The sequence below is a fragment of the Curcuma longa genome, chromosome 8 (assembly GCF_044706935.1).
Source record: "Curcuma longa cultivar G26 ecotype Majalengka, Jawa Barat chromosome 8, ITB_CL_G26_1.1, whole genome shotgun sequence".
Taxonomy (NCBI): Eukaryota; Viridiplantae; Streptophyta; class Magnoliopsida; order Zingiberales; family Zingiberaceae; genus Curcuma; species Curcuma longa.
The window spans coordinates 2,181,125-2,246,122 of NC_133868.1; the positions used below are offsets into that span (position 1 = coordinate 2,181,125).

Sequence of the window (64,998 nt, forward strand, 5' to 3'; positions counted from 1 at the left end):
CTTCCTATAATGTGATTCTAGGACGTCCGACGCTTGGCGCCTTCTCCGCCGTTGTCTCCACCTACCATCAGAAGATCAAGTTCCCTGTGGGGGACTTAGTGGGGGAAGCACGAGGCAACCAGTTGACAGCTAGACGCTGTTATGTGGATTCAATCTGAACAGAAGCCAGGAAGACTCGGCGGACTCACGGAGCAGAGGTGCATGCTGTGCAAGAAGTGTCGAACCCCCGCGCTGATGCCGAAAAGGAACTCCTACAAATATACCTTGATAGCCCGGAAGCAGTAGGTGCATGTTGCCGCCAATTACCATTTGAGCTGAAGCAAGAGTTATCTGAATGCCTTCGTCGGAACCAGGACGTCTTCGCCTGGAATCTGGCCAATCTGACGCAGGAGTTTCACTGACGTCGCCATGCACCGCCTCAACGTCTTGCCGGGAGCTCGCCCTATCAAGCAGAAGAGACGCCACTGGGGCCCGAGCAGAACAAGGTGATTCGAGATGAAGTGCAGAAGCTGCTGAAAGCTGGATACATCCAGGAGATGCACTTTCCCACTTGGCTCTCCAATGTGGTTCTGGTGCTCGAAGCCTGGAAATAAATGGCGGGTCTGTGTAGATTTTCGAGACCTGAATAAGGCTTGCCCGAAGGACTGGTACCCATTGCCCCGGATCGACCAGCTGGTCGACTCAACTTCTGGTCATGAATACATTTGTATGCTTGATGCTTATCAGGGGTATCACCAAATCCCCCCTTCTATGGATGACCAAGACAAGGTCAGTTTTATAACGGCAGATGGACACTTTCTGTTATACTGTGATGCCCTTCGGACTCAAAAATGCCAGAGCTACTTACCAGCGCTTGATGGACAAAATCTTCTGGCATCAACAAGGCCGCAACATCGAAGTATATGTGGATGACATACTGATCAAGTCCGAGCGGGGAAGCTCCCTCATTGCTGACATAGAGAAAACCTGCAGTACTCTGCACCAGTATGGCCTGAAGTTGAATCCCGCAAAATATTTATTTGGTGTCCGAGTGGGAAAGTTCCTCGGCTACATAGTAACAGAAGGAATTGAGGCAAATCCAGACAAAGTTCAAGCCTTATCTCATATGGCTCCACCTCGCAACCTCAGAGAAGCACAAAAACTGATGGGCCGAATCACTGCCCTCTCTCGATTCATCTCTAGAGCTACAGAACGAAGCCTCCCATTCTTCAAGGTTTTGAAGAGGGCGCAGAAATTTGAATGGAATGCGGATTGCGACAAAGCATTCTCCGAGCTCAAAGAGTACCTCTCCCAGCTCCCTCGGCTCGCCAAGCCTTCACCAGGCGAACCCCTGTTCATGTACCTGGCAGTCTCCCACCTCGCTGCCAGCTCCGTGCTCGTCAAACAAGAGGGTCAGTCCCAGCACCCTATTTATTTCTCCAGTCACCTTTTCAAGGATGCGGAGACCCGATATTCCAACTTGGAGAAGTTGGCGTGGATGCTTGTTCTGTCCGTCCGGAAGCTGCGCCCATATTTCCTATCCCACCCTGTTACCGTCATGACCAACAACAACTTGGGTCGTCTGCTTACCAAGCCAGAGATCTCCGGGCGGCTTATCAAATGGACGGTGGAGTTCGGAGAATATGATATTCAGTATCAGCCTCGGACCGCCGTCAAGGCCCAAGCCTTAGCTGATTTTCTTATTGAAATGCCTGACGGCGAGCCGGAGCAAACGTGGAAGGTATATGTGGATGGCTCCTCCAATCGGCAAGGCAGCGGAGTCGGAGTTGTATTAATCTCCCCGCAAGAAGAGGAGATTCGGCTCTCCATCAGATTAAGCTTCCGTGCCTCTAACAATGAATCTGAATATGAAGCTGCGCTTGCTGGTCTGCAGGCGGCCAAGTGAATGGGAGCTACAAAGGTCCAGTTACATTCAGATTCTCAACTGGTGGCACATCAAGTGGAAGGAACCTGCGAAGTCCGCAATGACCGGCTCCGTCGGTACTCTGAGGCCTTTACTAAACTCAAAGCTGAATTCAGAGAAGTGTCCCTCCTGAAAATCCCTCGCACTGAAAATACCAAGGCGGATGAATTAGCCCGACTAGCTAGCTCCATGACCGAATGGACGGACGAGGAGCCTATCACTCAGGTAGCCTTCGTCGCCCAAATAGATCAAGCTGAAGCTGCATTAAAGTCAGAAGACTGGAGGAGCCCCATCATCAATTTCCTTCAGACAGGCGGCATTCCTCCTGCCCCCAGCTTAGCCAAAGCACTCCGAAGACGCGCAGCCCGATTCACTCTGATAGGAGATCAATTGTATCGGCGCGTTTTCTCCCGTCCTCTGCTCAAATGCCTGGGACCAGACGACGCCGATTACGTATTACGGGAAGCTCATCAAGGATGCTGCGGCAACCATCCGGGAGGAAGATCGTTGGCCCGAAAGATTTTATTACTTCTGGCCGACCCTTCAAGCTGATGCGGCAAAGCTAGTATCCACCTGCCTGCACTGCCAGAAGTACCAAAACTTCTCGCGGCGACCAACCGAGATGTTGAAGGCTTCTACCACTTCATGCTCTTTTGATCAATGGGACATGGACATTGTAGGTCCCTTTCTGATAGGGCCGCAACAGAAGAAATTCTTGCTAGTCGCAGTCGACTACTTCTCTAAGTGGGTTGAAGCTGAAGCCCTTGCCCGCATCACTGAAGAGGCCGTCATCAAATTTCTGTGGAAGAATATTGTATGCCGATATGGCATCCCCCAACGACTAGTATCTGACAATGGCCGGCAATTCCAAGGCAGGAAGATTCAGTCCTGGTGCCAAGGACTCAGCATTCAACAAGCATTCACCTCCGTGGCCTATCCTCAAGCCAATGGTCAGGCTGAAGTCACCAACCGAGAGATATTGCATGGCCTCAAAACTAAGCTGGATCATGAAGGCGGCAGCTGGGTGGAAGAACTCTCTTGCGTACTATGGGCCTACCGAACCACACCAAGGGAAAGCACTGGCATGACCCCATTCCACCTGGTGTACGGAGGAGAAGCTGTGGTGCCCATGGAGGTAGGAGTCCCCTCAGACAGAATAAGGCTCTATGATGAGGACAACGGGGAACGCCGAAGGATGGAGCTGGACTTCATCACGGAAGATAGAGATAGAGCCGCCTCACGACTAATGGCCTACCGACAGAGGATGTGCGCCAAGTACAACCGCCGAGTGATCCCCAGATCATTCCAAGTAGGGGACTTGGTTTGGAAGAAAGCGAAACCGGCAGGCGAAGTGGGAAAACTTGAACCGCCATGGGAAGGCCCCTATCGGGTAAACAAGAAGACAAGCTCCGACGCCTACTACCTCACCGACTCGGAGGGAAAAGGCTTGATCCGGCCTTGGAGCGCCACGCATCTCCGGCCTTACCACACTTAACTCTCTATTCTTCCTCTCATTACTTGTCTATATCCATCTTCCACACATAATGACAAGTGATGTTTCCTACAGGCCTCGGCCGTTCACAATACTCTCTCCGGATCGAGCCAACTTACGGACCTACTCCACCGACATAGTCGCGGATCGAGCCAACTTAGGTCTCGGACCTACTCCACCGACATAATTAGGTCTCGGACCTACTCCATCGACTCTGCATTAGGTCTCGGACCTACTCCACCGACATAATTAGGTCTCGGACCTACTCCATCGACTCTGCATTAGGTCTCGGACCTACTCCACCGACGTAATTAGGTCTCGGACCTACTCCATTGACTCTACCATAGGTCTCGGATCAACTCCACATCCAAGTCAAGAGGTACGGCAACACCTGCTCTCCTCCTTTATGATGGTGACGCCTTCTTGATACAGAGGCGGCCGCCATCACATATGTCTTCCCAACATGGAAGCATCCGTCAACGCCATCACGCCCGTATAAACCCAAGGCAGGCGCTGACGTAAGCACATTTCCGAATCGTCCGCACGCCCGGACCGTCTACATTTCCGAATCGTCCGCACGCCCGGAACGTCTACATTTCCGAATCGTCCGCACGCCTGGACCGTCTACATTTCCGAATCGTCCGCACGTCCGGATCGTCTGTATTTCCGAATCGTCCGCACGCCCGGACCGTCTACATTTCCGAATCGTCCGCACGCCCGGACCGTCTACATTTCCGAATCGTCCGCACGCCCGGATCGTTTATATTTCCGAATCGTCCGCAAACCTGCACCGTCCGAATTCCTGAATCATTCTCAAACTCATACCCCACACGTTAAGTTCCACAGACAACCCCATGGGGCGATTCGAGGGTAATTCATGTGAAATTCGCATGCCAAGACCCCCGGGGCGAAGCACCCATTGTTCGTCCACATGCGACATTCGGTCTGTCACTCGACACTCGACAAACGTGAGCACACGTCCTCCGCTAGTATCTGCCATTCGGTGGAACATATCAGGATCCCCGTTTATAACCATCTACTGTGCTGAACATGTTTAGAGCCGGATGAACAAGTTACTCGGCTTTAAGTACTTTTTCCAGGATTGCTCGCTCATAAGAGAGTTTTAGTCTCTCATACTCCCCACTCATTCAGAATCTCCTTTTACATGACTCTAAGTCAGTCTAGCTAGCTCCCTCATTTCGGTCAAGTGCATCCTAACTTGTTTCGGTTAGCCTAGAAGGTAGTAGTGCACCCTAGAGGATATCTGAGGGTGACTACCATAGACCCAACTCATGCAAATGGCTGACCAAATATTTCATTGATAACTCCAAAAAATGTACAAGTTACAAAAAGTACATGCGAGTAGCCGCGGCGGGAGGCCTCTATTTCTTCCCCTTTCCTTTCCCCTTGCCAGTCGGAGGCCTTTTTACAACCGTCGAAGTCGTCCGCGCCGAAGCCGGTAGTGCTTTCCATACCTTCTGCGGATCTAACTTGTCGAAGGCTTCGTCAGGAATCACCACGCCCGCCTCCTGGAGCTGCCTCAAGGCTCCCTCAAATCCGGCCTGGAGCATGCTGCCGGTCCTTCCCAGAAACTGGTCAGTGAATTCTTTTGACTTCAGCCAAGCCTCCTTGGCCTCCTCTAGTCGGTCCTCTTCGTTGAGCTTGTATGCTACCTGCTCACTCCGAGCGTCAGCTGAGACGTCTTCGACCACCCTAGCCGACTCGGCTAAGTCTGCCGCTTGCTTCTCCAACTGAGTCACTTCTTCAGTTAGCTTGGCGACTTGTTCCTTTAAATTCCGGGACTCATCGCAGGCAAAATCTAGATCAGCGCATTTTTGATCTAACTAAATCTTCAGCTCTCTTATTTCTTCCTCTTGTTTAGCCAGCCGAGTGTCCTGCTCGATCAGCCGGTCCTTCTTCTGTTTCAACTCTTCCTGGGCCTCCTGCTCCTGGGTTCGAGCCTCCTGCAGCTCTTGCTCTAAGTTCTCCGCCCTGTTTTCGGCAGTAAACAGCTGAGCCCTAGTTAGGCCTACCTGCTGATGATGTTGATCAGCCACAGAGCGAGATACTTGCAGCTCCCGGACCAGTTCCGATTCCTTGGCCTGCAACTGGGAGACTTGCTCCTCCAAGGAACGCAGCTGAGCTTGATGACTCTGCAGATTGGCCGCTGAACGAGCCGTCTCAAGCTCAGCGGTCAGACCCGCCTCTCGAGCCTTCATCACCTTCACTTGCTCTTCTAAGGAGTGAAGTTGTTCTTGATGCTCCGGCTGGCTGACAACGGATCGGGCTGCCTCAAGCTCTTTCTCCAACTCATCTCCCTTGGCTCGTAGCTCGGCTATCTGGCTATCTAGGTAATTGAAGTGATGGTAAACCCCAGGCAGACGGTTGTGCAGCTCTAAGGACTCGGCTAGGATCTGTAGTAGATATGTCAAGCTTCTTTATCCTAGGCAATGAGGGAAATGGTAAACTAAGAAAACTTACTCGGTACAGGCTGTAGATGTTACGGCTGGTTATGTCAGACAAGGTCAAGGGTTCGTAGAAAGAAGCCCCCCGATGCCTGCGAATTCGGTCAAGGGTCTCACTGACCTCAGCTCGGTGAAGAGGGGCATCTGTCGCAATGGGAGGCAGATGAACTTCGCCTGGTGGAAATATGCCTCCGGGGTACACTCCTGCCGCACCAGGAGGGCATACGGCTGCTGGGTAGACGATGCGGCGGGGTGATTCCTCCCTAGTAATGCGTGGAGAAGTCTCTGTAACGCCCGCCCTTACGTGGGCCCTTGACGGACGCTACAGTTCTACTTTTCATTTCATTACATTCATCCAACTATCATATACGAACAACTAAAACTGTACTTTGCAGCGGAAACATTAACATTATTCACAAACAGAAGTTCCTATATGATAACCGAATCATAAAACTAACCTAGGTTGCATAGCAATTCTAGATTAATAAGTTCTACATTTGGTAATTAAATTTCTAACAGGATAATTAAATTATTTAACATGCAAATAGAAAATGGTTTGCATGGCCAAGGCTTGGTCAAGTCACCACCACACACATCTTCTCAGCCCTGTCCCGCTGCTTCCCATTTCTTAATACCTGTTAGTTGGATCTGCAATATAAGGAAGTATCTATAAGCATAAAGCTTAGTAAGTTCCTTTCCTACTCACAAAATCCAACCGTTACATAACATCATAACAGTAAAGCATACAAGCATGTAAACATTTCCTAACATGCCTATTCAATCATTGCTCGTTAACATTGTATCGTAAACATGAAAATCATTTCCTTTTTGAAAATATTTACTTAATAGGTAAACATAATCATCATCATTCTTTGGGGATCCCTGGCTGTGTACCAAAGCGCGCTCCCTAATAGTCACTGGGGTAGCGAGCCGCCAGCCTAAAAGGGGTTCTACCAGGCCCAACCCTTGGAATTGGTCACCTGTGGTCTCACTAGGCCCAAAACCTTGGTATTGGTCACTGATAGCGTTTGTCGCTCAAGTAATAAAAAGATCGAATCCACAGGGACCGTGGAATTACTTACTAAATCTAGCACAAAAAGGTGGAGAGAATGTTGATCATGAGTTGTGTGGGGGAGATGGGAGTGTTCTAAAGTGCTTTATCCTAGAAGTCAGAGAAAGGGATCGACTGTGACACTGATTGGTGAAACGATCCTAGGACTTCGGACTCCTCAGAGAATGGATTAATTGACTTGGATCCTCTACCTTTCCTCAATAACTGTTCAATTGTAGGAATGTTAACCAATTTATCCAATTCAACCTCGTCAGGTATCCTCGAATTAAATCATTGGTGTTCTTACGTCACTCGTTATTGGTTCGAAACGGTTCTAGAAGCCCGGTTCAAGGTCTGCCCGTGTCACTCAGGCGCCCCGGAATACTAAAAGAACCCTATCCCCTGTCACTGGATATCCTTTTACAGATCTCTCCCCAATAACGAATGACCGCTAACTATCCCTCATAGGAATTTAACTACGCATTAGGAAACCCCTCGGAACTCGCCCGGTTCAAGGTCTGCCCCTGTTACAGAGCGCCCCGGTATACGGCCTAATGATTCCCCAATTCATAGTAAATCCCTACCCTCATGGATTCACACACACACAATTTATCATCAAGCACAAGCACAAATCCACAAAACAATGCACAGTTATATCATAGAAAACGGTAGATTAATCAAATCCAAATACAATCATCCATTACATCTGATTTATCCTACATCCTAGAATCTAGGGAAATCTACTCCATAGCGTGGAGATTACAACCCAAAAGAAAGAAAGAATACATCTCGTTCCCAAAGGTATACAAAGAAATGCAGGAAACTAGACTTATCTTCTTCCTCGGAGTGAAATCTCTGCGTAGATGGGATGAAGATGGTCTGGAGCAGTCGGATCGGTGATGGATCGTCGAATCTCCCTCCGAAATAGGCGTCGGCGGCTCTAGAACAACTCCGGTGGCTCTCCAAAGTCTCCCCCCTTTCCTAGGTCTCCATAGAGACCTATTTATAGTGCAGGGTTCGGAAGCAGCACGCCCCCGTGCACACGGCCGTGCCTGGGAGGCACGGCCTTGTGTTGGCTTCTGGCAAAGGAGAAGGCACGGCCGTGCCTTGGGGGCACGGCCAGCAGCTGTGAAGCTCCTGTTCTGGGGCACGGCCGTGCCTATTAGGCACGGTCCAGACTTGTCTTCCTTCTGTTTGATGGCACGGCCGTGCCTGGGAGGCACGGCCACACACTGTCTGGAGCTCAATTGCTGGACACGGCCGTGCTTTGTAGGCACGGCCTGCTGCTTGGACTCTTCTGTTCTGGCACACGGCCGTGCCTGGAAGGCACGGCCAGCAACAGTGGCTTCTCCATGATGAAGGCACGGCCGTGCTTTTGAGGCACGGCCATGACTTGGCTGGATTCTGTTTTGAAGCACGGGTGTGTCTTTGAGACACGGCCTCCAGCTGCTGCTGAGGGGATTATTTCTTTAACGACAACCTTGGAAGTCGGGTACCAGCCATGCATTAAAGTAAAATAATGCTATACATGATATACATGCTTCCTTTTCATTCTCATCATGAATGTTCCTTTCATTTCTTTATCATAACATAATGAACATTCATGCATCTTTCTTATTTCATTTCATATAGCATGCCATATCATATCAACATTTCATTTCATATCCTTGCATGAGATAAGACATAACCTTACGGTCAACATCATTCTAATTCGATTAACCCTAATCTTCCCTTAAGGCAACCGAACCTTCGTAAGATTCTAAACTATGATATGTCATTCCATTTACTATTGTTGGTTACATTCCTTTTCCATCATGACACGAATGTTCCATAACATCTTTCTTTCTTTCATAATGAACACTCCCGTCATACATATTCAATACATTCGTCATAACGTAATTCATAACATCTTATGCTTAACAACATTTAAACTTTAACTTTAGGTTTGGTTGTACTTTCTTTATAGGAGTTAGCTTCATTAAGCTTCATTCACCATAACCGACCAAACCAGAGGACCTATATCCCTGTAATCAATCACCAGATCGATTGCTAGGTTTTAAATCGACCCACGGGTCAATCCTGTTCAAATTTTTCGTCACAGTGGCCTTGGTAATCGATCAACCGATCGATTACAGAAGCCTAATCGATCAGAGAATCGATTTCCTCATTAACGTGTCCACAGTAGGCTTGGTAATCGATCAACCGATCGATTACAGCCTCGTAATCGATCAGCTGATCGATTACGGCCTCTTAATCGATCGGCTGATCGATTAAGAGTCGCGATTTTCGTTCCCATTAAAGCGTGTAATCGATCGGGCGATCGATTACACCTCTGGTAATCGACTAACGAGTCGATTACCAGGGTTTCTGCTCTCGGGTTCTCGGTTTCTAAGTTCTGTTCTGTTTTAACCTGGCACATACAACCACCAGTTTAATGAGATTACAACCTAACAGCATATAGATCTAACAAAGGATCCTTAGGTTTTGTTTATCATAACATACGAAGCCTAAAACATGCTATAACATAGAGAAGTTCCGGTAACAACTATCATCCTACGAAAACTTGCCCTTATCTAAACATGCAGGTCTTCTCTTTTAAAACAACCGAGTTCTCACCCATAAATTCATGTTCAGAAACTGTAAAATCATAAGCACGGAACCATTATATTGCAGGTGAGGGAACTTACAGTGATCTTGGAGTTTCTAGGATGTATCCTCAACGAACAACGAACAGCTTCGTTCTTAGGTTAGTCTCCCTAGCCCTCCCTTGCAACCGGTTGAAGGCTCCAATGTTCCCGGCGCCTTCGGCCAGAGAAGAGCAAGAAGAGAAGAGAAAGGGAGAGGAGGAACCAAGGAAGCGAAAGGAGAAAAGGGTCTCGAGGAGGGTTTATAAAGGAAAAGGGTTAGCAGTTACGAACCCCTCAATCCCATGATGCAACCCCACTCTTTCCTCTCCGTTTGGTTTTAATGAAATTCCTTAAACCTTCAGGTTTAACAAGCATTGCCCTCATTCTTTTTACAAGAATGCATTACCATCTCATATGGTTAACTTGGCTTGCTACATATTGGAGGTCCAAGGATCGATCCTTGGTATCTCCACATTTCTTTTTCTTTTTCTTTCCTTCCTTTTTATAGCCAAGCCTTTATGCATTGTAACTCATTACAAGCAACATCTTAGGTCATTCTCAAAACCTACATGCTCATTCCTTTTTATCATGATTAATCTAACATTTTATGCATAAATATCCAGGAATTATCGTAGGGAAATTGCGGGTGTTACTTCGTATCTCTTATCAAGCTGCTGCGATAGCTCCGCAGCGATGGGACTCAAGCCTGCTCGGAATAAAAGGCCCTCCTCGCTAAGTATCCTCTTGGTGTGAAACATCAAGCCAGCCAGCACCTGCGAAGCCGTCAAGTAGGCGGCATCCTTCTTGTAGCCGCTCAGCCGAGGGGGAAGTGGTAGGTCGTCCTACCACTCGGCTACTCGAACAGGACTAGGGGGACGCACGAAGAAAAACTTTGTCTTCCAAAACTTAAGAGAAGAGGGACATTCCGCCAAGAATTTTAGACGAGGACGGGCGTTAAGGTAGAAAACCCTGTCTTCCTTCTTCTTCGGAAAGAAGAAGTAATGGAAGACCGTCGGGTTCAGGGGGATATTATACACTTGGAATACTATACTAACACAGGGTAAAAGTCGGAAAGAGTAAGGAGCCAACTGGTTGACAGGGACACCGAAATACGCGGCTATTCTAATATAGAACTCGGGGATGGGAAAACGCAGACCCCCTTCCAGTTGATCAAGGAAAAAGGTCTGGAAACCAGGAGGGGGAAGGTGTGGCATATGGTGGCTTTTTGGAACCTTGATCTTATACTGTGGAGGAATCTCATATTGGATTCTCACCGCTGACCTAGACTCTCTATCAAACACAGACACAGTAGACTCGTACCAGGCATTATCAGACTCCGACATTATTATAAAACCTAGGGCTAGACACAAAATAAACACGAAAGAGAGAACGAAGAAGAAATGGCACCAAAAGAAACTCGAGAAGAGAAAAGGGAAACGGAGCTTACGCCGGAAAACTCGTCGGAGAAGAAGATGAAGTAGCTTGAGACACTGAGCAGCAATGGACACGCGCGAAGACGAAGACAGCGAATAACCCCGCCGCAATCCCTCGTCAGCTATATATCAAAACCCTATTTCATCGGGACCGTCTGATAAGCGGTATCGAAAAGGCGGGATCCAATGAGAACCGTCGGATCAGCACGATTCCCCAAGCAGATCTGCTAACGTCATGGTGGTGATAGGAAAAGGCAGACAAAAGGCACGCTGCCTTAATTGCCTGTCTTAGAAAAGACAGCAGTCCCTTTCCGCGCACGCACGCCGATAGTCCCCTCATTAATGCAACCCGTTGCCTAGCGACACCTGTCTCCCATCGTTTCTCCTCCCTCCGAACCACGTAACGGCATGATCGCTTTTTCTGTCTCTCTCTCTTCCTCACTTGATACAACCGAGCCTCCAGACTAGACCCAAACTCGAGTCTGACTCAGTCTAGTCAGTCCGACTCACGCTCCCTTCGACTAGACTAGTGGGGAGGCTTATGTTCCGGGGATGAACCCAAGGGGTTAGCTATGATCAGACTCGAGTCTGGAGCTGGTCCCACCATAGAGGGCCCCAGCCGCTAAGCCGATTCCTTCGAGGCACTCAAGCTTACACCGGCGAAGTATGTCCACTCTATTCGGCTAGCTACATGTCGAACCATCCCATTCGGCTACCTATACGCCGAATCACTCTATTCGGCTAGCTACATGCCGAACCATCCCATTCGGCTAGCCACACGCCGAACCATCCCATGCGGCTAATCACATGCCGAATCATTCCATGCGGCTAATCACATGCCGAATAATTCCATTCGGCTACCTATACGCCGAATCACTCCATTCGGCTAGCTGCATGCCGAACCATCCCATTCGGCTAGCCACACGCCAAATCATTCCATTCGGCTAACTATACGCCGAATCATTCCATTCGGCTAACTATACGCCGAATTACTCCCTTCGGCTAACTATACGCCGAATCCTTTCCATTCAACAGAAGCCTCGCCGAATCCTTACACTCGGTGGAAGCCTTGCCGAATCCTTCCATTCGACTAGCTTCATGCCGAATCCTCCACACTGCTACGGTTTCATCGACTCGCCTGTTCACACTCTCGATTGACCACTTGCACTGACCCACCTCATCATGATTTTCTGACAAGCCCATGCCCCCTATATTTAATGCTATCTCTCTGCGGCTTGCCCGGCTGTATTTTCAGATGGTGACAACATAATACTTTATCGGCGATGGGACAAGGGACTCGATTATTCCTGCCACTTCATTAATCATGATGAGACATTCCTTAAATGATGACGTGACAGGTATGCACGCTCATCTTTCCTTAAAATGACCACTCCCGACGACAGGTAAGAGGGCTGGCTACTCTCATACTCTCAACCATTCTCTTTTCTACTGTTCATCATCTTCTTCCTCCGTCCCTGACTTGATCGTCGGAGTGGTCGCGCCAGGGCACCCCCCTGGCCTTCCTACTGACGGTCTTTGTGATCGCAGGTCTCCCCTGATGCTGTTGCCGCTCATCTTCTACTCCGGTGAAGTGTCTGGCGATCGTGAAGCTCCCATCGTCTCCACCATCAGCCACTATTCCAAACCATCCACAAGGAGGTCCAGTGACGTGTCCTGAAGCAGTTCTCAATCGGAACAGAACCTTTTCTCATCCTATCCAAATATAGCGTTAAACTATTTTATAAAGCTAAATCTGCTTTAATAAATTGCCGATGCAACGTAGATGAATTATCTTAGCCACAAGTTTTTACGGGAATTTTATATAACTGCGAGGCTCGGCTGAAATATGAGTTACATAATAACGAGAATAGGATGGAGGACGACATTGAATTTCTAGAGGTATTTTGTTAAATAAAATATCTTATATAAATGTTATATAAAATTACAATATCAATTGCATTTTGTAAAGAGAACGATAACATATGGAAAAATAAATTTGAATTGTTTTTTTATAGCAACTGACGGCTCCGTTCTATACAAAATTTCAAATTCAAGTCAATTACATTTTCCAAATTTCGATAACAAATTTGTAACTGTAAGCAACGGCGAAGGTATCTATATAAACACAACAACGAACAGATTTTAATATTTTAAATTGAAACAAATAAAAAGCACCGAGGCGAAGGAGGCAGCGATCACCACAACCGATCCACATCTTAGGTGAGTCTAAAACAGTTGGATCCCTCTTTCGAAGTAAAATCCTTGATCTAATCTCTGCTTTATGCGCATATTCAGGCAACTCGATTCATCGATCAGTGTAGCCGATCAATGGACCGAGGGAGGAAGAGATCGGATGACGCCGACGCTGAGGAGGGGGAGATCACAACGAAGAATAAGAAGACGAAGTCCGATTCGGATGACGTGGTGACTGAATTAGGATATGCGTTACCGCCTCTGGGGATGTTCGAGTTCCCATGGCTGGATGCCACATCAGAGTGGGACGTCGACCTCCACGACGTCTTTTTCTCCTCCCTCGTCGTCTCGCCTTCTATCGCCATCTTCCTTCCCGAGGATCCACCGGAGGAGGCGGAGGAAACCGAGCTCCACGGTGTGTGGAGCTCCCTTCTGAGGGAGCCGTTGAGCGCCGCTGTGTACGGGAAGAACCCCGATTAAGCAAGGAGGAGGGAGCAAAACAAGTTTGTTTCATCCCTTCTTATTATCTTCGTTTTAATCCAACCTAGAATTCAACTGCAATCGTCGAGTGTGATAATGACGTTTAAAAAACTTCTCAACAAAGATACTGTTCATAAAACGGTATTCTGGAGTAAATTGTTCATGTTTAACATAGAAAAATTCGAATTTTAGGCTTCCGTGACATGGGATCAGTTAGGAATGTTTCCGCATCTTTAAATGTTCTAGCCACTAGTCTTTCAATACTATCTACGATGAAGTATCATGGATTTAGACAATCAAATTTGGGAGTACGAGTAATGAGTTCTCGTATTAATATTGTAGCGATTCATCAAAAATTTTACTGTCATTAATGCCTTCTTGTAAGACAGTAGAAATCCGAAACTTTCAAGTTTGATCGATAAGTTGAATTGAATAATAAAAAAATGTCATGCAGTATCTGATTCATTGTTAGTTTTTTTAACCTTTATGACTGAAGCAAACATAAACTTTTCAGAGGAGCTCATGATAGGATTTCTCTATAATCCTTGATGTGGCGGATTCTAATTACTCCAACGTGGCACTAATAGCCAAAAGCTAAACTGACATGTTAAGTCAAAAGTCAATAAAAGATGTACTATTACCCTAAGGGTCGACCACTCGCCCCCTCGGTGTCTCGGTCATTCAGCAATCTCTCGGTCACTAGGTCACTCAAGCATTTAGTCTTTCAGCCACTCACTAGCCACTCGGCCCCTCGGCCATTCAGTAGTCTTTCAGTCACTTGGCTATTTGACCTTTCAGTCACTTAGCAGTCACTCGGCTATTGGACCCCTCAATCTCTCGACCATTCAGCAGTCTGTCAGCCTCTCGGTCATTCGACCACTCGATCTCTTAGTCGTTCAGTAGCCACTCGGTCACTCGCCTGCTCGCCCACTCTACCGTTCGACCACTAGGCATCTGGGCACTTGGTTGCTCATCCATTCAACTACTTGGCCTCTCATTGTTCCCGCATTGGACACCACTTTTTAGCCTAATTGAGAGACTATATAGACTCCTGAAGCATGTAACAGCGAAAAGTTATAAAAGGGGTGCAGTTACGAGGTTGTCAGACCTGACCTCACTTAGACTCTCTCATATCTGCACAAATGCTAAAAGAGAAGCAGAATATTTAGTGATTGTCGCCTAACAGCTTAATAAAAAAGAATACAGTTACGAGATTATCAGATCTGGACCCCTAGACACCCTGTGTCTGCGTCTAATACTAGCAATCGTCAGATCCGCTCTCCTCAAACCCTTTAGACGACCCCCCCCCCCTCGGGTTGACGTGGAGATGCTCTTCAAGTAAATATATAAACCCTTCAACAGGTTTGGAGAAAGCTCCGGGAAAAAACCTCATGAACTCTTCTTCCTACCAAAATCTCATTTTCTTTTACAAATCCAAACTTGAGAGTTGAAGTGGTCTGCCAAGACTTTTTGCCACCAAACTAACCTCCTTCTAAAGTGCATTTCAGGTTCCTGTCATCTTCTCTCTCGAGCTCTGTCAGGAAATCACACACGTCAGATCATTCGTTGACTGATGGTTTGACATCCACGATATTTTATCGGAATAAATTGGCGCAGTCTATGAGAAAACTGAGCTAAGACGACGTGATGGTTAACACTAGAATAATTGTTGACAACCATGATTCAAGTGAATAATGAAACAATGATGAGGTGATAACCATGACACCTAAGGACCTAGATCAGTTGATTCACAGGGTCGTGCAACAAGCACTGTGGCAACAACCGCCTTTTCAACCACAGGCCACGGGCATCCCCCGTTCATCGGTGGAGGCTCATCCAGTAAGTCCAGCTTTATCGCCTGGGGCCAGGGGTTCCCAAGTAATTGTTTCAGCCCAGAGGGATGCAGCCCTACCATGGGAGGACTCACATGAATCTAGGATCGGGGAAGCACCTCTGCTTGACTGAAGGAGGAAAGCTCCTATCCCTCCCCGAAGAAGATGTGGAAGATACCCCTTTCTCCAAAGATGTCATGGAGCAACAGTTGTCTCTTTACTTTCGATAACTATAGCTAGGCAGGTACACAGGAGCCACGGACCCGGAAAACCACTTGTGTTGCTTTGATAATGCCTCCTTGTCGCATCGATATACAGACGAGGTGAAGTGCCGAGTCTTCTTGAATACTTTGTCAGGCCTTTCCCAAAGATGGTTCAAGAGGCTCCCTACGTCTTCTATTTGTTCCTTCAAGGATTTCAAAGATGATTTTCTGCACCAGTTTACGAGTAGCAAGAATTATTAGAAAACATTCTCAACTTGTTCACCATGAAGTAGAAGCCCCGGGAGACGCTACGGAAGTATCTACAATGGTTTGATCAAGTCATTTGTGTTGGGATCGTCTCGGTGCAATGTGCGTGTTCTCATGTTTCGTAAACGTGCGCAGCGGAAATATACAAATAATTAAGCTAATTATTATCACAACACACACATGGCAAAACAGAAAATAACATATACAAGGCATGGTAGAAAATTAAAATTTTTTGTAGAATAATAAATTATACTAAACGTGCACAATTAAAATTTACAGAAAACTAAATAATTCTGCATATACCTCGTGGATTATAACACTAAGCAATGTCATCAATTGAGCGGTCTTCATCGGAGTCCCATCTCTATTGGTGATCCACACCAAACTCTCATCTGGACGGCTTCAAAAGCCACGAGTAGCGTCATCGTCTTCGGTACTAGTCGATGATCGATGACGATCAAATCGAGAGAAGCCTTATTCTGAAAACCACGCAACAACATTTATCGCGATCATTTTGGGGCTTTCTAACTATCACCGAGAATCGTATTCCCGATGTAGTTGTTTTCAATGGTCAACCTTTGACCGACGATAAAGATAAACGACCGGAAACTCTTTCCGATCACGATGGAATAATTTTCAGAATGCTTCATAAGCTCTTGGATATGACAACCCTCGATGCCAAAACTCTACGGCTAAACCCTAGTTTCCGGTAGTGCCTAGTGGTGACTGGAAATAATTTTTGATCATCGAGGATGTTCCAATAACAACCCTCAAAAGGCTATTTTCTGACAGTAAGTTCTCCCCGGCAACCAATCTTACTCTCCTGGCAACAAGCTCTTTCTTTCGACATCAAGCTTTCTCTTCTTTCGGCAACAAGCTTTTCTTTCGGCAAACAAGAGACAACATGTCAGCATTCAAGAAAAACAAAGGAGCAGCCGTCTGGTCCTCTCCCTTCACTACTGGTCAACCCCAGAGAAAAGCCCGCAATGCATAGGGGAGGAGGAGTAGCCGTGAGAACCCGGTAGCACTCGGAAGAGGAGGAATGGTAGTTGTCAACGACGATGCTCCCTCAGTGCGGTCGGCGCGCGCTCGAGTGGGAGAAGCCCGGCGCCATAGGGTTTTCAAGAGGAAGAGATGGCGAATAGCAGCGTTGCTCGGGGAAGATGGCTCTGTAGGCAACGGTGCGTCGCGTGGAGAAGAAGACGAGGATCGGCGCCTTTGCGGAGAGAATCACAACCGGTGTTGTGCTCTTCTTGCTTCTTCGACGGGCGACAAGCAACTAGTGAGCGGCGCGGCTGGCAGTGACACTCGCACGGGAGGGAGAGAATAAGGAAGGAGATGAACAGGGGGTTACCGTGTGTGCACGTGGAGAAGATAAATAGGGGAGTCCTATTTTATCACGAGAAAACCCTATAGTACCGACCTTTTCGTGATTCCTTCTCTAACGAGGAGCTACATTACCGCCCGATTTTCTTTCATGTGAAAACCACAAAACAAAAATAATCCAGCGGCTAGGGTTTCCTATTTGAACCGAAGCTGAACCGGAGAAGTCTGAACCAGACTGAACTAAATCGACTTCAAACTTGGTTTGCTTGGTTCAATAACCAAACGACCTCTAATTTGACCCTAATCAGTTTTGTTCAATTTGTCTTCACAAGACGAAGCTTCTCATCTCTTCCATTTTGTCAAAATCTCTTCCATCATAAACCAAACTAAGTTGGTTCAATTTTGATTCAAAATTGAATCATGTGGTTCACTAACCAAACGATCTCTGATTTGAACAAATTTAGTTTCGTTCATTTCATCTTCGTTAGACAAATTTCATCATTTTGTTCTTTTGTCCAGTCCAACCAGAATTTATTTCTCTCATTCTGAGAATCTAATTCTTAAACTCATTTTAATTCCTTCGGAGAACTTGTAGTGTGTGATCCAATAGGTTTCTGATTATATTGGTCGTCCGTAATTAACTATTAATTACGGAGCGATCATGAGTGACACCTAGTAGTACATCATGATTTCAAATTGATCAAAAAATCAACGATTGATTCTAGAACAATTCTTAACTCTTCAGCAGCTACACTGAATCATGTTTCGTTCCTTTCATCGTCTTATACTTGCTTAGTTCAGGACATATGATGTACTTCTGCAAGTATACGGTTGTCATCAAGTAATAAAAAGATATCAAACCATAGGGATAATGTATTAGCTATATAATAATGTCACAAATCTAGTTGTCTAGACTTCAAAGGAAGCGAAATGGTTGAGGATTGTGTGTGTATGGTAGAGAGAAAAAGATTGGCTTGGGGGTTTATAGATGAGATGGATAAGTCTAAAATTTCGGATTCATATCAATGCTAGGTGAAGTCCCTAATTCATATTTATTCCCTTATTCTCAATGTCTACCACCTTGTAGGGATTCTAACCAAAATATCAACTCGACCTCGTTAGACTTTGTTGACATTTGACCTTGAAGTCCTATGTGGTGGCCCTCTAGTAAAGGTGACGCCAGAAAGTCCGGTTAAAGGTTCACCTTCTGTCACAATACACCCCGGTCATACGATCCAACGCTATACCCTCTATCACCGAGTACCCTATTAAGGTGTTGAGATGTATACTAAAAGTCTAACTTTTGTATGAACATCCGTTATGCAATATTCTGAAATAAGAATCATATTTGGTCAATGTTTGTATTTAGTTTTTATGCAAGTGTCCATTTAATATATATTGTAGATAAACATAGTGTGCGGAGTCACACACAGAAGACCATATTATCAGTTCCTTATAGATTATAAACAGTGTTCACAACCAAGATGGATTGGACAAACTATTGGACTGGTTGTAGTGTAATTAGAATTACACTAGTACACTCAGTGTGTATTGAGTAGGACCATCTGAGGATTGTTCGATTTATACTGACTATATAATCGAACTAAACCTCTGTTACTATAGATGTACATGCTCTTAATCCCAATATAATAACAAACACATGTACTTAGTATATATTTCTTTGATTCATCAAAGGGGTGAGATTTAGTGCAATATATCAAAAGGCCCGATGAGTTGGGAAGTAGTATTATGTACATGGTGTGTTGTTGATTATAGAAAGAAACTGTGTCCTATAATCTAGGCTGATGATGTCCCCTTGAGGAGCTCATAAAGGATTATCATGTAAACCCTATAGGTGGACTTAGTTCCGCATGATAACAAAGGTTGAGTGGTACTACTCTCGGAATCAGAAGTTAATTAGATTCGAGTTGTCAGTAACTCATTTAATTAACAGACATATGATATCTTAAACACAGGGAGATTAATGTACTTATAGTAAGAAGGAGTCCATATTATAATATGAGATTGGTGCGGTAGTGCAATAATAACTCTCTAGTGGAATGAGTTATTATTGATGGACTTAAGCTGTGTGTTCAGGAGGAACATGGGAAGCTTAAGCCCATCAGGAGGTCAAATCCAATTCCTCCTCTAGGTCCCTACTATAGCCTCTGGATAGAGCCTCGAATCCACCTAAGAGAATTCTGGAATGAATTTCGGATAGGAAATTCTATTAAGAATTTTTCTGGAAGAAAAATTCTATTAAGAATTTTTTCCGGAGAAAAATTCTGTTAGGAATTTCTGTTAAGAAATTCGGTTAAGAATTTCTGTTAAGAAATTCTATTAAAAAATTCTATTTTTTCCGCAGACAAAATTTGTTAAAAATTTTGTTAAGAAATTTTATCAGAAAATAAAGTTTCTTAATTAAGAAATTTTGTTAAGAAATTAATGAAATTTTATTAAGAGATTTTATTAAGAGAAAGATAAAATTTAAACAAGGAAATTTATTAAGAAACTAACAAAATCTTATTAAAAGATTTATTTCTAAATAAATCTAGATAAGATAAGGTTATTAGATTTTTTCTAATAAAATCTTATTAAGAGATTTATTTCTAAATAAATCTAGATAAGATAAGGTTGTTAGATTTTTTTAATAAAATCTTATTAAAAGATTTATTTCTAAATAAATCTAGATAAGATAAGTTTATTAGATTTTTTCTAATAAAATCTTATTAAGAGATTTATTTTTAAATAAATCTAGATAAGATAAGGTTGTTAGATTTTTTCTAATAAAATCTTATCAAGATATTTATTTCTAAATTAATCTAGATAAGATAAGTTTATTAGATTGTTTCTAATAAATTCTTCTTAAAGATTTTATTAGATTTTTTCTAATAAATTTTCATGATGGCTAAGCTATAAAAGAGGAGGCTTGCAAAGAGGAAATAAGTTCTTAGCGAAATAATATTTCCCTTGTTTCTTAAGTGGCCGGTGCCCCCCCTTTTTTCACCCCACCTCCTCCTTCCCTTTCCTCCCTTAGGGCCGGTGCCCCTAGCCTTCTCTTTGCTCCTTAAGGGCCGGCGCTCCAAGCTCCTTTCTTCCCTTAGGGCCAGCGGCAAGAAGAAGAAGGAAGGAGAGAAATAAGAGAAGGAAAGGAAGAGGAAGGTTTTGCTTGCTTGCTTGCCATCGGAGAGAAGAGACTTGGTGGAATCATCTCGAAGGATCGTTGTCCACACAACATTCGAGAAGAGAAGAAGATATACAGTAGAAGATCGAGGGGTCATCCACCTCCTTCAAAGACAACTCAGAGAAGAGGTACAATTTATGTTTCCGCTTTAATAAATTATTCTTCTTATCTCGGATCCTGTAAACCAAACACAAGAGCCCAATGATCTAAATACGTCGATCAAACTTTGTTTGATCGACTATGAGGGCAACTTAAATTCATTTTCAGAAAAATTTTTATTCTGCAAGAATTCACCAGAATGGATTTTCTAGTGTTTCCCATCATAAGGACCTTGTCCTAGTGGCCACCAACCATTAGATATCCCTTATAGATGTTTATCACCATGTAAGGATCACTTCGGAAAGTCCGGTTAAAAGTTCACCTTCTATCACAAGGCACCCCGGTCATACAATCCTAGAATCTCCCTACACAGTAATCTACCCCTCATAATCATGCATATGCGCTCACACAAACATTTTATCAAACACGTTTAAGGCACACAATACATTAAACAAGTGTATACACTTCATTGAATAAGAAAAATGACATAAACTAGTTCATACATCACCATCATTACATAGATGTTCATCCTAGATCCTAAACTCAAAGATCTACTCCATTACAAGAAGGTTACAATAAGAACGCAAGAAAAACGTCATCCACATGAAAGGGGAAGATTTATCTTTGAAGTGTGGGCATCCGTTGAAGATCTTCTCGCTCCGGTATAGGATGGATCAGTGGAGATGAAGTGTTTAGGGCCTCCCTAAGAGTGGGGAGGCGCCTTCACCCAAGCCAAGATCTAGGGTTTGGAGAATGTCCCAAGATAATCCAAGATTGAGTTTGTTTCCCACTTTTATACTCTCCCAAAACTGCCCAGATTTTCTTTGGTTTACTAGGTTCTTCCTCAATGGGTTTTTCACTCAATAAACCTAGTTGTCTTCAAATGGACTAGGAATCAAAATTGTAGAGCTTCAAATTATCTTCAATTTGGTGGGTGGACCGACCCATAACTCCATCTGAGCCGAAAGTTATGTTGGTTCGAAGTTTGGTCTGTAGTTTGGGCAGAGCACCCAACATGGCCATGGTTAGGAGGCACGACCGTGCTATTTAGCACGACATAGAGAAGCCATCGTTCTGTACACCCTGAAGCAAAGTTGTAGATCTTGAAGTTAGCTACATTTTGATAGGTGGCACGGCCCGTGGGTTCATCTGAGCTGAAAGTTATGCTCATTTTACTTTAAGTCTGCAGAACTGTCCAAAAGGGAGACACGCTCTGTGCTTTCCGTCACACGGCCGTGCCTAATATGCACGGCCTGGAACAAACACGCTTCGGGAAAAATGGCACAGCTGTGCCTATTGGGCACGGCCAATCACTGGCGCTTCTCTGGTAATGAGGCACGGTCGTGCCTCATAGGCACGACCCCAAGCCCGATCAGGCCGAAAATGGGGGCACGACCGTGCCTTGTAGGCATGGCCCTGGTTTGGTCCTGCGGTGGAAGTGGGCACGGCCGTGCCTGATAGGCACGACCCCATTGTCTTTGATCAATAGGAGGGACACGACCGTGTCTCGGCCATGGGTATGTGAGGCACGGCCGTGTTCTGCTCTATTGCTCCTTTTCCTCCATTTCTTCGTGTTTGCTACATAAGAGACTCACCCGTGACAGAGAGCATGGCCAGTGTGAGCCTCTTCTCTCCACTTCTTGCTCCACCATCAATAATGCATCGTTTTGACTCCAAATCACATCCTGTCAATTAAAATATAGTAAAAGTAGATCTCCGAGCAAAAGAGTAGAAATATGTAATTATAAAAGAATAAGGTATGACAAAGTAGATCATATACAATGAATTACAAGTAGATGAGCGTTAACATGACTAGAAAATATATATAACCTACGCTCATCACACCCCAGACTTAAACTTTTGCTTGTCCTCAAGCAAAAATCTGCATTTAGATTTATGAATTGAAATAATGGAGTATCATAATCTCTAATGAATCACAATTAATCCTATCATATGGTTTCATTGGTGAGCTATGTTGGTGCAGGGAGCACTAGCAGATCAAACATGAGTTTTGATAATGGAACTAGGTTCAAGTTAAGTGTGTATGTTGGACTGATATGTTAATCTAAGTGTGCAGGGAGCACAAGTTTGACTAAGTCCTAGTGGAGACTAGGCAATGAAGTCTTGGCAGAATCAAGAGCACTAGGTGAAGTCTGGGCTGACTAGGAGGACCAGGCCGTAGCAAGAAGTCTAGGTTGGTCAGGAGGACCAAATCGCAGTAGAAGACTAGACTGATCGGGAAGGACCGAGCCACAGCACAAACCCTGGGGGCCGAGGACAGAGCCGAGCAAAAGTCCAACGAGTCAGGAGGACTCAGTTGGCATTACATAAATTCTCTTGAGTGGAGTGGGTGAGGACGCGTTCTCAAGGGGAACATTAGGCGTCGGTCTAACCTAGGGTTTCACTAGAAACCTGAAGTTAAGATCTTGAGTTGGTTCCAGGAATTGGCTCAAAAACAAGTCTATTTTGCATGTTATTTACTAACATTTTTTGCAGGAATGGAAAAATCGATCGAAAGTAAACTCTGGGATAAAAGTTGATTTTTGTCACTGGAGTCAACCCAAATGGGACTGGAGTTGACTCCAGCTGAGTCAGCCGAATCCCGGAAGTTAGCGCAACGGTTTTCCGCCACTTCAAACTGGAGTCGATTCAAGCGAACTCTGAGTCGACTTAGGGTCAAAAGATGATCCGGTTGATGCCGCTTCGACTAGAGTTGACTCAAGCAGCAATCAGAGTTGACTCAGGCAGGATAACGAGCGAGAACGATAGAGTTTATCTGCCACATCGACTGGAGTCAACCCAGATGAGCAGTTGAGTCGACTCAGGTCGACTATAAAAGAAGAGCGCGAGCAGCAGCCGAATGACAACAGTTTTTTCAATTCCAAGCTCCATTCTCGCGACTCCCAAGTGTCATTTGCTCGACGTCGGTGTCATACATGATCCAGATCATCCCGAGACCCGCCGATACGTCGAGATCAGATTTTGGGGAGTTCCAGCGTGATCCAAAAGTCGGTAACTGAGTTTATTTAATTTCATTTTAATTGTACCGAGTTTCTGAAATTGTGATCTTTGTACTTCGTTACACTTACTGCCGTGAGGGGCAAGTGCTTTAGTAGATTTGCCCGCAGTAAACGGTCAAGGACCGTGGGCCTTGGAGTAGCAGCCTTGGGTTGTGAACCAAGCAAAACAAAAGTGTCATTTATTCTTTTCAGTCTTTTCAATTTGCTTTTTATTTTAACTGCTTTCGCAAGTATTTCGTTTAATCGCTTCTGCACGTACTACGAACTCCGAATTTATAAAAATCGAGAAGCGTTAAACACGCTATTCACCCCCCCCCCCTCTCGCGTGTTTTCAATCCTACAATTGGTATCAGAGCGAGGGTTCTTGAATTCAGTGCAACCACAGATCAAGAAATTTTTTTGATTTTTTTCTTTCATATATTTTTAAATCTTCTCCCACACTGCTAATCCAAGACCAAGTCTTGGAAAGTTTTTTGTGCTTCTTTCTTGTGTGCTAGACTAATGACCCATCAAGAAGGTTTCAACACCGCAAGACCACCTTTGTTCTCGGGTGATGACTTTCCGTACTGGAAAATCAAGATGGAATATTCCTCAAAACAATATAATTAAATTCACCAACACCTCAAGCACCGAAGAATTAGCATGCCACGTTAGTGTGGACGTCACGTTAGTGTGGACGTATACGCGAGCTAAGTAGCTTCCTATAACCATCCCTTAGGAAGTTTATTCTGGTGATCCGCATACAGACCCATCCGTTGGGGAGGAAGGTCTAAGCCAGCACGCAAGTCTGTATGCATCACCTACAAACCAGTAATGGAGACCGTGGGATTCGAAGAATCCCTCTCCCACTTAGTTTTTACTTTGAGGATTTTGAATTATGATCACATTAATAATTAATTCAATAAATTGATTTCCAGGCGTGGCCTTAGACAAAATCAATTATTGAACTTCTTATTTATGCTTTCATAATTAATTCTAATTTCCTATCTAATCATGCTTGTATAAATAACTAGTTCCTAATTGATCTCCAGGTTGTGGCGAGGCTAAGGCCTTCTTGGATATGGGAGCAACCACCACTCCTAGACAAGATCAACTTCGGAGTTCGTTAATTATACGCGCATAATTTTCCTTAATTATCCTTAAGGGGTAGGAAATTACCTCTTCTTCTCTTCCTATCCCTCTCCAATCTTCTTTAGGCGCCGACCCTATCAAAGGAAAGAATCCTTTCAAGGTGGCACCACCTAAAGAAAGGACGAAGGAAGAGACTTAGAGGAGATTCGGCCAAAGAGGAAAAGGACCTCCCCTTCTTCTTCCTCTTCTTCTTCCTCTTCTCCTTTTTCTTCCTCTTCTTTTGGCCGCCGACCCCAGCAAGGAGGAGATCCTTGTGTGTCGGCCCTAGAAAGGGATAAAGGTAGAAGATGGACACCTAAGCAACCAAGGAAGAGAGGAGGAGGGGGAAGGGGCGTCGGCCCTATCAAACAAGAAAAGAAGAAAGCAAGAAGGGGTGGGCAGCTAAAGGATTAGGTTGTATGTATATTATCTTTTAGCCTCCCCTTCTCCTCTCCTTATATATCTTTGCCATCTTAGAAAATTTAGAAAGAATCTAACAAACTTTTCTTATCCAGATTTAGTTAGAAAAAATCTAAAAAAATCTCTTGATAAGATTTGATTAGTTTATTTAATAAGTTTCCTTAACTAAATTTTGTTATTATCTTAACAAAATCTCTTAATATAATTTTATTAATTTCTTAACAAAATTTCTTTATTAAGTTTTGTTATTTTCTTAACAAAATTTCTTAACAAAATTTCTTAACAAAATTTCTATGAAAAAATCATATCAAAATTTTGTTTATGATTTAGAAGAAATAGAATTCTTAACAGAATTTCATAACAGAAATTCTTAACAGAATTTCTTAACAGAAATTCTTTCTTAACAGAATTTCTTAACAGAAATTCTTAACAGAATTTCTTAACAGAAATTTTCATTAAAAAAAATCTTAATAGAATTTCCTAACCAAAATTCTTACAGAATTCTCTCAGGTGGATATGAGGCTTTATCAGAAGCTACAGCAGGGACCTAGAGGAGGAATTGATTTTTGCCTCCTAATGGGCTTGGGCTTCCTATGTTCTCCCTGAACACCCAACTCAAGTCCATCAATAATAACTCATACCACTAAAGGGTTATTATTGAACTACTGCACAAATCCCATATTATAATATGGGCTCCTTCTTATCATGAGTGCATTAATCTCCCTATGTTTAAGATATCGTATGTCCGTCAATTAATTGAATTACTAACAACTCAATTAATTAACTTCTGAATCCAAGAGTAGTACCACTCAACTTTATTATCATGTGGAACTAAGTCCACCTGCAGGATTTACATGATAATCCTTATGAGCTCCTCAAGGGGACATCATCAACCTAAATATTAGGATACAGTTTTCTTCTATAATCAACAACACACCATATACATAACATTATCTCCCAACTCATCGGGCCTCTTGATTTAACTAGATAAATCTCACCTTTTGATGAATTAAAGAAATACATACTAAGTATATGTGCTTGTTATTATATCGGGATTAAGAGCATGCACATCCATAATAACTGAGGTCTAGTTCGATTATATAGTCAGTATAAATCGAACGACCTCAAATGGTCCTGCTCAATACACACAAAGTGTACTAGTGTAATTTAATAGTCAAGATAAACTAATACCAATTACACTACAACCACTCTAATAGTTTATCCCTATCCATCTTGGTTGTGAGCTACTATTTATAATTTATAAGGAACCGATAGCATGATCTTCTGTGTGGCACCACACACCATGTTATCTACAATATAAATTAAATGGACAACTGCATAACATAAAAAATGTAAATATTTGACCAATGTGATTCTCATTTCAATATTATTATAAAATAGATGTTTATACAAAAAGCAAGGCATATAGTATACATCCCAACACTCAGATCGAGAGAATATTAGTTTGGTTGGACTAAACAACAAGAAAATTTGATTTTGTTCAAATCAGAGAAAGTTTGGTTGTTGAACCAAATTGAACCAACCTGGTTTGGTTTATAATATAAATTATTTTGGAAAAATAATAGGGATGAGAAGATTTGTTGAGAAGATGAATCAAATAAAATTTATTTGGGTCAAATTGGAGATCGTTTGATTATTAAACCAAGTGAACCAAACTCGAACCGGTCTGCTACAGTAGCCATACCTAGACCCGATTCAACCCAAACTCGGTTTAGTGTTAAAACCCAGTTTTTTCCTTCTCCCGGTCAGGTCCACTCGCGTGATTCCCTCGCCTGACTCTGTCTTCTTGCGCTGCACCAACGTCCGACAGAACGGACAGACGCCGCCACCATGGTTCCGGCTTCCTTGCCACCTTCCTCGCCCCAGCCGCGAGTATAAGAAGGGAGGAGGGCTGACACACGAGATCAAGCAGAGAGAAGCAACAAAAATCCTAGATTTCTCACCTTTCCCCTCCTCTGTTCCTCATCGCCATCGAGCCTACCGAAGCCCATTCGCCTTCTATCGACCGCCGGAGAAGCCATCCACTGAAGAAGAAGCTGAGAACAGGTAGCCCTCTCTTCCCTTCTTCTCCTATTGTCACCCGATCCCTCACTGTCGCCGCCACTGTCTGTTGGTGCAATCTTTGCCCCAAGTGCATTGAGTTTCAATGTTTGGCTAAAATATGTTTGAAGTTAGGCAATACTTGTGATCTAACATGTGTGATGCAAGTTTGCAGGAAAGTCCAAGCGTAGTCTTGGCAAAGCAAAAGTCCAAGTGGGTAGTCTTGGCAAAACAAAAGTCCAAGTGGGTAGTCTTGGCAAAGCAAAAGTCCAAGTGGAAAGTCTTGGCAAGCAAAAGTCCAAGTGGGAAGTCTTGGCAAGGAAAAGTCCAAGTGGGAAGTCTTGGCAAGCAAAAGTCCAAGTGGGAAGTCTTGGCAAGGAAAAGTCCAAGTGGGTAGTCTTGGCAAGGAAAAGTCCAAGTGGGTAGTCTTGGCAAGAACTTGACATGACGAAGCTGATGGAAGCATCTCAAGCTAGTGCAGGGAAGGCATGAGGCTGTGGGAGATGTTTGAAGGCCGAGGTCTAGGTCAAGAGAAGCTGAAATGTGATTTTTCAGCTTCACCAGTCGACTGGCCCTGCCAGCAGTCGACTGCTCATAAATCAGACGCATACAGAAAGATCAGTCGAGCCAGAGGAAGACAGGAGTCGACTGGTGTTATGGTGAGTCGACTGTTTCCAGTCGACTGGTCTTGGACAGTCGACTGCTATTTGAACGTTGCAGAAAATTGGCAAGCATTTAATGCGCTTTAATGCAAGATTTTATTGCCGATTGAAGGCATCAGTCGACTGGCCCTGCCAGCAGTCGACTGATGTTGCAGAGATTATAAAAGAAGCCTGCACGAGAACAACTCATCTTTTTCGCTATTCTTTTATTGCTTTGTGCTTCTTCTGAGAACTTGTTTGTTCTCCATTCTCTGCATTCTTTCTCTCCTCCTAAACAACATTTTATATCATTCTTGAGGAGATCCAAAGAGTTGTAAAGGTTTCTCCGCCTTCAAGGTTTTCGAGAAGGAGAAGATTCATAGTGCATCGGGTGTGTGTGTGCGTGTGGATCCTTGGATTAGTCACCTCTGCGGAGGTGGAGACCAAGTAAACAAACCGGGTTAGCGTTGATCTCTTTCTTTCTCTTTTATATTTTTGCTTCCGCTAATCTCTGTGCAGAGAAAGAACAAGAAAAAGCGAGAAACGCTATTCACCCCCCCTAGCGAACCAACCGATCCTAACACTGTCGAGTTCCCACTATCGTCGCCGCCGGACTGCTCCTTTAATGTTGTCGGGCTAGGGTTCTAGCAAGGGTTGTGATGCTACTGCTTTTGGAGTCCTCGTTCAACCCTATTGTTGCCGCCGAATCGTTCACTAGAGAAGTTTTCATGGAGTTCTTCGTTGGACGAAGGAGTTGTAATTTTTCGGGATCTCGAGTAGTCGTTAGGGCTTTGTCGTGTGCTATAGTGTTTACCATTCTCCAAAAATTATTTTGGTCCCATTTTCTTGTTTCTATATATTGTCTGAAATTTGATTCTCGACGATAGACAGAAAGCCTTGGAAACGATCGCAACGTGTGTTGTTACATGTTTCCGATATTAGAATTTTCTCTCATATCAACTGTTACTACTTATCGGCTAGTACCGAAGACTGTGGCGCAACTTGAGATTTTGGAAGTTGTCCTAAAGATCACTTCGCGTGGATTGTCGCAGAACTCTGACGAGGACCGTACGATTGATGCCCTTCCCGCTTAGTGTCATACGCCAGGTACACGTAGAATAATTTATTCTATAAAATTTAAATTTTTGTCATGTCTTATACTTATTGTTTCCTGACTATACATGCGTGTGTTGTAATAATTAGTATTAATTATTATTGTTTTATTTCCGCTGCGCATGTTTCCAAAACGTATAAATACGCGTATTGCATCGCATGATTCTAACACTACGTGCAACCAACTGAGTTTTTACAAGCTCTATTTATATGCCAATTACATAAGCAAATATGACTTCAATATTTTATCAAAAGCATCAAAACATCACTTGGGGTACAGTTGCACCAACCATTGTCTATGTTTTCTTTTTCATATATTTTATACTATTGAATAAACATAAGCGAGTGTTTATAAGTTAAATAACAAACCTGTCCACCAATAATTTGTTCATCTGTAAAAATGCTTGTGCTCTGAAATTTAGAAACTCCCTGTAGTTACGTAGAGGAAAGGTAAAAGAGGTGTAAATTTAAGTAAACAATTCATGATGGAAATGTGATGTCAGTTGAGATCATTTATTAGTTTTTTTATTATTAAATAGTTAATTGATGATGTGGAATTTTTTTGAGCAAGAATAATGACGTGAAATTTGAAGGCCACCTTGTGGAAAAGGATGCTTCAATAGAATGAGATATTTACTATTTTAAAAAAGATGCTTTGCACCTGACAAAGTTTGCAAGAATTAATAAAAGCAAGTGATACAGTAGTATTGATTGAGAAATCACTGATCTAACAACCCTAACTTCAAGTTCTTGCGTGATAATCTGCTAGTCCTAGTTTTATAATGACATGATTGAGTCATTATATGAAATCTTAAACCATTAGTATGAATCTCAAATTATATATTTATTATCAGACAATCTCAATTGAAACAGAGATTTGATGGTTTAGGTTACAAAAACTTACAGCACACAAACAAACTGAAGCAAGCTTTATTCTCTTCAATGGAATTCAGATCCCTCTATATATCAAACGATTTATATATACATGCAAAAATCTGTGACGCACACCTGTAAATTATGACAACTCTTCTCTTCTTTTTTTTCTTTCTTTCTGGTTCCAATATCTGCATATTTAAAGCTGAGAAGGAGGTTGTATCTCATGGCAAGAGCCGAAGCCGCTGGCTGAGAATACATGGTTTTCTGCTTTGCTTGATGATCCATGCAAGCCATGGGTTTGACTCTCACAGTCCTTTTTGGACAAAGTGGTGCCATTAAGATATTCTGCCCATTTCAATTCTTCTGGCTCACCATTGATGTGGATTGGAACACCTTTGTTGGGCAGTAACTCCAGCCATTGGAGGATGCTACCGTCAAAAAGAACACCAGAACTCTGCAACTCAAACTCACTTCCGCAGGAATTGCCAGCCCCCAAGACATGGAAGTCGGTCGGGAGGATCGTGTTCGAGATTGATGAAACAAAAGGTGGCACCACGGACAGTGTTGATGGATTCGACTCAGAATTCTTGGGCAATCGATTCGACGAACTTGGGGCCATGGAGTCACTGCACATGGTTTCTGCAACCTGATGTGCTTCAACTGCGTGTTTGCTGGGATTGATTCCACTCTGCATCAGCTTCTTCTTGATGGATGAGTTCCAGTAGTTCTTGATCTCATTATCTGTTCTCCCAGGCAGCTGGGCTGCAATTTGAGACCACCTGATGATGGCGAGAAAAGAAAAATAATGTGAAATGAAAAGATAAATAAATCAACTAGTTAACTAGGCAAACAAATCATCACTACTTGTTGCCCATGGCCTCATGGAGTCGAATGATGAGGTCCTCCTCTTGCTGAGAGAATGTGCCCCTCTTCAGATCAGGCCTCAGATAGTTAATCCACCTCAATCTGCAACTCTTTCCACACCTCTGCAGACCTGAAATGACCCAATTTTTCATTAATTGAAGGTGCATTTCTCAATGCATAAGCGAACGAAATAATAACCTGCTAATTTGGGGACAGAGCTCCAGCTGCCATGGCCATACTTGGTGATGTGCTCCACGAGCTTCTCATCCTCTTCAGGAGACCACAAGCCCTTCTTCAGCTTCTGCTTGTAGAAGCAGGACTGCTTCCCCATTCACTGGGAGTTTAGGATGTGGTGGAAGGCGACTGAAGGCGAAGGGGTCAAGCTTAAAGCTGGAAGAAGAGGAAGTCGCTGTCAAAGTGGTTTCGATTGGATTTATGTCCTTTTACTTCATTTCATTTCCATCCATGGCTGCCTCTGACTCATTAAAGTTGAATTTCTGCAGCTGTGATGGTGGTGGGGCAATTGAAGGACTTTCAGACATCTCTGAGAAGGAAAATCTGTCAGTGAAATGAAAGGAATATTTGCTGAGGATGAATTGAGAACTGGGAGCTGAGGAATCCAATTCTAACTTCATTTACTACAGGTTGTCTGACAGAAGGAGCTCACGGCGATGGCTGAAGTCCCAGGTAAGGTAATCTCGTGTCCTGATTCAAAAATTTCTTTGCACCAGTAACAAAATGATCATGAGGCCTATAGCTGTTAATTTGGATTAGGTTCGTCGGATTGATCCGCCCCGTCAAATAATTTAGACGGATTGGATTGAAATTTTATCAACCCATTTTAAGATGAGTTCAGATGGATTGATCCGCCTAAACCCGGGACCCGCGTGAATTGGCTCACGATGGATTTAGGTTGGTCCGCGGATTGAGAAAGCTTATTTATTTATTTTAAAATTTAAAATTAAAATAGAAAACTCAATGAATTAGTAGGTTTGATCCATTTAAATTATAATTTAAATTTAAAAATTATAATTCCAACTTAAATTTTCAACTTAATCATTTTAAATTATAATTTAAACTTAAAATTTTTTAAATTTTTTAACAGGCCCGCAGATTAGTCCGTCTAACCTGCGGCCCGTCATGAGTTGGATTGAGTTAGAAATTTCTTAATCCGCCAAGTTGGTGGATTGATCCGTCCCGTCCCGCCATATAATAGGTCCGTCATGAGTTGGCCTGCGCCGCCATGGATTGACCCGTTTGATAGCTCTATTTAGATCCCTTGGGCCACCATTATTCTTTTATTTTTTTTCTCCTTTATCTCCAAAACTGCAACAGTAATTCATATTTTTTTTATATAAAAAGATGGAATCTGTCATCCTAGCAGTCTTATACGATCGGTCTCATAATCATTTATGAAGAGGTAAATCAAAAAATTACAATTAACCACAATGAAATAAGATATTATCTCAGCAATTCACATTTTTTGAATTATCCATCCTTTTGCGAAATAGATCTCTCTCGTACATTCATCACACAATTAGTTTCCAATGTTTACTTATATCTAAAAGTCCTTTTCTAAACAATAGTATGAGACAATAATTTATGCTGTTTCTTGTCAATTTATATCTTTGTACTCTGCATGGGTTGCATACAGCATTTAAATTATACAGAAGCAGTTTTGTTTGATTCCTTTGGATGTTAATGCGCTACTAACTTCCAATGCTTTGACGTGTTTTTATTCGTCTTTTATTTTCCTCCGGAAAACCCACACACGTCTCTTTAAATTACTGCATAAATTGGTCCTTTGCCAGCATGGTAACATTTGGTTAACTTACACAGTAGCCCATTGGGTTCTTCTACAAAGAACTGATACATATGAATTTGGAAAGCATATCGAGAGAACAATACTGTGCCATAACTATAAACATGGGAATTAATTAAACCCCCAAAACTAGGGATGTAAACGAGCCAAGCTGCTCACGAGCTATTCGAGTCTCGGCTCAAAAAAAAATTCGTTTGAGTTCGTTCGATTAAGTTAACGAGCCGAGCTCGAGCTTAATTTCAAGCTCAAAAATATTATCGAGACGAGCTCGAGCTTAACAGTATTTGGTTCGTGAGCTCGCGAACATGTTCGTTTAAAGGCTCACGAACATGTTTGTTAAGAGATTCACGAATGTATATATATATATATATATATATATATATTACATGAATTATAAATATTATATATTAACGAGCCAAGCTCGAACTAAGCTCGTTTAACTTTTAAACGAGCTATTTTCAAATCAAGCTCGAACTGAATTCGTTTAACTTTAAAACGAGCCTTTTTCGAGCCGAGTTCGAGCCGTTCGTGAACTATTTAATTTCATTACGAGCCAAACTCGAGCTTAAGAATTAAAGCTTGAATCGAACTCGAGCCGAACTCGAACTTGGAAAAACGAACCGAGCTCGAGCTCGAGCCTCTTACTGTTTGGCTCAGCTCGGTTCGATTACACCCCTACCCAAAACTATCTCTGTTAATTAATGTGACGATTAGCCACTTTTCACGTGTGCTTTAGATGGTAGCCTCGTAGGGCATGGCGTGATGGCATGCGGATGGGTAATTCTTTCGAGTGATGAGGATTTTGATATCATAATTATAATTTTTTAATTTATCTTTTCATAAATGGTTATTAGATTGATTGTGTAGAATCACTAGGATTTCGATTCCACGCAAGTGCACTTACGGTGATGAATTTCTGATGTGCATGACTATTATGTCAGGAGCTATCTTATTTTTTTTAAATTTATTTGATGTACCAAATGTACCTCAATCATATTAGAAGTTATCTTATTTTATATTTATTTAATGTACGAAATGTGAGATGAGATGTCTATCTTATAATTAATCATATTTTTTAGATTGATTTGATATATGAAATATGAGATGGGACATATTGGTTTATAAGATCTAAATACATTATATATATATAGACATGATATTCTATGTGACCCCGCAGCACGACCTCCGTGCGTGACATAGCCGACCCCCTCAGCTTCCGGCTGTTGTCGCCGCGCTATCCGATCACCGCCGACCGTCGGACCGGGCTCATTCGACGCGCCACTCGTCGGAGCGTCGTCCGGCGTCGGATTTCGGCCGGATTGTGGCCGGAATCCTACGTAATTTGGTCGGAAACACGCCGGCAGTGGCATGTGTCACGTCCCGAGAAGGCCGTCCGAAAGATTTCGGTAGCATCTCCCCAGTAACTATGACAATTCCCTAAATACATACACAAATACTCAGCCACAGGCGGCTGAAATAGGACTACTCGTCCAATCAATACACACAACACACACAACAGAATGCATATAAGGCCTACACGACCACAATCACTAACTCATGCATGTAATATCAAATCCGCAACAACATATAGAAAATCCACGTAGCGAAAACATCGTAAATATGAAATACGAGTACCACTAATACGGCCAAACTTAGATTAGGGCTTAAATGATATTCTGAATGTAAACTATAATACCAAAGTTTATGTATGTTCAAGGTTAAGAACTTAAGAACCCTAAGAAGACTTTGATCCTAAGGAAATTAGGGTTTAGCTAGGTTAGGGTTCCAAGTATGATGAACCATGGTTAGTTGAACATGAGTAGATGTTAAAAGAAATGAGATACCATGGTTTAGAATATTATGAATGTTCGATCACCTTAAGGGAAGGTTAGGGTTGATCCAAATTGGAATGATGTTAACCATAATGTTATGTTATATCTCATGCCAAGGCTTAATAATGAGATCATGATATAATGTAACATGCTATATGAAATGAAAAGATGCATGAATGTTCATTAAGCTATGTTAAAGACCAAGGTCTTTTAAAGAAATGAAAGGAACATTCATGATGAAAATGAAAAGAAAGCATGTACAACATTATTTTACTTTAATGCATGGCTGGTACCCGACTTCCAAGGTTGTCGTTAAACAAATCCAGGTGACCAATTCCAAGGTCTTGGGCCTGGTAAGACCAAGGTCTTTAACCTCGTAGGGCTGGTGGCTCGCTACCCCAGTTGCTATTAGGGAGCGCGCTTTGGTACCAAGCCAGGGATCCCAACAATGATGATGATGATTATGTTGATCTATTATGATATTATGTTTTAAAAGGCATTTTCATCAATTGTATGTTTATGATTTTAAATGCTAAGGATGAAAGATTAATGTTCACGTGCTTTATACCATGTTTAAATGTCTTCATGCTTACATGATTATGAAATGATATGTTGTATGTGACATGTGGATTTTGTGAGTAGGAAAGGAGCTTACTAAGCCTTGCGCTTATAGTTTACTTTCTTATGTTGCAGATCCCTCTAGCAGTCACTGAACAAAGGGAAGCAGCAGGAAAAGGCTGATGAAGATGTGTGTGGTGGTGACTTGGCAAAGTCCCGGGCAATATGAATTTATATTTGCATGCTGATTGTCTGAATTATCTTTATGTTGAATGTTGTTGCTAAGATGTTTTTAATATCAACTTAATAGCTAGACAATAGATGCATAGTATATGTTATTTATCACATATGAAATCCCTACATGTTATGTTTTATATTTTTCCGCTGCGAAGTTTCGTGGTTTTTGTATGTGATTTAATTGGATGAATGAATGAAAGCAAACTGTAGCGTCCCTCTAGGCCCACGTAAGGGCGGGCGTTACATACATGCTTATGTTTCATGCCCACTAGGGCACACCTATGTTATGCATGACTTATGTATAATGAAATGCCTAAGAGATGCTTCCCTATGAGTTGGGACTAAGAGCACTCTTTATGTTATGACAAGGAACATGATATGCTATTTTACTTTTGTATGACTTGTACCGGACCCTAGCAAGGTCCATGGGATGGGCTCCTACGTTGCCCCTAGGTCGACGGTCGTAGTACGGGCCTAGTACGGGATGGGCTCCTATGTTGCCCCTAGATCGACGGTCGTAGTATGGACCTAGTTCCCTAGTAGGTTCGGGATTAGCTACCTCGAATTTATTTAGGGATGCACGCAAATTAATATATGTGGTACAATGCCAGGCCCTTATGTTGAGATTTATGTTTAAGTACCTATAATATATATGTTTTCAAAGAACATTTTGCATATACCCATTTTATGCCTATGTGATTATCATGCTTGAGATGATGTACTATTGTGATAAGAATGCTAAGTTTCTATGTTTTTCTAGATGATCATGTCACTACTTTATATGAATGTTATGCCTATATGTTGTCTAAATGAATATATCACTACTCTATGTTGAATTCATAATTTATGACTTTTGTGAGTAGGAAAGGATCTTACAAAGCCTATGTGCTTATAGTTTTCATGTTTCCCTTGTACTGCAGAAAATGGTAAAGAATGGCTAAACTAAAGGAAGCAGCAGGAGGGGGCAAAGATGTGTGTGGCAGTGGCATGGTGGAAGAGATCTGCTTTATGTTTCATGACTTATGCATGTTCTAAAGTTTTGCATGTTAATTGTTAAGAGTCAATTACTACTTGATGCCTTTTTGATGATTGCTACTTGATGTTAACTTAGACCTATTTTGATGGTTTATACTTGATGTGAAACTATACTCATTTTTTTCTATGAAACCTTGAAATGTTAAGCACTTGTTTTAGTTAAAGAATTGCTAAGAACCTTCTTATCATGTTTAAATTGTTAAATGATAGATGACTAGGTACTTAGATTATACTTGGAATTCCCTATTGATATTCATGTACTCTATACTTGTGTTTAGGCCCCTATACTTCCATTATGTTGATTATCATGAACTTGAATCAAGTAGTGCCTTTATGAAATGACTATGCATGCTTAGTAGTCCACCTCCTACTCATAGTGTACTTACTATAAGTTGTAGTTTTAAAAGAGCATGTAAGGTATTGCAGAAAGAAAAGCTTTAACCAATTATAAACATGAATACTTAGCATACTCACATGCTGTAGATGTTTACATACTACATGTTGAGATATTTACATGGTTAAATGTAAAGGCATGTTTCGTCATTTTAAGTTCAAATTCTTCCGCTGTATATGCATGCATGTATGTTCGCGTAGCGCCGCCCTTCCTCCCCTCTATAAGTACGAGAAGGGCGGGCTTTACAGGTTGGTATCAGAGCAGGTCTGCCTTCCCACTACACACACACATCAAGCTTCCATCCTGCCGCTCCAAGTAAGAAATTCTATGTCTATTCTATTTCTTTTATGTATGATAAGGAATGCTTTTAGTTTAAATATACATGAATATATGTAAGAAGGATAATCTTATGCTAGCCTTGTTATCATTTATGAAAATAAGCATGGCTAGAAGACATAGTAACAGAGTTGATGAGACAGTACCCCCACCTGATCTTATGCATGTGGTTACTGAACTCCAGCGTCAAGTCACGGAGCAGCAGCAAGTGATAAATGCTCTAATGAATCAGCAAGGAAACTCTACCACCCCACCAGGGAACCAGCAGGCGATACCAGTTATGCCTGCAGCTACACCAGTACCACCAGTAGGCCCTGCCCCGGTATTTCAACAAGAAGCTTACTTAATCTAGTGGCAGAGGCTGAAGCCAGAGAATTTCTCTGCACTACTAGAAAAAAGTTAATAGACAACACCCCAAAGACAACGTTTTTTAGCAAAAGCGTTGTGATTTTTCAATTTACAACGTTTTTAGTCAAAATCGTTGTCTTTTAAAACTAAAAGACAACGTTTGTTCAGAAAGCGTTCTCTATTAGCGTTTATTTTGGGTCAACCTTAAAAAACCGTTGTGGAAAGCGTTGTCTTTTAGCGGGTTTTTTGCCAAAGACAACGCTTTTAAAAAGTATTGTCGTTGAGGGTTTAGAGGGTTTATATCCAGGTATTTTATCGGGCGAGTCCGCGATTTTTGTCCCTCTCCCGCTCGCACCTCTAGCTCGTCTTCTCCCGCGCGCCCCATTTTGTCCGTCTCTTATTATCCTCCATTTTAATTTTCAAAAAAATTTAAAATTCTTCCAACTAAATCTATTTTAGAAATCCAATTTATATAAGGTTTAGCGTAACTTTTATATTTATATAGTAATTTAAAATTCTATAATAAATTCTCCCATCCCTCTGGCCCTCTCCTCTTTCTTTACGGCTCCGCCGCCGCTTCCGAAGCCTCTAGACCCTTCGCCGGGGGGACGGTGAAGGCGAGCTCGTTGGCCAGATCAGTGAGCAGCAATGGCTACCGTCATGCAAAAGATCAAGGACATCGAAGACGAGGTAACCTGATCTCATAGTCTTCAATAATCCTCTCTCCATCTTGTTCGATCCGCTCTGCGAATCAATCCTGGGATACTTCTCGACCTTCGTATGGGTGCCCGATTAGCCTTAGTTTCCCTTGGGCGAGTTGAGTTGAGTTGCTCGCGGAGTTCGGAGTGGTCGTGATCGTCTCTGATTTGGCCAGTATGGGGCATGCTCGCGTTTACTTGGGCATTTGTTATTTTGCTTGATGGCGTTCATTTTTCCTTGAACAATTTAGAACTGATTGCACGTATGGATTTAGTGATGGTTATTTAGAAGATTAGTGGTGCATTGCAGTTCTGGTTTCTATTATGGATAGATTTCAGTGAGCAGTTTTACTTTTTAATCATTTGGGCGTCAATTCTATTTTGTGTTGTAGATGGCACGGACGCAGAAGAATAAGGCAACAACACACCATCTCGGCCTGCTGAAGGTTATTCTCCTTATCTTTTCGTCTGCTTGAAGTTGCTTATGCACAACTTCTAGCTGTTAGTTATAATTATCAGGGAGTAGGATTCCATATTTATACATATAAAATTTGTCTCTTTCATAGAAAGGAACTATAAATACTCGTCAACGATTTTTCTTGGTTATTTGTGCGTGATACATGCTTAGTAAAGATATTTTATTTTCTTATGGTAAGCAGGTCGACACACTGATTGTTTATGATCTACAGTCTTGATCATAAGTTTAGCTAGATGGGATGTTGATTCTATTTGTTTACTGTGATTCAATGTTGGATTATGGTTTCTTGCTTATGTGAACATGGTCGATACTTATTTACCTTTTTTTGCTGCTTTAGTGTATCATATCAGGTCTATTCAATTGGTCATGTAAGCTCTAGAACACTGGCCTAATAGGTTCTTCATGAACTTGATAGTTCTATCTTGAATATGTACCACCATGAGCTGGACTTACTTAAGAGACTGACATCGTCTAAGATCAAGGAACTCTTCCAACAATGAGTTCCTTCTGATAAGAATTCTTTGTCTTTTAGATTTCTTTCCCTAACTATCTTTAATGTTTATTATCCTTGATGTAGATGAACCATTTTCCTTAAGAGAAGTGGATCTATCTCCTAATAGTTCATAACTATTAAGCCATATTTGATTGTTTTTAGCTGGGAGGATAAGATGATGTGTTGGTTATGGTGGTGAGTGTTTTTAGCTCTTCTAGATTTAGAACAAGTTGCTGCATTGCTTTAGAGCATCGAGTTAGCATTTATTTAAGATGCTCTATGCTCAGTGGTTCAGTTGGTTGAAGTTAAGGTATTGCATCTAGACATATATCCTTGCATAAGAAAAACAACCATTCATGTTCATCTAGTGGGAAGAATTGTTGCCTTATTCCATGACTTGTATTATTTGAAGAAGGATAAAGGAAACGAGAATAAATGGTTCGTTGGCCCGCCTAGCATCCATTAAGTTGCACTGCTCCTCATCCAGATTTTTAAAATGTTTCCTCTAGGAAATTGGAATCACCTAGGTGCATCATTATCCAGCCATCCTAGCTGAGTAGGTAATCATCAGTGATAAACAATCTTGTGCTAGTGCAAGAGAAAGGAAAATGATAACTTTTTATTACCTGCTGTACCATTCGTACAATAGTTTTTGTATTTCTATGGCTTCATTTTATTTGCAGCATGATTCATTTTCTTTCAGAGCATGTGACTGTTTCCTTTTGTCTTTTATTTTCCTTTGTGCATTTGTTGATTGTTATTTATGTGAAGGCAAAACTTGCAAAGCTACGACGGGAGCTCTTGGCTCCTCCTTCCAAAGGTGGTGGTGGTGCTGGTGAAGGCTTTGATGTTACTAAAAGTGGAGATGCGCGGGTTGGTCTAGTGGGATTTCCTTCTGTTGGAAAATCGACACTGTTAAATAAATTAATTGGCACTTTCTCAAAGGTATACCACTTTTATTCTTTATTTGTGTTTACACCTGTTTCTTTTGTTCATTGTTGTTCGTATCAATTTCCTTCTCTTCAGTTCATCTCAAAGGTTAATACAATTCTATGTCCTTACTCCTTGTTGATGTTGCAATTATTTGATTTGTTAGTTAAAATGATGGCTCTGCAATTGGCACTGCCACAATCAAGACCTGAATATTTCTTGTTTCTATATGTTTTCATCTTAACTTCTCTACAATCTTTCATAAAATTGAGTTTAGCAGATGTATAGTTATGCTCCTCTTTTTTTGGCCATTTGTGTCAATGCGGTCTGTATTGGTCAGCCAATCGGGCTTGACTGGATCTGTGCTAATTTTAGAGATACGTGATCTCATATTTTAATCCATCCTATTTGGTTGATTCAGTCAACGATAGGATGTTGGATACATCCGTGTAACCAATCCCAAATAGTTTTCTCAAAATTGCCTCTTGTTGTTATTTGAGCTGATGTTGTATTATGTATTCTGAAGGATAACATGTTTTCTATGTGCTAAATTTGTTTTGTTTAAGTTTTTTTGTCTCTAGAAAACAACACCTATTGGTTTTTTATTTGTCAAGTCCAGCGAAATGTGTCTTTTTACAACTCCAAACGTTGTTGATGTAACAGGTTGCTTCATATGAGTTTACAACTTTAACCTGTATTCCTGGTGTCATCATGTATAGAGGTGCTAAAATTCAGGGAAGGAAAGGTCGGAAAAAACCAGGGAAGGAAAGGTCAGAAAAAACCAGTGTGGGAAATACTACAGGTATGTGTAATTATGTTTGATATGGTCTTGATGTGTGTATTTGTCTTTTAACTGATAGTGGAGTCTAATTACCACAGGCTCCTCGACAACCAGATGGGAAACAATGTGGTTATTATGTGATGAGATTTATGAGACAGATTATTGCAGAAATTGAAACTATTGAAAGAGATGGACTACGATCAATAGTACTTGTTCAAATCACTTCAAATAAACCATTTATCATTTTGCAAAGTCAGTGTTGATTGTTTTTCCAATTAACTTAATCTATATGTGTGTTCATAGTTTAAGGCAGCTGAGTACACTCGGGCAGAAATTGATGAGGTGCGTTCCGAGGTGGCAGACTGTATACAAGATCATATTTATGAGTAGGTATGGAATGCTGATCTCCATAATTCCATTTATTTGTAATAAATATATTTGTTTGTGATTAATTCTGCTGCTGTTGTTGTGTATGGAATGCTGATCTCCATAGTTCATTGTGTATAATTCTGTTGTTTGTGATTAATTCTGCTGCTGCTGTTTATGAGTAGGTATGGAATGCTGATCTCCATAGTTCATTGTGTATAAATCTGCTGCTGTTGTGCCCATATTTTGGATAAATTAGTATTATCTTTTGGCAGGCTGGTATTTGGCAGATGGACCTGTTCTATTTCTGCTGCTGTTACTTGGTGATGCTAATGTTGTGCCCATACTTGGTGATGCACTTGCTGTTACTTGGTGCTGCTAATGTTGTGATGCACCTGTTCTATTTCTGCTGCTGTTGGAGGATATTCTGTTGCGTTGAAACCTTTGTTATGGACCTGCTGCTGTTAATTATGGAGCTTCTATGTTGGAAGTTGTAACTTGAATTTGTGTTATGAACTTGTATAAGTTGTATGTTATCGACCTGCTGTATGTTATGAATTTGTGTTATGAACCTGCTGTAAGAATGGTTTTTGTGTAAATATAAGTTGTATGTTTTGTATGTGATTTAGTAAATTTTGTAGTCAATGGTTTTGTATTTACAAAATATATTATTTCTTATTTACTGCTAAAAAAATCAAAAGACAACGCTTTTAAAAACGTTGCAAAACCCAAGCAATTTGTAACAAAATTACAACGCTTTTTAACCGTTGCAAAATGTGTTGTCATACCTATTAAAAACAACGTTTTTAAAGCGTCGCAAAAAACGTTGTAATATTTACAACGCTTTTTCTGCGTTGCGAAGGTGTTGTCGATGTTAACAAAGACAACGCTTAAAAAGCGTTGTCGTTGAGGGACCCCTTTTACAACAGGGCCTCTTACAACGCTTTTTAACCCACAAAGACAACGCGTTTTCCGCGTTGTCTATTAACATTTTTCTAGTAGTGCTGGTACTTGTTCACCGGGTTCCAGCAAAGGTGTTTCCCGATGAACTACCAGGGTTAGCCCCTGATAGAGAAATTGAATTTGAGATCGAATGGATTCCTGGTACTAACCTGATCTCTAAAGCACCTTACCGTATGGCGCCGGCTGAATTGAAGGAACTTTAGGGACAGCTACAGGAGTTACTCGACAAGGGACTTATCCGCCCAAGTCAATCTCCATGGGGAGCTCCAATACTGTATGTGAAGAAGAAAGATGGGTCTATGTGAATGTGCATAGACTACCGAGCGCTAAATAATGTGACGATCAAGAACAGGTACCCTCTACCACGGATTGACGACCTGTTCGACCAGTTAAAGGGTGCCACCGTCTTCTCTAAGATTGATCTGAGGTCTGGCTATCATCAAGTGAAGGTGAAATAAGATGATATACCGAGGACGACTTTCCGAACAAGATACAGACATTATAAGTTCGTAGTTATGCCTTTCGGAGTAACGAATACTCCTGCTATGTTCTGATGAATCGGGTATTCTCGGCATTCCTCGATAAATTTGTGATCATCTTCATCGATGATATCCTTATATATTCGAGAACCCAAGAAGAGCACGCCGAACACCTGAATATTGTATTACAGATTCTTCAGGAAAAGCAGCTGTATGCAAAGTTCTCCAAATGTGAGTTCTGGCTCGATCAAGTATCATTTTTGAGTCATGTTATTTCCAAGGATGGAGTGATGGTAGACCCAATAAAGATTGAAGCTGTGAGTAATTGGAATAGGCCAAAGAATGCCAGCGAAATCAGAAGCTTTCTCGGACTAGCAGGCTACTACAGGAAGTTTGTAGAGGACTTCTCTAGAATTGCAACCCTATGACAGTTCTCACCAAAAAGAATAAAAAGTATGAATGGACGGACGCTTGCGAGAAGAGTTTCACAGAATTGAAAAGGAGACTAACCAATGCTCCAATCTTTACTCTTCCGGACAGTAACGAAGGCTTCGACATGTACAACGACGCTTCCAAATTGCGACTCGGAGCTGTACTCATGCAAAATGGCAAGGTCGTTGCCTACGCCTCTAGGCAACTCAAGGAACATAAAAGGAATTATCTCACTCACGATCTAGAGCTAGTGGCCGTGGTCTTTGCTCTCAAAATATTAAGGCATTATCTATATAGAGCTCAATGTAGGATTTATACAGATCACCAGAGTCTGAGATATTTCTTCACACAGAAAGACCTAAATATGAGACAACACAGATGACTTGAGCTAGTCAAGGACTATGACTGCGAGATCTTCTACCATCCAGGAAAAGCGAACAAAGTGGCCGATGCACTCAGCAGAAAGTCCTGTGCCACCTTGATGTCTCTATCAGTATTATCTCGGCCCCTAGAAAGGGAAATTATGTGTTACGGGGTCGAAATCATTTTCGGACAGCTTTCTACCATGACGATAGCACCAACGTTGTTCGACGATATATTAGAAAAGCAAGCCCGTGACCCAAGCATCCAAAGGATCAAGCAAAGGTCCTAGAAGGAAAGGATGATGGATTTCGTATCGCTGAGAGTGGAGTACTATACCTCAGGGATCGCTTATGCATTCCCGACGATCTAGAGTTACGAAAGAGGATATTTGAGGAAGCTCACGGTGTAACGCCCGCCCTTACCAGAGCCTAGACGGACGCTACAGTTTGTACATTCATTCATACATACTGCTACTATATACGAAAATCTACACTTGCAGCGGAAATTAAAAGATCATAACAATGCATAGATTCGTATACAGTAGATAAACTTAAACCAACATGATAAATCTAGATTGATACGAACTTAATCGGAAACAAGTCGACACATGATAGTTTTTAATCAACTACAATAAACATGCAGATATAAATTTAATTTCATGGCCAAGACTTCGTCACGTCACCACCACACACATCATTCAGTCTGGTCCTGTCGCCTCCTTCCATTGCTTAATACCTGTTAGTAGGATCTGCAGCATAAGAAAGTAAACTATAAGCATAACGCTTAGTAAGCTCCTTTCCTACTCACAAAATCCAAACGTCACATGGAATCATAATATTTAAAACTTAAAACATGTAAGTCATAAACATAATCATGCACATTCATTCACCTTGACATTCTATCATATGCATTAAACATGGATACCATTTTTCTTTTCAAATCTATTATTGTAATAGATAAACATAATCAACATTGTCGGGGTCCCCCTGGCTTGTACCCATTCATTCATTTGCGCGCCATTCCAAATAATACGAGGTAGCAAATCTCGATTACTCGGTTACTAGGTCTTCTGTCTTTCGACCTAGGGGCGTTCATTAGGTGCCCATTCCTTGGATCCCTTTCGGGTTCCGGTACAAGCTTCATTAAAGTAAAATAGCTTTATACTTTCATTTCCATTTCACAGGAATGTTCCTTTACATTTCCTTTTCATAACATGGTGAACATTCCCGTGATTTTAACCTCATTGCATATGTTTGGGATTGCCCAACATAACCTTAAGATTGGTATGATTGCTACATCCTTTGACCTTAATCTCTTAACCATTTCTTTAAGATGGTCAGAAACATTATTCATTAGGTTCAGACCCTCGTTTAAACCTAACTTAAGTTTAACCAACTTAATAAATCATCCGAGCATAAGATTTCTCTTTCGGGAACTTAATATGGCTAAAACAGAGGGCTTAATCAATCAAATGATCGATTAAGTGCCCTGGTAATCGATCAAAAGATCGATTACAGTTGCTGTTCACAGAAAGCTCGGTAATCGATCAAGTGATCGATTACCCAGCCTTAATCGATCACTTGATCGATTACGGCTCGTAGCTTTTCCTCCGAGGCTTGGTAATCGATCACCCGATCGATTACCCTTAATCGATCATTTGATCGATTAAGCCCTCTGTTTTGGCCATATTAAATTCCCGAAAGAGAAATCTTATGCTCGGATGATTTATTAAGTTGGTTAAACTTAAGTTAGGATTAAACAAGGATCTGAACCTAATGAATAATGTTCTGACCATCTTAAAGAAATGGTTAAGAGATTAAGGTCAAAGGATGTAGCAATCATACCAATCTTAAGGTTATGTTGGGCAATCCCAAACATATGCAATGAGGTTAAATCACGAGAATGTTCACCATGTTATGAAAAGGAAATGTAAAGGAACATTCCTGTGAAATGGAAATGAAAGTATTAAGCTATTTTACTTTAATGAAGCTTGTACCGGAACCCGAAAGGGATCCAAGGAATGGGCACCTAATGAACACCCCTAGGTCGAAAGACAGAAGACCTAGTAACCGAGTAATCGAGATTTGCTACCTCGTATTATTTGGAATGACGCGCAAATGAATGAATGGGTACAAGCCAGGGGGACCCCGACAATGTTGATTATGTTTATCTATTACAATAATTGATTTGAAAAGAAAAATGGTATTCATGTTTAATGCATATGATAGAATGTCAAAGTGAATGAATGTGCCTGATTATGTTTATGACTTACATGTTTTAAGTTTTAGAATGTTATGATTCCATGTGACGTTTGGATTTTGTGAGTAGGAAAGGAGCTTACTAAGCGTTATGCTTATAGTTTACTTTCTTATGCTGCAGATCCTACTAACAGGTATTAAGCAATGGAAGGCAGCAGGACAGGACTGAAGGATGTGTGTGGTGGTGACGTGACGAAGTCCTGGCCATGAAAATTTAATTTATATCTGCATGCTTATTGTAGTTGATTAAAAACTATCATGTGTCGACTTGTTTCCGATTAAGTTCGTACAATCTAGACTTATCATGTTGGTTTAAGTTTATCTACTGTATACGAATCTATGCATTGTTATGATCTTTTAATTTCTACTGCAAGTGTAGATTTTGACGGATGAGATCTCTTCGGTTCGGTTTTATTTTCTATCTTAATATAAAATTGGTTCGCGGATTAAACCCATCCAATCCCATAAGTGGCCGGCCACTTTAGATAGGGATGAGATGGTTTGGTTTTTTTTAGAAAGGAAAAACCAAATTAAAAAGATCCGACGGTTGCAATTTATTTAATCGGCTGAGATTTAAAATAATTCTGGAATTTGGAATTGATTATAAAAATAATTCCAAATTAGAAATATTTTATAATATCCGGCCAAAGTAATAAATTGTATAATAAATTTGGTTTTTAATTTTAATTTTAAAAGGAAAAACCAAATTAAAAAGATCCGACGGTTGCAATTTATTTAATTGGCTGAGATTTAAATAATTCTGGAATTTGGAATTGGTTATAAAAATTATTCCAAATTAGAATTAATTTAATAGTGGCCGGCCAATTAAATAAGTTGGATAAAGTTGATTTCATTTTTTTTATAAAAAGGAAAAACCAAATCAAAAGGATCCGACGGTTGCAATTTAATCTAAAGATTTAGATTAATAATCTTTCTAAAAGATTTAGAATTGGTTTATAAAATCAGAAAAATTCTAGAAAATTTTTTTTAGAAAGATGGAGGCTTGGTCTTGGGCATGAGGCTATAAAAGATGGCAAAGGGGTGGGCGGCACAAAAGACAATCAAAGGGGAATAGAAGAGAGAAGAGAGCTCTTGCTTCCCTTCTCTTGCCGCCGCCCCTCATCTTCTTCTTCTTCCTTTTTCTTTTCTTTCTTCCTCCTCCACCGCCACTTCCCTTCTTCTCTTGAGGTGGCCGGACCTCCTCTCCAAGGTGGTGGCCGGATCTAAGCAAAGAGACGAGACAAGGCGAAGTTGCTGCGAGAAGAAGAAAAGCGATCCAAGGTTCTTCATCCGGAAGTTGCAGTTCTTTATTTCTGGAGGATCGTTGTCCACCCAACGTCCAGGAAGAAGAAAGGAATACAGCGGAAGGCTCCGAGGTCATCAACAAGGTTCTGGTAAATTTATTTTCCGCAAGTTTTAATTTTCTAGAACTAGTCGTAGAAACCGTAGAAGATAATTTAGGAATCGGCGATCCTGAAGGATTCTTTGACTTAGTCTTTTGTAGACTTTGTCAATTAATCCAGGCGGGATAAAATTTTTGTCCTGTGGGGTTCTATGCTTTTCGGAGCGGATAGAATCCGGATCGCAGGACGGAGATCCAGAACGCCAACAGGAAGGAAAATTTTGGTATTACAGGAAGAATGGACCTGTATTGACCAGATACAGGGTACCCACCTGAATAGACAAGCGTAGACAACATAACCCCAGAAATACGAACTCTGTATATAATATGACCAATAACAATCAAGGTCCTGCAATAAATATCAAAACAACATTTATTATCACAATACTATATTAAATTATAGTAATTAAATTCTATAATTTAATTCCACCCATTCAATTAAACTTAACTCAAGGTTTGGTTAATCTAACCAATTGGGTTTTGTTAACCCAACTTAATTAATTTTTTAATTAATTGTATTAACCTCAACCCCTTGTTAGATCATTACAAACCACCCAACAAACCTGTCCTCCACTAATCTAAAATTCCCTAACATACCAATCAAGTTCAACCCCAATTACACTTAGTCTACTCACTAACATCACCACCATCCATCAGAATTTTGGTGAAACTACTAACTACCGTAATAAAACCAATCTCAACAGTTATGAATAATCATAATTGACCTACAATCAAACACAGCTCATTAACAACACTGATCAACCTCTCAAAATCCAAATCAACCTATCATCAATTGCTGAACAAAGCTTAACCAAAATCAAGGGAAGAACTCACCTCCAATAGGATCGATCGTGCCCTAACAACCTTTCCTCTTCCTCTTGCTTGAGGCCGAAGCTTCCTCAAGCTCCGATTAGTCAGCTTCGCCCAATGAACTATGGAAACACGATCGATCAAGATCTTAAGAGAAATCCAAGAAATCCACAGCAATTCAGTTTATAAACCAAGATAAAGCCCTAAACCCTAGCTCTATCTCTTACCTATTCGGCTTCTTCACTTGCTCGTTGCTTCACCCACCGGCCGGTCAAACCCCAAAGATAGCTCCGATTCAAGATCTAGATCCAGCTCTGAAGATCAGAAAACCTAGATCTAAACTCAGAAACCAAAAGCAAATTGAGATTAAGCTCCGATTCTTACCGATTGGCTTCTTCTTCCTCCGGTTCGCCGCCGCCGCAAACCGCCAACACGCCGACGCCCCAAGCCTCCTCCAGTGCCAAATCAAGCCTCCATCTGACTCCTCCTCAAGTCGCCGGCGTTCTTCCTTGGCTCCCAGCTCCAGCGTCGACCGGCGCTTGCTCAGCTTCAGTAGCGAGAAGAGAAAGAGTGGCGGTCTGCGGGATTGGAAGAACAGAATCGCGAGTCACGATTTTTGGTTGGGTTATGGTTCTTAACGGGTTTTATTCCCTCTCTTAACGGGTCGGGTCCAATACCCTATAACCAATAACCCTAAAACCTATTGTTAATCATTTAATCGTATTAATAACTTAAGTTTAACTAATCAAACCTAATCAACATTAGGTTTATTCTAATCCACCTTACTAATCTTTCCTAAATAAAATTATAGGAATTATTAAGGTAATTTATTTACCATTTAAACCCCTATATTTTTGGTATTTTACAGCATGTGGCATTCCCGGCTAAATCGTGATCGGATTCCGGCCAAATCACGGTCGTAGACCGGTCGGGGAAGGACCGGCGTGCGACGGCGGTCCTTCCCCGGCCAGTCTCTGGCCGTGATTTGGTCGGGAACGCCGCGTGCCACTGTCGACATGTTTCCAGCCAAATTACGTTAGATTCCGACTACAATCCGGCCGAAATGCGACACCGACCGACGCACCGGTGAGTGGTGCATCAATCGAGTCCGGTCCGACGATCGACGGTGGCCGGACGATAAGGCGGCAGCGGCGGGAACAGCGGCGGGTCAGGCGCAAAGAGCACTGTGCATTCCCACATTTGAATGGCCAGATCTGCGCGATCACGCGTGATCGACGGTGATCAGCCTGGCACGCACGATCGTGCACGGGAGTGGCGCGCAGAATATCAATTCTGATATATATATATATATATATATATATATATGCTGGAATCAAACAAACATATTTTATTTGTGAAATTTTAAGAGAAGTATATCTTTTGTCGTTTGATTTCGGATTTTTGGAATGCGAACTTCGAACTCTAACAACTCGCAGTTGGAATGATAATCACAAGAACTCGAACTATCACCGCGACTTCACAACGTCGCAACCCTCTAGCCAATAATGTGACAAAACCCTAGCCTCTTCTCAATGCATTCTCAATGCAATACCCTACAATACTTCTCACAAGTATTTATAAGGAATGGGAGGAATCAAGAGTGGAGATAATGGGTGTAAGTTGTGGGATCATGAGTTATCCCATGATCCCATTTGCCCACCCATATTCCCCAGTGGGCATGTATCCACATCTCTCACTTGCACATGAGGACATATTATTTTCGTCAATAGATCACAACTCATTCAATCTATTACATCACTCTACAAGGCTTTCATACAGGATTGGACGTCGTACGACTTGCGAGTATACCTGCAAAACAAAGACTACTCTATACACCTGTTAGGATAATTGAGTAGTCGTCATTAGAATAAAACTCGTTGTACCCTAGATCCAAGACTAATTACATCCATCGAGCTACTTTCCTCATCGAAAGTAATCCCCAGATCTTGCTCGACATTATATTCACTAATATATTTAATCCCTTTATGTATAAACATAAAAGACTAGTCGGTGGATATAAGATAATGATGTATTATCAATTGGTCTTCCTTTTCCCAAATTCGAATCTTTCAATCTCAACTTAGTTGCTTTCCTAGACCTGTCCCTCTAACCTCAAGTTATCTTCCGAACCATCGATAAACATACTAAAGTTGCAAACACTGAATTAGGACCTTAAGAAATAACCAAAAGTAATAAGGGCACAAGAAATCCCACCCAGAGGATTTCAAGTCTCACAAAGTGGGGCTTGGGGATAACATGTTATTATCTCAAATAAAATAGCTCCCACTATTCTTAGTCGATTTTATCACACGTGGTGTGGAACACGTGCCACAGTGTTAATCCTTCATCTTTCAGAAGGGCATATGTCAGATTTCTCTAACACTGTACAAGTATGGGACTCAGTCTACACATAAGACTCTACCCAGAGATCTCAGAGAGAGTACCTCAGATATTATATCACATTCGCAAGTGATATATGAGATCTCAAACCTGGCTTCTTACAAGCAACATAGATGTGACTATATCCATATCGATCATGTCACACATGACCTCATCCTAAACACATATCAGGGCGACTTAAGTTCTAGCAGGGCTACTCTCAAAGCCTCTTACAGCTAAAAATCATCTCATCTCCACTCTTAGAGGTGGTTACTAGTGTGAGAGAGTCAACCTTGCCTGCCTGACATATCTATTATTATAGAATATATATAACACATGCAAATCTAAGTGTAACAAAATAATGCACAAGAGTTATATATTGTATTAAGAATCACTATTGTTAATTAAGTACATATTAAGAAAAGTTATGAAATTCTTAAACCCAATAACTCTCTATGTCCCACAAAGGAGTCTCTAGTGATGGGTTTGGTAAAGGAGTCAACCACCATGCTGTGTGTTGTTCTAATAAAATCTTATAAAAAGATTTATTTCTAAATATGAAATCTAGATAAGATAAGGTTGTTAGATTCTTTCTAATAAAATCTTATTAAGAGATTTATTTCTAAAATAAATTTAGATAAGATAAGTTTATTAGATTGTTTCTAATAATGTGCCTTGCCAGGAACTTTGAACAAGTTAATAGTATACATAATTAAAACACCTAAGGGTTTTAGTCGGAAATTATGAATGCATAATTTAATGATGTCCTTAATTGGTTTTGTCTTAGAAAGTGGTTGATGCTCCAATAACCAAGAAGGCCGATGTGCCTCGCCATTGCCTGGAAACCAATTTTGGAATAATTAAATATGTGTACATAATTAAAAATTACTCAAATCCAAATAACTAAGTGGGAGAGGGATTTTTTTAAATCCCGTGGCCTCTATTACTGGTTTGATAGGGAGAGGGGGTGAATAGCGCGTGTCACTTTTTTCGAATTTGTTCATTTTCTGACAAAGTACTAAGCAGCAGAATTAGACAGTAATAAAGAGGACTCGCGAATTCGCAAGTGATTTACTTGGTTAGAAGGAACCTAACCCCCCCAGGGTTAGTACATCCAAGGCCTATGTACGGGAGGCGCCCGTCCACTAGTGGTCTCCTTTCCGAACCTTGTTCGGAGGAGGAGAAACCCATCTTACAGTCCGTGTAAGCAATACAAATAATAGACAAGAATTAAAATAACAATAATAAAAGCAAACACTTATGTAGAGCTGATCTGGAAGTCCTCAGCGTCGTGCACTCCTCCTAGAACTTCCCCGGTTGCAAGCGTTTGGCTTCGTTCGCATTCAGAAACTCCACAAGTTGAGCAGGGAGGCTAATCACTTGAATAAATTTGCTTCTGCACATTCACGTTCTTTTATACTGCTCCTGAGTCAACTCAGATGCCAATCTGGGTCGACTCCAGCTTGCGTAGCAGATAGAACTTCATCCTGCTCGTTATCTGCTAGCCGAGTCAACTCAAGTGCCCTTCTGAGTCGACTCTAGCCAGAATCTGAGTTGACTTCAGAAACCTTTTTTGTAGAGCTCTGAAAGGGCTTCGCAACGCATCTGATCGTGCCTCATTTCGAGTCCCAAGTCAAAAGTTATGACCCATTGAAGTTGACCCTGCATTATGATTCCTGCAAAATAAACATGAAAACAATCAAGCCAACCTAGCTTTACATTGTGGGTCTAACTTCAGATTTCTACCGAAATCCTGGGTTAGTCTAACCCACTCCTCTCAGGAGAATTCATGCCAACCAAGTCTTCCAGACTTGTTGGACTTATGCTCGGCTCTATCCTCGCCCCCCAGGATTTTTGCTACGGTTCGGTTCTCTCTAACCAACCCAGACTTTTGCTACGACTCGGTCACCTAGACCTCGGTCACCTAGACCAGCCCAGACTTCTTCTGCGACTCAGTCACCTAGACCAGCCCAAAGTTCACTAGGTGCACTTGACTCTACCAAGACTTCCGCCTGATCATCCAAATCAGGACTTCCCTTTGCCTAGCCTACAACTAGGACTTTCCCTTGCCCAACTTCACTCACCAGGACTTCCTTTGCCCGATCGTCCAGATCAGGACTTCCACTACTTAGTCTAACCGATTAGGTCTTCTCACTCACTTCCACACATCCAAACATCAAGTCCTGTTTGGATCAACCCTTGGTCAGACTGACCGACTTAGGTGTATTGTCAAACATCGAAACTCTAGGCAAGATCTTAGTACATCTTACACCAACAATCTCCCCCTTTTTGATGTTTGACAATTTCTTAAGTTAATATAGGTCAGGATTAAATTTTCTGGGAGAAATCTAGATTATTAACTTAAGGTCCCTTCTCCCCCTTTTCATACATCAAAAAGATTTAACATTTTAGCTCATTCTCTCTTGCACCAACAATCTAGATGTCCTGAGCGTCGTGCACTCCTCCTGGAACTTCCCCGGTTGCAAGCGTTTGACTTCGTTCGCGTTAAGAAACTCCACAAGTTGAGCAGGGAGGCTAATCACTTGAATAAATATGCTTCTGCACGTTCACGTTCTTTTATACTGCTCCTGAGTCGACTCAGATGCCAATCTGGGTCAACTCCAGCTTGCGTGGTACATAGAACTTCATCCTGCTCGTTATCTGCTGGCCGAGTCGACTCAAGTGCCCTTCTGAGTCAACTCAAGTGTCCTTCTGAGTCAACTCAAGTGCCCTTCTGAGTCAACTCCAGCCAGAATCTGAGTCGACTCTAGAAACCTTTTTTATAGAGCTCTGAAAGGGCTTCGCAACGCATCCAACCGTGCCTCATTTCGAATCCCGAGTCAAAAGTTATGCCCCATTGAAGTTGACCCTGTATTATGGTTCCTGCAAAATAAACATGAAAACAACCAAGCCAACCTAGCTTTACCTTGTGGGTCTAACTTCAGATTACTACAGAAATCCTGGGTTAGTCTAACCCACTCCTCTCAGGAGAATTCATGCCAACCAAATCCTCCAGACTTGTTGAACTTGTGCTCGGCTTTGTCCTCGCCCCCCAGAATTTTTACTACGGTTCGGTTCTCTCTAACCAACCCAGACTTCTGTTGCGACTCGGTCACCTAGACCAGCCCAGACTTCTGCTGTGACTCAGTCACCTAGACCAGCCCAGACTTCACCAGGTGCACTTGACTCTGCCAAGACTTCCGCCTGATCCTCTAAATCAGGACTTCCCTTTGCGCCTACAACTAGGACTTTCCCTTGCCCAGCTTCACTCACCAGGACTTCCCTTGCCCGATCGTCCAGATCAGGACTTCCACTACCTAGTCTAACCGACTAGGTCTTCTCACTCACTTCCACACATCCAAACATCAAGTCATGTTTGGATCAACCCTTGGTCAAACTGATCGACTTAGGTGTATTGTCAAACATCGAAACTCTAGGCAAGATCTTAGTGCATCTTGCACCAACAGGAACAATGATCAACAGGCCTTTTAAGGCAAAGGGATATAGAGCCAAAGAAGCGTTAGAATTGGTTCATTCTGATTTGTGAGGATCTATGACTATCCAAGTGAGAGGTGACTTTGAATATTTCATCTATTTTATAGACGACTATTCGAAATATAGATACATTTACTTAGTATGCCATAAGTCTAAGTGCTTTGATGAGTTCAAAGAATACAAGACTGATGTGGAGAAACATCAAGATAAAAGTATCAAGACACTACGATTTGATCGTGGTGGAAAATACCTCTTTGGAGAGTTTAGGAGTTACTTATCAGAGGCTGGGATTCAATCCCAATTGTCTGCACCTGGTACACCCCAACAGAATGGTGTGGTAGAGCGAAGGAATATGACTCATATAGAAATAATTAGATCGATGATGAGTTATTAAGAATTACCAACTTCGTTTTAGGGGCATACTCTGAAAACGACGGCGTACATTCTAAACTTGGTAACTTCTAAATCAGTACCTTCTATTCCCACAGAATTGTTGATTGGGTATAAGCCTAGTACACATTCAGATTTGGGATAGTCCAACACATGTGCTGAAGGGATACATTGATAAGTTGGAACCACGTTCAGAAGTTTGCTTGTTTGTGAGCTATCCTAGAGAAACGAAGGGTGATTTGTTTTATAATCCTAAAGATTAGAAGGTCATCGTTAGCACGAATGACTGATTTTTAGAGGAAGACTATGTAATAAACCACAAGCCCACAAGTAAGATTGTTCCTGAGGAAATTAGAGGAGATACATCCACTTCAGTACCAATAGTGCAAGATGAGATACCATAAGTAATTACACCGCGTGTCATAAAGAATGCACAAGAACAGGTGGTGCCTCGTCGTAGTGGGAGAGTTGTTAGGCAACCTGATAGATTCATGTTTTTGGGAGAGTCCTCAGACTTAGTCCCTGGTGAACATGAAGCTGATCCCTGGAATTATGACGAAGCACTCCAAGATAAAGATGGAGCATCTTGGCAAAGTACAATGAAATCTTGAGAACATCAAGTGACGTTGGAAGTGCAAATATGAGGATGATGGATTGGTTTGTTGGGGAAGATAATGGAGTTAAAAATGCATACAACTTCTTTATGCCAAGGGGGACGGAAGTTGCATGGAAAGCTATGGTGTGGAGGCCGGAAATCATGCCAAAGCACCGCTTTGCACTATGGATGCTAGCGCAAGGGAGGTTGAGGACCAAAGATAGAATGGAGTATGAACCAAACAAGGAGTGTGTCATGTGCCGGCAACAAGCGGAATCAAATCAACATGTCTTCTTCGAGTGCCCGGTGACTTGCGAGCTTTGGTGCAAGGTGAAACAATGGTTGGAAATCCAACACGATTTCAAATCTTTTGAGGAGTTGCATCAGATTTTTGGGAGACATTACAAGGGTCGCACTTGGAAAATGAAAGTCCGTCATCTAGGCATTTCAAGCTCAATCTACTATGTGTGGGAAGCTAGAAACAGATGCCGCTTTCAGAACATTGCTCCGGATGTAAATTGGCTGTTTCGGAAAGTTCAAATTCATGTGTATAGGTTTGTGGATGCTGCCCAAATGATGGCCATGCGGTGCTCTCAGTCTGGACGGCATGGTAGACTGCCCGCCGGAGGATGACGGATAACACGGTGCTCTCAGTCTGGACGTTTGGTGCTGATTTGTGGAAGGGTGTGGAAAGGTGAACGGCTTTGCAAGATAGCTCAATGAAGGTACGTGTTGGTAATTGTATGGCTAGATGCTTGCATGGTGGCTTGATGCTTGCATGGTGGCTTGTGGAGTGTACGTGGATTAATTGGGTGTGTATGATGGCATGAGACTAATGTGCACGAGGACCAAGGTGAATGAGATTGACATTGCAATGGAAGATAATGCAATACAAGATAATTATTTGGGAGGTGAGGTTCATGGTATTATGTAACAATAAGTGGTGATATATATAGGTGAATAGATCCATCTTGAATGGTCTATCTAGTCCGCAGCAAACGGCTAGCGGTAAAGACTTGGCAAATCCGTTTATGGCTGGGGTTTTGCCAAAAAGCCCATGAGGGTGCATAGATCCACCATAATTGATCTATCTAGTCCGCAGCAAACGGCTCGCGGTAAAGACGTCACAAATCCGTTGATAGCTGATCACTTGCTAAAAGTGTAGTAAATAGAATCTATGGATTCTAATCAAGTCTGAGAGCTTGTAGAACCACCAAATGGTGTAAAAGCCATTGGATATAAATGGGTCTACAAAAGAAAAAAGAGGAATAGACAAGAAGATGGAAATCTTCAAAGCAAGGCTTACTATGAAAGAGTATACTCAGAAAGAGTGAATTGATTATGAGAAAACTTTTTCACAGGTAGCCATGCTTAAGTCTAACCGGATTCTTTTTGCTGATCATATGGACTATGAGGTTTAGCAAATAGATGTCAAGATAGCTTTCCTTAAAGGAAGTCTTGAATCTATATGCAGCATCCAGAGGGATTCATTGCAAAGGGAAAAGAGCATCTGTTTGCAAGCTTAATCGGTCCATTTATGGACTAAAGCAAGCTTCAAGGTCTTGGAACATCCGGTTTGATGAAGTAATCCAGTCATATGGATTTATTCAATGTCCGGATGAGTCTTGTGTATACTCAAAAGTGTGACGGAAACGTGGTGGTATTTCTTGTACTGTACGTAGATGATATTTTGCTCATTGGCAACAATGTTAAAATATTATCAGACGTAAGGGTATGGTTGTCCAAGCAATTCGATATGAAGGACTTGGGAAAATGTGCACATATTCTTGGGATCAAAGATATAAGGGATCGCAAGAAAAGGATGTTGTGCTTATCCCAAGCTTCCTATATCGATACTATCCTAGCTCGTTTTAGCATGCAAAACTCCAAGAAAGGTTTTCTACCTTTTAGGCATGGAGTTCCTCTATCTAAGGAGATGTGTCCTAAGACACCAAAGGAGATAGAGGACATGAAGGCGGTTCCTTATGCCTCAGCAGTAGGAAGCCTAATGTATGCGATGCTATGCACGAGACCGGATATCTGCTTTGCCGTGGGCATGGTTAGCAGATATCAAAGTAATCCAGGACAGGGACATTGGACTGCGGTAAAGCATATATTGAAGTACCTGAGAAGGACTAGGAATTATATGCTAGTTTACCGGGCAGATAATTTAATCCCTGTGGGTTACAAGGACTCTGACTTCCAATCGGATATGGATAAAAGTAAGTCTACATCAGGCAATGTGTTTACATTGGGAGGTGGAGCCATATCATGGAGGAGTATAAAGCAGAAATGCATTTCAGACTCTACCATGGAAGCTGAGTATGTGGCAGTATCTGAGGCGCCCAAAGAAGCTGTATGGCTCAGGAACTTCTTAATGGACTTAGATGTGATTCCTGGTTTGCACAAGACTATCACAATTTATTGTGATAACAATGGTGCAGTTGCAAACTCGAAGGAACCACGAGCCCATAAGGCAAGTAAACACATTGAGCGCAAGTACTACCTGATACGAGATATCGTCAAACGGGAAGAAGTCGCTGTTGTCAAGATTGCATCAGAGGATAACCTGGCAGACCCTTTCACGAAGGCCCTTCCAGGCGAGAGCTTTTGATCGGCATGTGGAGGGGATGGGGATCAGATGTATGGCAGCATATGAGGCAGCGTAGTCTTCTAGTATAAGTGGGAGATTGTTGGGATGTATACCAGAATCCTAGCTATCTATGTGAATAAACATTCTGAAATGAGAATTACTTTTGGTCAATGTTTGCATTTAGTTTTTATGCAAGTGTCCATTTAATCTATATTGTAGATAAACATGGTGTGCAGAGTGACACACAGAAGACCATGTTGTCAGTTCCTTATAGATTATAAACAGTGTTCACAACCAAGATGGATTGGACAAACCATTGGACTGGTTGTAGTGTAATTTGGTCTTAGTCTGTCTTGACTATAGAATTACACTAGTACACTCAGTGTGTATTGAGCAGGACCATCTGAGGATTGTTCGATTTATACTGACTATATAATCGAACTAAACCTCTGTTACTATAGATGTACATGCTCTTAATCCCGATATAATAAACGGGCACTTATATTTAGTAATTATTGCTTTGATTTACCAAAGGGTGAGATCTTTCCGTCAGATCAAATATTCCCGGTAAGTTGGGTGATGTTACTATTTATAAGGTGTGCCGTTAATTATAGAAGGAATCCGTGTCCCAGTAGGGCTGATGATGTCCCCTTGAGGAGCTCATAAAGGATTATCATGTAAACCCTGCAGGTGGACTTAGTTCCGCATGATAACAAAGGTTGAGTGGTACTACTCTTGGATTAGAAGTTAATTAAATTCGAGTTGTCAGTAACTCATTTAATTGACGGACATACGATATCTTAAACACGGGGAGATTAATGTACTTATAGTAAGAAGGAGCCCATATTATAATATGGGATTGGTGCGGTAGTGCAATAATAACTCTTTAGTGGAATGAGTTATTATTGATGGACTTAAGCTGTGTGTTCGGTGGAGAACATGGGAAGCTTAAGCCCATCGGGAGGCCAAAACCAATTCCTCCTCGAGGTCCCTACTGTAGCCTCTGGAAATCCTCAAATCCACCTAAGGAAGAATTCTTGGAGACTTTCGGAAGAATTCTTGAAGACCTCTTGGAGACCTTCGGAAGAATTCTTGAAGACCTCAGAAGACCTTGGAAGACCTCCGGAAGAATTCTGTGAGAAATTTCGGATAAGGAAATTCTATTTATAAAAGAAAATTTCTGGAATTTTATTTAGAATTTTTTCGGGAAAAATTCGGATAAGAAAGAAATTTTTTATAAGAATTTCCGCTAAGAAATTTCGTCTCTTCTCGTACAAAATTTTATTATAAAATTTTGTAAATTAATTTTGTTAAATTAACAAAATATTAATTATGGAATCTCGTTAAATATTAGCGAGATTTAATTAAAAGATTTTGTTAAAGATAAGAACAAAATTAATATAATGGAAATTTATTAAAAAGATAGCAAATCTTATCCGTTGGATTTTATTAGATTTGTTTTAATAAAATCTTATAAAAAGATTTATTTCTAAATAAATCTGGATAAGATAAGATTGTTAGAATCTTTCTAATAAAATCTTATTAAGAGATTTATTTCTAAATAAATCTAGATAAGATAAGTTTATTAGATTGTTTCTAATAAATTTTTCTTAAAGATTTTATTAGATTTTTTCTAACTAAATCTGGATAAGAAAATTTATTAGAATCTTTCTTAAATTTCCATGATGGCTTAGCTATATAAAATGCTAACATAGGCGGGCTGTAAGGTCTGTTTCGGATTGCTAGAGGAGGGCAGGGGTTTTCTGATAGGTGCAGTAGGAGGCAGAGATAGTGGAATGATTAGTGGTTCCAGCAGTTTTAGGTCAACAACACAGCAGCCGGCAGGATGATCGGAGAAGACGAGCTACAGTAACACTAATTTCTGATTAGTGCCGTTGCGAGTGGGGCCACCGGACAATGACTCAGCCAATCGTAGACAAGGAACATGCCACAACTGATTGCATAGACCGAGGCTGATTGAAGTTTGAATTCCACAAAACTCTGCATGGGTTAACACAAAGATCCGCTAAGCGAATTGAATCCGCTCCGAAATTCTAAGTCAAGAACCACACTGCAACCCATTTTAGCTACACGTATAGGGTTGACCGGAGTCTTTAAACTGACTGCATAGCCACGTCATAAGGAGGTTTGACTCTGAACAGCTATCAACGGCGGAGCTTCAAATGCACAGACACCATCGCTGAGTCAACGGATGGATGAGACCTAGGTTTTAACACTATGCTTCATCTCAGGTTTTCTTCGACTTCGTTCATCTATGGCCCGTAATGGCCCACCGAGAGGTGGCCGCAGCCAAGGCTGGAAGACGCTACCATATGGTGTGGGTCTCTCCTCCGACATAGGTGAAGCAGCGCGACACGCCGCCATGAGGCGAGAGGAAGCTCACCTAACAGAAATTACATTGCAAGAGGGGGCGATACCACAAGTGACTGAGCCTGAGAGAAGAGCTATGGCAACCACCTCGTAGAGAAATGTCCAACAGCAGAAACCACAAACCCAGGAGACGGTGCGCAGGCCACCGACACTAAATAATCGGGCAGAACAAGATAAACCGCCGGGCTGGTGGTCCTCTCTGTTTAAGCAAAATTGTGTTTTCACGGATGATACCAAGCTGCAATTCCTCTCGTAGACGGGGGAGCTGACAACCTTAACGGCGGAGGACAAGGAAGTGCTAGAAGACAGCGTTAGATATTACTTAATTGGCCGATTTTTGGGCAGTTTCCCCAGCTGGAAGGCGGTAGCAGCACTCACACGGCGCTGGGGACAGCCTCACAAGATGCTTACGAACGATTCCACTTAGCTAGTGTTCAAATTCCCTGACAAGGAGAGCTGTGACACAGTTTTAAAGGGTGGTCCATACATTAGCTTCGGATGCCCGTTATATCTAAAATACATGCCCTCTTGTTTCACGTTTGATTCCACAATTCACAACCAACTGCCACTTTGGATGCAAGTATACGGGCTCCCGATAGATTGTTGGTCATCATCTGGGCTTAGCAAGGTCGCCTCTGCTATAGGAACGCCTTTATACACAGATCGCTTTACGAAAGCATGGGAGAGGATTAACTTTGCCCGCATTCTGGTAGAGGTTGACATTACTGACGCACCGCCGGCGACACTCCCGGTGATGCTCCCTGACTGGCAGACAGTGGACCTTCAGCTGTGTTTTGAAGCGGCACTTAAACTCTGCAAACAATGTCGACATTTGGGACACTATATGCAAACCTGCTCGAGAACAACCGCCAAAGCTGTTGGAAACACTTGCCGGCGAGGAACATAGAAGAACAGGACCTTACTGTGGTGGCAATGATAGGGCCCTTCCCAAATCAGGCTGCAAAGTCACGAACTCAGGTTATTGGAATCCACTCTGAAATACACACTGAAATGCTGACAGACTCCCCTGCAACGGCAACTGGCACGGTGACTGGCACGCTGCCTGGCACGCATGCTATGGAGACAAATGGCATGCTGCATTCCATGGATACAGATGGGCATAGGACCAGGAGGAGGAGAGTGAATTTTGTAAGCCCTAACACTGATAAACAACAGCATACTAGAGATAAAGCACATGAAAATCAGAAACAACAACATAGCCCTGCAAAACCTGATTTTCACAGACCTGCTGGACTTCAGATTCGGGGGACAGAGTCACATCACTCAAATGCTACCAGATCTGGCTCAACTCAGCATCGGGTCGCACTCATAACAACAGGGAATACATTGAAGCTAGACTCACGGACACATAAGGACCTGATAAAGCAACCACAGGCAGATCACATTGTGCAACTCAGCAATTCCCTCACAGTTTTGAAAGGCAAAGAACCACTGTTTATTCTGCCTAACCCAACACAATCTGAGGCTACAGATACCTCCTTGCATTGTAGTCTGTCACCAAAGGCAGTCACACAAATAGACAAACAAAATAAAGCAATGCAAGTGGCCAAGACTACTGCTGCAATCCCACTACAACATGCTCAGACTCTTGCACACAGTCAGATTTACAACAAAGAAATTGGCACAACATAGGAAATGGGAGTGGAATCTGATACTTTTCTAGGGCATAAGCATAAAGCCAAAACAAAAGAGCAACTTGGTAGTTTAGTGGAAAGCCCACAAAAGTCATTCAAACTCAACAAAGAAAATACAACAATCAGACATAAAAGTGGAGATTTAGTCCCTAGGCCCAAGAAGACCACCATTATTGGAACAAAATGGGTCTTCAAAAATAAATTGAACCATAAGGGATAGAGGTTTCAAGCTCTATCAAATGGATGTGAAATCAGCTTTCTTAAATGGTTTTATTAAGGAAGAGGTCTATGTTGAACAACCACCGGGGTTTGAAAATTCTGAATTTTCAAACCACGTGTTTAAGCTAAAGAAGGCTCTGTATGGGCTAAAACAAGCACCTCGTGCTTGGTATGAGAGGTTGTCAACATTTTTAATCGAAAAAGGGTTTGTGAGAGGACAAATAGACCCTACACTATTTCTACGTAGAGATGGTGAAAATATTTTTGTAGCCCAAGTATATGTTGATGACATAATTTGTGGGTCTAACAATAAGGGCTATTTGAATGAGTTCATTGGGCACATGGAGAGTGAGTTTGAGATGAGTCTAGTGGGAGAATTGACTTTCTTCCTTGGACTTGAAATTAAACAAACAAGAGAAGGGATTCATGTGCATCAATCCAAATATACTCAAGAGATGCTCAAGAAATTCAAAATGAGTGACTCAAAGGAGGTAACCACTCCTATGGCAACCAGTACTCGTTTGGATAATGATGAGAGTGGGAAACCTGTAGATTTAACTCAATATCGGAGTATGATAGGGAGTTTGCTATACCTCACAGCTAGTCGACCAGATATATTATTTGCTGTGGGTATGTGCGCTCGATACCAAGTATGTGCCAAGGAATCTCATCTAATTGCAGTTAAGAGAATTTTGAGATATCTTAAGGGCACATCTAAGGTTGGTCTTTGGTACCCCCGTACCGAGTCATTTGATTTGATAGGCTATACCGATTCCGACTATGCTGGGTGCAAGTTGGATCGGAAGAGCACTAGTGGGGGTTGTCAATTTTTAGGATCATCCTTAGTTAGTTGGTCAAGTCGGAAGCAACATTGTGTGGCTCTCTCCACGACCGAAGCAGAGTATATTGCCATGGGAGAGAGTGTATCGCAATTGTTGTGGATGATACACACTTTAGAGGACTATGGATTATCCTACAAGGGTGTGCAAGTGTTGTGTGACAACATAAGCACCATAAATCTTACAAAAAATCTAGTCCATCATTCAAGGACCAAACATATTGAAGTGCGACATCACTTTCATTAGAGACCATGTGGCTAGGGGAGATATTGTACTCTCACATGTTGAGTCAAAGTCAAACCTAGCGGATATTTTCACTAAACCACTCACCGAAAGTGAATTTAGCTTTTTAAGAAGGGAGTTGGGAATGTGCACTGCACCATAGTTTTTTTTCTTTAATCAAAATGTATCATGCATCCCTTGAATAATGAGGTTGACGATATATCAATCAAGTATGGGGAATACCAATGTATAATTGATGTGCACTTGGTTCTTAGATCATACTTGTACATTCCGGTCAAGGAAACTTGGCTGGAATCCTATTGAAATCCTATTGTTCAAATTCATTGATTGATTCTTGTGTTTGTTTCCTATGGTTGAGTTTCCTTGACTTGGCACGAGAAATCGATTATAGTTGGATTTTTCTTTGATTTGGCACGCAAGAATTTGCCCTAGGATGCTCAATTGGACCATAGATTGATAGGAGCAAAGGATCATGATTTAACTTGAGAAAAACACTAAGTGCAGCACCTCCATGTGCAACAGAGAGGGTTGCTAGAGAGGCAAATTCAGAAACAAAAGTCTCCTCCCCAACCGGGCACAATCAGGCAGCAATATATAGGCACACTGCCACCTCCCATGAGCAGTCACAATCTGATTTTCAGTCAGGATATCAGCTACAACACCAGGGCTCAGATGGGGAAGATATGGAGCATGAGGCATCTGCTCTAGCTGATGGACTGCTGCTTCTTAGTAATAACTCAGAGCTTGACAAAACTGACAAAGTTATTGGCAAACCCACACAGAAACCACCTCAGTTAACATCAGATATGCAGAGTGCACATAAGGACAGGGGGACTCACTGGGTGGATAGAGGAGCACAGTACAATATCAAAGTCCATTCCACAAGAAATATTAACAATCCTGAGAAGGACACACATATCCACATAGATGACATTCAGCTCAATGGCACAGATGCAGAAAAAGTATTGGAGGCTGAGTGGAATGGCACAGCAGTAGGATGTGAATTGCAGCAGGAACAAAGTGAACCTACTACACTGAATATACAAAGGAATACCCGAGACACTCAACTAGTTGTTAACAGCCATGCTATGGCCCCTCATAGTCAGGCAGAATAGCACAGCCCTGGACCCAGGGAGCAGACCCTACACAAGTCTGACCTTCAGATCTCCAAACAGAAACATGGGCAGTTTTCAGACAAGGCATTAATTGACCAAGACTCACATGGAAAGCAACAAAAATCAAATCAGCAAATCCTTACTACTAATACAGCAGATTCAGAGAAATTGGAGCATGTATTAGGCTTACAACAGACACTCCTGACAGTATCAGCCTATTTAGAAGCAAATGTCAATCTTAGCACCACAAGGATAGGAAAGGCAAATCAGGTAAAACAACCAAGAATACAAGGCTTACAAATGGTTTCAACACATGGCACAGTTTCAGGAGGTACATATATGATGAATCCTCAGCACCAACAGAAGCAACCTGGCACAAACAGTGTAACCGGCACACCTAAAAAGGGCCCTAAGGCAAAAAGTGCATATGATTCTGATGTCTCTATTAGTGATACCACTGACTATACATACGACACTGACTATGATGAGCACTTGCCAGAGATAGTTGCTACATCTAAGCTCAAGCTTCATAAGATTTCCAAAGGCAAAAATAGTAGAACTGGAAGGAAGAGCCAGATTCACAGTGACAGCCATTATCACAAGGAAAATAGCTCTAGGAAGATTCAAACTAGGGCAAGGTCTAAGAGAAGAATACAAGCAAAAGCAAATGCAATGCACCTTCTTCACCCCACAGAATTTTCAGCTCACAACCAACAAGAGGATGCAGCAGCACCACATGATTTGAAGGAAGGTGAAATAGAGGCTGAATCAAGCAATCATCAGAATGCTAGGTCACTGAGCAGTGGTACAGGAATACAAACAAGAAGTAAAAACAGTTGCAAAGGGAAGCTGAAGCTCACTGGATCAGTACCATCAACACTGGCCACAACTGCAGCAGCATTGAAACAGCCACAATCAACACAGAATGATGATGTTTCACTGCCCGACACTGACATCACACATGCATGCCACAGCACAAAAGAGGGCCACACTGACTCAGCCACCAGTAGTGAAGAGGAACCCAGTAAACCTCAGAAACAAACAGAATCTACCAAGCAAATCATTGTAGGCTTAGCAACCCTTAAATGACCGTCTGTAGCAACTATCTTGAAGGAGGAACTGATAGCGTTCCCGCAAGTATACGGGTGTCGTCAAGTAATAAAAATATCGATCCACAGGGACTGTGAAATTACTTACTAGATCTAGCACAATAAGGTGGAGAGAATATTGAGCATGATTTGTGTGGGGGAGATGGGAGTGATCTAAAGTACTTTATCCTAGAATTCAGAGAAAGGGATCGACTGTGACACTTGTGGTGAAACGATCCTAGGACTTCGGACTCCTCAGAGTATGGATTGATTGACTTGGATCCTCTACTTTTCCTCAATAATTGTTCAATTGTAGAGATG

The 64,998-nt window shown here is 41.9% G+C and overlaps 3 protein-coding genes and 1 long non-coding RNA gene across 4 annotated transcripts; 3 read left to right on the forward strand and 1 right to left on the reverse strand.

The window, feature by feature from the left end:
• Positions 1–29,756: 29,756 nt before the first annotated feature.
• Positions 29,757–31,008, reverse strand: LOC141833393 (transcription factor MYB61-like). The gene is made up of 3 exons (XM_074720823.1): positions 30,859–31,008; positions 30,661–30,790; positions 29,757–30,575 (listed from the first exon to the last, which is right to left on the reverse strand). The coding sequence occupies exons 1-3, from the start codon at positions 30,989–30,991 to the stop codon at positions 29,993–29,995; spliced, it is 846 nt and encodes a 281-aa protein (XP_074576924.1). The 5' UTR covers positions 30,992–31,008; the 3' UTR covers positions 29,757–29,992.
• A 6,765-nt stretch (positions 31,009–37,773) lies between these two features.
• On the forward strand, positions 37,774–40,206 carry LOC141833180 (developmentally-regulated G-protein 3-like). Its single transcript, XM_074720567.1, has 4 exons — positions 37,774–37,912; positions 38,313–38,366; positions 39,663–39,836; positions 40,162–40,206. The coding sequence occupies exons 1-4, from the start codon at positions 37,871–37,873 to the stop codon at positions 40,204–40,206; spliced, it is 315 nt and encodes a 104-aa protein (XP_074576668.1). The 5' UTR covers positions 37,774–37,870.
• A 374-nt stretch (positions 40,207–40,580) lies between these two features.
• Positions 40,581–41,587, forward strand: LOC141834198 (uncharacterized). Its single transcript, XR_012602267.1, has 4 exons — positions 40,581–40,623; positions 40,701–40,808; positions 40,906–40,992; positions 41,244–41,587. It is a non-coding gene; the product is annotated as an uncharacterized LOC141834198 (long non-coding RNA).
• A 649-nt stretch (positions 41,588–42,236) lies between these two features.
• On the forward strand, positions 42,237–42,838 carry LOC141833181 (putative mitochondrial protein AtMg00860). The gene is made up of 2 exons (XM_074720568.1): positions 42,237–42,380; positions 42,602–42,838. Exons 1-2 carry the CDS (start codon positions 42,237–42,239, stop codon positions 42,836–42,838), a joined length of 381 nt encoding a protein of 126 aa, XP_074576669.1.
• Positions 42,839–64,998: the final 22,160 nt, after the last annotated feature.

Excerpts from the sequence above, each read along its gene's own strand:
- LOC141833393 (XM_074720823.1), bottom strand. The coding sequence starts at position 30,991 with ATGGGGAAGCAGTCCTGCTTCTACAAGCAGAAGCTGAAGAAGGGCTTG. Across the intron at positions 30,791-30,858 it reads CTCTGTCCCCAAATTAGCAG|GTCTGCAGAGGTGTGGAAAG; the intron begins GTTATTATTTCG and ends GGGTCATTTCAG. Across the intron at positions 30,576-30,660 it reads CATGAGGCCATGGGCAACAA|GTGGTCTCAAATTGCAGCCC; the intron begins GTAGTGATGATT and ends CGCCATCATCAG.
- LOC141833180 (XM_074720567.1), top strand. The coding sequence starts at position 37,871 with ATGGCTACCGTCATGCAAAAGATCAAGGACATCGAAGACGAG. Across the intron at positions 37,913-38,312 it reads TCAAGGACATCGAAGACGAG|ATGGCACGGACGCAGAAGAA; the intron begins GTAACCTGATCT and ends TTTGTGTTGTAG. Across the intron at positions 38,367-39,662 it reads ACCATCTCGGCCTGCTGAAG|GCAAAACTTGCAAAGCTACG; the intron begins GTTATTCTCCTT and ends ATTTATGTGAAG.
- LOC141833181 (XM_074720568.1), top strand. The coding sequence starts at position 42,237 with ATGTGCATAGACTACCGAGCGCTAAATAATGTGACGATCAAGAACAGG. Across the intron at positions 42,381-42,601 it reads CTGGCTATCATCAAGTGAAG|ATTCTTCAGGAAAAGCAGCT; the intron begins GTGAAATAAGAT and ends ATTGTATTACAG.